At 46.3% G+C, this 70,480-nt stretch overlaps 5 protein-coding genes across 5 annotated transcripts; 2 read left to right on the forward strand and 3 right to left on the reverse strand.

Moving 5' to 3' along the window:
- The first annotated feature begins 971 nt into the window (after window positions 1–971).
- Window positions 972–9,749, forward strand: LOC130125114 (protein yippee-like 5). Its single transcript, XM_056294572.1, has 3 exons — window positions 972–1,435; window positions 1,724–1,889; window positions 8,696–9,749. The coding sequence occupies exons 2-3, from the start codon at window positions 1,749–1,751 to the stop codon at window positions 8,915–8,917; spliced, it is 363 nt and encodes a 120-aa protein (XP_056150547.1). The 5' UTR covers window positions 972–1,435; window positions 1,724–1,748; the 3' UTR covers window positions 8,918–9,749.
- Window positions 9,750–11,827: 2,078 nt separating this feature from the next.
- On the forward strand, window positions 11,828–20,117 carry slc35a1 (solute carrier family 35 member A1). The gene is made up of 8 exons (XM_056294505.1): window positions 11,828–11,994; window positions 13,761–13,938; window positions 15,194–15,353; window positions 15,694–15,846; window positions 15,960–16,026; window positions 16,586–16,762; window positions 16,872–17,006; window positions 18,234–20,117. The coding sequence occupies exons 1-8, from the start codon at window positions 11,985–11,987 to the stop codon at window positions 18,365–18,367; spliced, it is 1,014 nt and encodes a 337-aa protein (XP_056150480.1). The 5' UTR covers window positions 11,828–11,984; the 3' UTR covers window positions 18,368–20,117.
- Window positions 20,118–21,019: 902 nt separating this feature from the next.
- Window positions 21,020–37,568, reverse strand: rars2 (arginyl-tRNA synthetase 2, mitochondrial). Its single transcript, XM_056294650.1, has 20 exons — window positions 37,453–37,568; window positions 37,049–37,122; window positions 36,788–36,890; window positions 36,069–36,152; window positions 35,858–35,955; window positions 35,516–35,571; window positions 35,109–35,192; window positions 34,927–35,003; window positions 34,271–34,429; window positions 34,048–34,154; window positions 31,833–31,928; window positions 30,989–31,049; window positions 29,707–29,783; window positions 27,433–27,557; window positions 27,011–27,078; window positions 26,611–26,720; window positions 26,320–26,415; window positions 26,070–26,144; window positions 25,885–25,948; window positions 21,020–21,189 (listed from the first exon to the last, which is right to left on the reverse strand). The coding sequence occupies exons 1-20, from the start codon at window positions 37,486–37,488 to the stop codon at window positions 21,103–21,105; spliced, it is 1,737 nt and encodes a 578-aa protein (XP_056150625.1). The 5' UTR covers window positions 37,489–37,568; the 3' UTR covers window positions 21,020–21,102.
- Window positions 37,569–39,885: 2,317 nt separating this feature from the next.
- Window positions 39,886–45,770, reverse strand: akirin2 (akirin 2). The gene is made up of 5 exons (XM_056294084.1): window positions 45,129–45,770; window positions 44,825–44,959; window positions 41,664–41,813; window positions 41,490–41,561; window positions 39,886–40,585 (listed from the first exon to the last, which is right to left on the reverse strand). Exons 1-5 carry the CDS (start codon window positions 45,307–45,309, stop codon window positions 40,575–40,577), a joined length of 549 nt encoding a protein of 182 aa, XP_056150059.1. The 5' UTR covers window positions 45,310–45,770; the 3' UTR covers window positions 39,886–40,574.
- A 9,707-nt stretch (window positions 45,771–55,477) lies between these two features.
- cnr1 (cannabinoid receptor 1) lies at window positions 55,478–58,874 on the reverse strand. Its single transcript, XM_056294775.1, has 2 exons — window positions 58,557–58,874; window positions 55,478–57,616 (listed from the first exon to the last, which is right to left on the reverse strand). Exon 2 carries the CDS (start codon window positions 57,563–57,565, stop codon window positions 56,153–56,155), a length of 1,413 nt encoding a protein of 470 aa, XP_056150750.1. The 5' UTR covers window positions 57,566–57,616; window positions 58,557–58,874; the 3' UTR covers window positions 55,478–56,152.
- Window positions 58,875–70,480: the final 11,606 nt, after the last annotated feature.

Below are 70,480 nucleotides of genomic sequence, written 5' to 3' on the forward strand. Positions count from 1 at the left end.
AAAGAGATGTGTATGAATAAAATTGTGTTTTATTTCAGTTTGATGTATAAAAATCTATGAGTATTATTGAAAATGCACTTTTACCATACAAGGCCAGCTCAGCCGTTTGGTAGAGGCTCATACAAATAAAACTGTGTGGTCAGTTAAAAAAAAACAAAAGCATCGTTTGTTGTTATTTGTGTCCCAACTAACTAAAAAAATGCAAAGAAATAATTTTCTCATTGCTTTTTTTTTCTTGGTCCGGTCTTTAAAGGGTTAAAACCAAGTGTACGAGTGATGAAACGTTTCTCTCAATAAACTAATTCAAATTTCTTTGATTTTCCAACCTGGATTATTCAGCATGCATAACGACAATTTAAGCGATCGGCGTATTGCTATTTTCTGTTTCCTTATCAGCAGTGGCGCCCCCAAGGGGTGGCCAGGGGTGGCCACGGCCACCCTGACACTATCCCTGCCCCCCCGCTGCCCCCCCCAGCCACGAGTCGCATATGCAGAATATGCTTCTGATTATGCATAATATGCTTCTATCTGATATTTTACATTAGGTGCTGTTCGTTTAAATCAATAATGTATATTTTTCTTAACTCTCCTATTGACAGTTTTCAGCCAGCCTATACAGTACACTACAACAGCAGCATAGAATTCCCGAAATTCAGTCACGGCTTTTGGTTTTGGTGTGCCACCCCAAGATTTTCAGTGGCCCCATTTGGCCACCCCTATGAAAAATTTCTGGGGGCGCCACTGCTTATCAGTGGTACTCACTAATTTTCTTAGGAGAGCCACTAATGAGTAAGACCGTTCCTCAAGGAGCCACAGAGCTTGCAAAACATTTCGCAAATCCAAAGCTACACGCATAGGCTATACGTCTACCCACGAGCCCACGCTGTTACGTAGCCTACGTTCTTTGACGTAGCTTCAGTATGCTGCCATCTGCTGGATAATTCGCGTCAATGCGCTAAAACAGGACACAAACGGAACCTATAGAAGTGAGCTATAGCTGTGTTCTTATTGTCATCAGTGGATCTATACGAGGCGCGAAACAAAGCCGCGTAAAGAGTAGCGCTACTACGTGAAAGGGAAATGGCGTAATCGAGGCGCACTTTCAGGGAACGCAAGCGCGCTCCCGCGACTCCGCGGACCCGTGGGAAGGGATACACATTCTTTGGGAGGGAGGGAGGGTTCACAATTTGGCACAACAGTCTGCTCGCCAGCGGGACCGCTTGACCGGCTGTACGGAGCAAAACAGTACGGCACAGAAGCTGCTTCGGCCGGAGAGAGGGGGAGGGGGACACGCAGCGGCGATCGAAGGAGCAACGAAATCTGGAAACAAACGTCGTAAGACGAGTTTTCCGAATTACGAATTGAGCTTTTGGGACGCGTAAAATTTGGTTGGCGTCTTCAAAGCGTGACCATCGTCTACACCGTAAACGATCAGGTATGCCCATTTTATTCGTTTGTTGAGTCGCGGGACATCCTTTAAAGCCCCGTATGGTTTGTGTGGTTTCACGTAAACCTCTGTGGCGCACGGCCCGGATTGTTACCGATTTCACGTTGTGTTATGAAGCGTTATTGCGCATGCGCGTAGGGGTTTGGGTTAGGGTTTGCGGTACCGGGAATTTGGGATACATTTCGATAAGGTACAACAAATAGTTTTGCCTGTGAGTTTGAGTCCTACATTATAATCAGACAGCATAACAGGGTTTTTTTGTCTTCTTTGACGCAGGTCAGCCTTCCTGAACCGCTGAAACATGGGACGGATATTCCTGGACCACATCGGTGGGACGCGCCTCTTCTCCTGCGCCAACTGTGACACCATTCTGACCAACCGGTCGGAGCTGATCTCCACACGCTTCACTGGCGCCACAGGCCGGGCGTTCCTTTTCAACAAGGTGGCCACAAGCCTTAGTCCACATCAGGCAATATAGTGTTTCATTTGCATGGCTGTAGATTGCATTGTTTTTATTAATAATGAACAATTGTTGTAATACATTTTTAACAATCCATTTTAATTCATTAAGGAGAGTATCGTTAGTCCATCCACCAATCCATTTTCTGTTATGTGCAGTAGCGGGCCGTGCATTACAGACCTGGGCCTCCGAGGAGGTTCCATTAAAAAAAAAAAAAGACTGACCCAAATGGCTAAAAACCTCCTGTCACCCATGAGCTGTTGAACAACGGGCCTATTCTGGGTGATATTGACATATTTTTGTTACCCCTGATAAAAGCCATTGGTTATGGTCGGCTGTGTTGCAGCAAAGATTATTGCTGAATCATGTAATTTACAGGGGTTGTGGTGGCGCCAGGACCAGCAAAGCAGTCCAGACCTCTATTTCCCCAGTTTCCATCTCCTGTCCATCCTTGGGTGGATCCCAAGGTATTTTTAAAATAGATGGAAGATGTAACCTGCAGCATTAGGCCCCAGGATAGAGCTAGATCATGCTGCAGACTATGGGTCCCTATTTAAAGTTTTGCTGGTTACAGAGAACTAGTTTAGTCCCAGGTTTAACAATGTGAACAGTTACAACTAATTATAGCGACAACCCAGAAGTGATTGTCAGTAAAAAAAATAATGAGGTGACTTTTTTCACATAGTGTCAGACATGTGAACAGTCGCCGATTGAGTCAAACAACAACAAAGTCTAAGTATTGTAAAATTGTATAAGGTGATAGGTAGCCTACTCATGACTCTCTGACTGGTAGTAAGTTGATGTCACCGTGGGGCATCGGTAAGAATGCACAGAGAGAGATGGTCTTCCTTTTATGACTTTTAATAAATCTTCACGCACTGAACCGTTGTCTCGTTGTACATAGTTTGTATAATGAGTTGTATGTATATTAGTGTTATGAGTTGTAGTTCTGGAATAACAGAAATAAACAACTTAAACAGCACTCCCCACCTCTTCTCGTTCCGTCTGCCCACTTTCACCTGAAGAGGCCCGAAGCAGTCAACCCCGGTGGAGGTGAACGCCGGCTTGTACAGACGCAGACGAGCTTCAGGAAGGTCCGACATCTTCGGAACAGTGGGTTTGGCCCTCCATCGTTGGCCGTCCACGCAGATCCGCTGTTGTTTCTTAATGGCTTCTCTCCCCTTGAGAATCCAATATCTCTGGCGGAGTTCTGCGTACAGCCGCTCCGATCCAGGATGTCGTAGCTCAATTTCAGCGTCCTGGATGACCAACTTGGTCACTGGGTGCGCAGGGTCCAAGACGATAGGATGCACGGTGTAAGGCTCTAACTGGTGACTACGTTGTAGTCTTCCACCCACCCGGATAAGCTCCGTGCTCTCATCATATTCCGGATCCAAGGTCAGCAGGCGACTCGTGGACGACACAGGTTTGCTTTCTCTCAAGTTCTTGAGCTCTTCCGGGAAGCACTGTTCTTGAGCCTGTCTCAGAACTTCTCTCTCTGCTTCTATGTAGGCTTCAGCAGAAGGGCTCCCTTGCAAGCCTGCCGCCCCATGACGAGATAATGCTGTTGCGTCGATCTGCTCTTTGAAGCTGCTGAACTGACCTTGATCAGATAGTGTAGGGTCAGTGGATGTGATGGACAGAGTGCAGAAGGTTGGCTTCCTCACCTCAGTGGGATCATCTGGTACCTCAGTAGCAGGTTTTGCTGACCAGTGGTCAGGTGACTGTTGCAGGAAGACTGGGCCCTGACACCGTCAACTGTCTGTCGAGGCAAGCTCCTGCAAGGTCAGGCCACGGGTCAGATCATCTGCTGGATTACTGGCAGAGTCCACATAGTGCCAGGCTCGAGCATCAGTCAGGTCTTGGATCTCAGCTACTCTGGTGCCCACAAATACTTTGTAGCGGCACGAGTCTGACTGAAGCCAGGTCAAGACTGTCGTGGAGTTTGACCACAAGACAATTCTGCGCAGGGGCAACGTGAGCTCCCTCTTCAGCAGAGCGGCCAGCTGAGCTCCTGTGATGGCAGCGCAGAGCTCCAATTGCGGTATGGACTGTTGGCGCTTTGGGGCCGCTCTCGATCGGGCGGTCAGGAATGCGACTTGGACCTGCCCCTGTGGATCTTCTGTGTGTAGATAAGCCACGGACCCGTAGGCGCACTCGGAGGCGTCACAGAATATGTGTACATCTCTGACGCTGTCTGGCAGATCCATCTCAGCCCTCACATAGCAGCGGGGAAAGGAGATCAGGTGCAGGTGTCTCGGTTCCTCTTCCAAGGTTTCCCAGGACTGGAGAAGCTCGCCGGGCCGCAAGGGATCGTCCCACTCTCTCTGTTTGTCCCACAGCCATCGCACCAGTACCTTAGCCCTTGTGGTGTAAGGCACAATGAACCCCAATGGATCATATTGGCTTGCGAGGACACGGTAGATGTTTCTCATTGTGGGAGTGGGGGTTTCTGGCAGTCGACACTTGTAGCCCAGGGTATCTGACTGACATGACCAACACAGCCCGAGGGTCTGTTCCTGAGGGTCCGCGCCCGCTGGATCTTGACTGAGCCAGAGCTCACTGCTTTCTGCTCGGGCTTCTTTGGGTAGGTGACTGATCACCTTGGGAATGTTGCTGGCCCACTGCCTCAGCTCCATGCCACCTGTAGCTAGGAGCGCCTTCAGTTTGTCCACCAGATGCTTTGCCTCATCCACCGAAGGCACACTCTGGAGATGGTTGTCCACGTAGAAGCTCCTCTCTACGTTTTCACGGACATCCTCTCCGGGCAGGCTGTGGTCGATGACATGCTTCTATAGTGCATACGTGGCGCAGCATGGGCTACAGGTTGTCCCGAAGGGAAGGACCTGCCATTCATACACTCTCAGAGCAGCCTCCCTCTTGAGGTCTCACCAAAGAAAGTGGAGCAATGGCTTGTCTTGGGCAAGAAGTCGCACCTGGTGGAACATCGCCTTTATGTCACTACTGACCGCAACAGAATGTTCCCGGAAGCGCAGGAGTACGCTGAGCAGGGGGGAGCCCAAGGTAGGTCCTGGCAGGAGGAGCTCGTTGAGGTTGTTATCCCGATACCTGAATGAACGGTTGAAAACTAACCTGTTCTTGCCATTGTGCTGGACCAGGTGATGGGGGATGTACCAGGTTTCTCCCCGGTCCATCTCTGACGAGGGAACTTTCACAATGTAGCCAGCCTGCTCCAACTTCTGTGTCTCCGCCCTGTCTATTGCTGCTTTCTCTGGGTCCTTGGCAAGGCGTTTCTCCACACTGCGCAGGTTTGCCAACACTGCCTCTTTGGGAGCCTGTAGTCGGGGCATATCCTTCACCCTCAGCAGGGGGGTAGCGTACCTTCCAACTCCATGGGTGTTCACTCTGATGGTCTTGGTGTCCAGCAGGTTCACTGCCTCCTGATCCTGTCTTGACCTGGTGACAAGCTTTTCACTCTGGTAAGGCAGCGTGTCCAACTGCCAGAGTCTCTCCACGTGCCTGGACAGTTCTTCTGCTGGGGAGAGTGTGGACACCAGAAAGCACTGTGATGAGGAGATGCATCCTTTCACAAACTTTGTTGGACCCGGTAGAGTCCATCCCAGCTTGGTGTTGACTGCTGCTGGCCCACCCGGCGGACCTATACGAACTAGTTCGATCGGCGTGATCAGCTCCGGGTAATCGCAACCTAACTGCAGAAGGGGACGAACCCTGTCCAGTGAGTGGAACGGCAGTTCCTTAAGATGCTTGTACTTGCGTTGCAGAGCTGCCACTGACCGAGTATGTTCTGCCAGCCCCAGTTCCTCTGCAGTGAATGCACTCTTGAACTTATGTCTGTGATGCGGTTGGTTGGCAGGGGAAATGGTAAACGAGACGGTTGAACCATGGACAGCTCTGACGCCTTGTCGGACTGTTCTCAGTGCTAACTGTTCTGGTGTTCCTTTGAGACCCAGCTGTTTGGTCGCGGCTTGGAGAAGAATGGTCCTCTCGGACCCGTCGTCCAGTATAGCATAGCTCTCCACTGTTTGATCCCCATTCCGGAGAATGACTTTCGTGATCTTCTACAGCACCTGACTGCAACCCGACCGGCGATCCAGATAGAGGATTTCACTCGGTGCACCTACATGAGAAGCGTCCTCCTCTCCCACTGGCTTCCTGTTAAGGTCGTGCAGTACTTCAATATGCTTCCCTTTGCATATCTTACAAGTCGCTCTTAGACGACACTGTTTTGCTTGGTGGCCACATCCACACCTCCAACATTTCTTACTGGACTTCACCCAATTTCCCTTCTGCTCATTAGTCAGTTGACTGAAATCGGAGCACTGGGACAGGTAATGCCCTGTGTTCTTGCAGTATGGGCAATACACTTTCGGACTATCTTGAGACGTGTTAGGGGACGTGGCAGGCTCTGTAACGATGGCGACAGTTGGTTCCGCACCATGTAAGACACTGATTGTCTTGCGTCCCTTGCTGTCTTTGCGTCGATCTTTCTTCGACTCTGTGGCTTCCTTCCCTTCACCGTGGCCAAGCTTGAGTCCGGTGTGTTGGATTTCCAGCTCGTACTCCAAGCAGTCAGCAAAGTTCAGGAGGGTTGGGACTTTGATCTTTAGCGGATGAATGTATCTCTTGAAGTTAGCACGCAGGTCATGTGGTAACTTGGCTGCACGTCTCGCAACATGTGAACCACACTGAAGCTCAATATTACCCTCTTCACCCAACTGGTCTAGCATTCCTACCAGAGCTCTCACATGCAAAGCAAACTTCTTAAAGCTCCATGTATCACCACTGCGAATGGTAGGTCCATCCATCACCTCCGCGATTTGCTGTAAGGCCAGATGATGTGGCTGTCCATAGTGGGAGATGAGGGAGGACATGATGTCGCGGTATGGATAGCAGGAGTTGCTATAGGAGTCTGCTATTAGCAACGCCGCTTCGAATTTCAAGTGATCTGTAAGCACCTGATATTTGAATCTCTCGGTTGCGTCTTCAGGCAGAATATTCTCCAAAGCCACCTTAAGCCTTGCGAACTCCCTCGGATCCTCTTTAGTGAACTTCGGTATCGTGGGTTTCGGTCCACGGTAGGTCTTCTCCTGCTGAAAAGATGTAGAGAAGTGCTGAGGATGAGTCAAGACTTGCTTTGGTGCTGAATGTTCGCGGCGCAGAGGTCGAGGGACAGTTGCTCCACCATACTGTCTGTCAGACTCCTCTATTGACTCAGCTGACGCCTGTGAATCATGGTCAGGTTCCCAATACTCTGGGCTCGGTGTCTGTGGCGGCTCCTGTTTCATTGAGTGGAGTCTGAATGCCAGCTCATCCACCAGCTCCTCCCCTAATGGCGGGGGAGGTGGCGGCCAATCCTCCTCTTCCTCCTCTTGCCTAACCAGGACATTACCAGTATTAGCTGCTGGCCCGAGTAAACCGCTGGGTGGTGCCAACTGTTCTGGCTGCGAGAAGGACCAGATCGGTGGTGTAGGGACTGACTGACGAGGCTGAGGGAGCGGTTGTGGAGCGCTGTGGTCTATACGACGTCTAATATCTGACATAGCCATTTGTAACCGTTGGTTCTCCTCTTGGAGCTACCGAATTGCTCTCATAACCTCTGATGAGGCCGCGGGGGAAGGATGGGGAACCCACAGTGGCATGCTGTAGGGGGCTTCAGCGCCAAAGGAACGCTGTTGTATTGGCCCATTGTTCTGCCATTGAGCGAGGGGCATCATCTGGGCGTATCCCTCCAGATCATGGCTGAATAGTGAGTGTTCTTCAACTGCTCGCTGCTGTTCAGTGCGACTTACATTCGCTTGAGGACGTTGCCTCCAACTAGGGAGGTTGACTTCATATTCATCCATCCAGGCTGGAGGCCGTACAGCGCACTTGGGTTGCACATCTGGGTTCTCTTCTGAAGCTATCTTCAATCCACAGAAACCATCACCATCCGGCTTGAAGGACCAAGTGAAATTGTATAAGGTGATAGGTAGCCTACTCGTGACTCTCTGACTGGTAGTAAGTTGATGTCACTGTGGGGCATCGGTAAGAATGCACAGAGAGAGATGGTCTTCCTTTTATGACTTTTAATAAATCTTCACGCACTGAACAGTTGTCTCGTTGTACATAGTTTGTATAATGAGTTGTATGTATATTTGTGTTATGAGTTGTGGTTCTGGAATAACAGAAATAAACAATATTATTCACATTACAGTAGTTGCACTATGAAATACACTACTCCAGCAATAGAACAGAAATAATTAGATCCTTGTAAGTAAATCACCAAATTTAGTTAGGCTACAACCAATCAAATAACATTAGCCACTCCTACACATTAGTCTAACAGTAGCTAAAAAATGTTTTCTCTGAACTGTAACAAAATATAAACTAATCTAGTTTAACCCTACCTAACTGCACATGTTTTTCATGCGCAGCGCCATTGTTATCCCCACGCAGGTCCAATAACTGTAGCTAGTATTCGCTTATTTTAGCTAGGTTCATTCACGTCTACATCGCACAAATCAACAGAAATACTACGGTACTTGCCTCTCGATGGACGTACACTTCGACAAACGATGTCCAAACAAACGCTCATTCACTATTTCTCGTTACTAATTCTTGTAGGCTTGTAGGTTGTTGAAAAGAGCTGCTGTCTAGAGAGAGAAAATGTATCCGGGGTCAAATTCAATCCAGGGTCAACCCTAGCCCACTGTAGGAAGATGTGGGTAGACGTTCAGCTCAACTCTTGTTCTTTTTCAATCAGCATAGACTAAGAATATCTGCATATGAAGTCTTGCAGTAATGAACGTGTGATTGTCGTCCAACAGGTGGTGAACCTGCAGCACAGCGATGTACAAGACAGAGTGATGCTGACTGGGAGACACATGGTGCGCGATGTCAGCTGCAAGAACTGCAGCAGCAAGCTGGGCTGGATCTACGAGTTTGCCACGGAGGAAAGCCAGCGCTACAAGGAAGGCCGCGTCATTCTGGAGAGGGCGCTAGTGAGAGAGAGCGAGGGCTTGGGGCACGTCCCTTCTGAAAACTCCTGAGTTCAGCAGCATCCTCTTCTTGTCACTGCACAAGATGCTTTGCTTGGCAAACCACAGCTTGCTAGCTACCGATCCATGATGGACATGCGTTGACGGTCTGCTGTTGAATATAGTCAACTATCAAAACAGTATCAGAGACAGTGAGCAGGTTGCAGTGGTTGATTTGTTCAGTTTTGGTGTGGCGAGTTATGGATATGCTCTCAATAATGGAACTTTCTGAGAAGTTTAAAAGATTTATTGTGTGAGAAAGAATGCCATCGTCAAGTGTCTCCTCTGAAATGGTGCTCGATTGGCAACCTAAAACATCCAGTGGATTATGATAATGATAAAAGGCCTCTGGATAACGGCTCTTATCAGACTGCAAAAATAATCATTTAGTGCAGCAACACAACCCCGACACAACCCCCACTGTCAGACAGATGTTTTCATCACTTGCACCGAGTGGTTGGCCATGAAATATCATAGCAGTAATTTACCTGTATTGAGACACTGGCATAGCTGATTATCCAAACGTACCAAATGATGCAGGAAAAAAAGCCCGTTATCAGCAACAAAGCAGTGAATTGCATTCTTTCCATAACTAGTGTCAGGCTATTGGATATGAAGTCATTTTCATGCACATCTATATGAGAATAGTTCCAGTGAAGATATTTTAAATTGTCCTCCCTATTAGTGAATGTCTGTCACATCATTAAAGAACAGCATGTTATTTGGCCCGTTATTATGTTGAAAGAAAATGGATAACAAAATTGATCGCGATACTTTTTTTTTCATGAGATCAACTTCATTTTAGCATTTTGAGTTTGTTCTGACTGCAGAAATAAACATTTTAGTCATGTGCCGTTGTTGACGTTTTTATTTTACGGTGATTTTTTTTTAGTAATGTTTCTACGCTGAATATGGAGCTGCCAGGGAACTGAACTGTAACAGTCATGAAGGGCAAGGGGACTTTCAGATGGATTTGTCAGGAGGTGAAATGCTGGAGGTGTTAAAAAGACTGCCAACCTAGAACCTTCTTAGAAGATTTGCAAAGTCTGTTACAACAAAGTGTGTGTGTGTGTGTGTGGGGGGGGGGGTTGGCACAACCCAGACACTAACAAAGTGAAGCCATTTTAACCAGAAGAAGCAACTGGACAACGAGGCCAAGAGACAAACTGCAGCACAGATGCAGAGCTCACTGGCTGAACTGAGGAACTGGAGAAACTGTCCAGACACCGACACTCTCCTCAGCGTTTCACAGATTGGGCCTCTTTCAGGGCCGTGGCCACAAGGTCACTTGAGAAAGGCTAACATGAAGTCACGCATGGTGTTTGCAAGAAGCTGTGAGACAAACTCTGGGATGTTATATCACTGGTCTGAGACTAAAGTTGAGCTCTTTGACCTGAGAGCAAAGCACTGTTTGGTGGGGGGTGGGGGGGTCAGCCCAACACCCAGGTAACACCATTCTGACCACCAAGCACAGTGGTGGCAGCATCATGCGACAGAGCTGCTTTTTTCAGTAGGAGGGACTGGAAAACTTGTTGACATCAAAAGCAAGGTAGATGGAGCCAAATACAGAAAAATCCTTGATAAGAATCTGTTCCAGTCAGCAAAGGATTAACACTTAGGGCAAAGATTCGTGCTCCAGCATGACAATGACCCAATACAAACAGCAGAACTCACGAAGGAATGTCTTAAAAAAGATTAATATTCTGTAATGTCCTGGTCTAAGCCAAGACTTAAATCTCATAAAAAAACACGAAGCGGTAAGACCTGACAAGCAATCAACTGACTCCATCTAATGTGACCGAGCAGGGGCAAATTTGTGTGGAAGGCTGGGCACGATTTCCAAATTCTGCATACAAACATAGCGGAGAGGATTCTCGGCTTTAATTGCCATTCTGTGGGTATTTCCTTTTTGAAAAACCAATATATTCATTTTTTTTATATTTTGACTTTATTGTTAGTGAAGAGAGGGAAAAAAATGATCACGATTCATAAGGATTTGGAGGTCTAACAGAAACAAAACAAAAGTTAAGGGAATGAGTACTTTCTGAAAGTATTGTTCAAATTCCAGGCTAATAAAAGTCCTTTTAAGGCATCGTTTGAAGACGTTTAGAGAACCCTTACAAAAGCAGTCTACTTGGAAGTTTACTTTCTTAAGTAAACTTCCAAGTACAGTCCAAGTCCAAGTATATGTACTAGCAGTATACTTGTAAGCATACTCCAGTATAATTTTGTCTAGTATATCTCTGATAAGTGCTTAAAAAGTAAACTGAAAGTACACTCCCTCATACTTAGTTTAAAATAAGTATTGTAGCGAATTCGGGGGACAACGCATCCACAGGAACTGCCGCGGCCGGGACGCGAACCCGTATCACCCGCGCCGCAGGGGACATCGCTAACTAGTGTTTCTCAACCCAGTCCTCAAGGACCCCCTATCCTGCATGTTTTCTTTGCAACCCTGAATAGGTACCTGTTGTAGTTATTCAACCAATCAGCAATGAATTGTGTCCGACGTTGCACACCTTGCATAATTAAGTGCTGCGAGGTGATTGGTCGAGTAAGGTACAAGCAGGGCTACCTATGCAAGGTTACAATGAAAACCTGCAGGATAGGGGGTTCCTTGAGGACTGGGTTGAGAAACACTGCGGCTAGACTAAAGGGTCAGATTCGCCTATCAGCGGCCAGCGCGTCTTCTTATCCACGCACGTTACAGTATCCTAACTTGATTAAACTACTTTTATATTTTGTAAGGGCAAGGGGAAGCCCACAAATACGTCTCTCAGCCGAAGCAAAACGTGTTGCGCGCATACCGACGCTCACATTAACAAGCGGCCGGAACTCCGCCCGGCATCCGGTGGGGTCAGAAACGAGCGCACCCGTCGCGGAGTTTCGCCGTATTATTTGCGTTCCGGGACAGAGCGGGGAGGCGGTCCCACTCAAGACGGTCATCATGCGAGGGTGGTAGGCTAGCGTCTGTCAGTCTGCCGGCAGGGTGGTTGTACGTGCTCGGCTCTAAGTAAGCTATGTAGCGGGGTGGCCGCTCTCCTCCGCCGCTCGCAAGAATACCGGAGTGAAAAGGAAGATGGCTAACGGTAAGTTTTAGCTAGCGCCGCGTCAACGCCGCGGCAGGCGGGAGTTAGCATGGTTGGCTAAAGTTAGTCGTGAGCAGCTTGTTCACAAATCGGTCCTTTGGTAGTCAGTTGATTTGTCTAAAGGCGTCACACTGCTGATGTTTAGCGCCAAGAGAGAGGCGGAGGAGATCAGGTGCGGAGCTTTGTGCTTTGCTGAAGTGGTTTCGTGAATTTGGATTGGAAAGTCGAGACAATACGAGTGGCTCTGTAAAAGCCTCAAGCCTGTGCGGATCAACCCCCAAATAACTAATCAGCAGCAAAAGGACTGATGCTAATGGGAAAGTACAGACACACACACACAAATGTCACCGGTTAATACAGTACAGAAAATGGCTTTAGGAGTGCTCCGTAACCCAGGTCAGGTGATCAGAGGAAGTTGTTCATCTGGATACAATGTGTACTGAATCGGTTCATCCGGATACAATGTTTACTGAATCGGTTCATCTGGATACAATGTGTACTGAATCGGTTCATCCGGATACAATGTGTACTGAATCGGTTCATCCGGATACAATGTTTACTGAATCGGTTCATCCGGATACAATGTTTACTGAATCGGTTCATCTGGATACAATGTGTATTGAATCGGTTCATCCGGATACAATGTGTACTGAATCGGTTCATCCGGATACAATGTGTACTGAATCGGTTCATCTGGATACAATGTTTACTGAATCGGTTCATCTGGATACAATGTTTACTGAATCGGTTCATCTGGATACAATGTCTACTGAATCGGTTCATCCGGATACAATGTGTACTGAATCGGTTCATCCGGATACAATGTTTACTGAATCGGTTCATCTGGATACAATGTGTACTGAATCGGTTCATCTGGATACAATGTGTACTGAATCGGTTCATCTGGATACAATGTTTACTGAATCGGTTCATCTGGATACAATGTCTACTGAACCGGTTCATCTGGATACAATGTCTACTGAACCGGTTCATCTGGATACAATGTTCACGTTTCATCACTCGTCTAAGTGAGCTCTTCGGTCTGAAACTGACCGCGGGTGCCCCCGCCCTTGTAAACAAACACAGTTGCGTAACAACCGCAAACAATGATCAGTTTCATATGCAGAGAGGCGTGACCATTAACTCGAGTTACAATGGCCATGTGGGGCTACTCACAGAGGGTTTGCAATCACAGCATTGTAAGATGGTGACAGATGTACTCTTAGACCCCCCCCCCCCACACACACACACCCACACACACACACACACACACACACACGGTTCAGGGGTGGTCGTTCCCTCTTCACATAGATGGCCTCCTCGACTTCCAATTCAGTACAGTACAGAAAACGTATCTTATTCTTACTGTCAATAGATCAAAATACAATTTCCATCCATCCATCCTTTATCCAAGCCGCTTGTCCTAATTGAGGTCACAGCATGCTGGAGCCCGCCCCAGTGGTCACAATTTCATATATTTTTATATAATTTTAAATACAGTGTGCTGTCACAAAAATGTCCCGAGTAGAAACCGCCTCCACTTCTTCACAGATCCAATCACAAATTTAGCCACAACGCTACCCCGTGGAATGATCTGACCATGTGAAGATGTACAATCGCACACTTGCTTGTTTTTTGTTGTTGTTGTTTTTTGGGTCGCTGTGCTTCAAGCTTGCCGTGGCTCTCACGTTGCAAGTTGGAGCGACGCTATCTAGTACATCTGGCGGTGCAGTATCTAATGTCCTGTATTCTTCTCTTTTTTTCAGAGCCTGTGAGCTTGATCTTCAAGATCTACTGCCTGTCGGTGATGACGTTGGTGGCAGCAACATACACAGTGGCCTTGCGATATACTAGAACAATTTCATCAGACCTGTACTTCTCCACAACTGCAGTGTGTATCACCGAAGTCATTAAACTGATACTGAGTCTTGGAATGTTGGCCAAGTATGTATTTTTCAACATTACTGATGCCATTACACTGTTGACAGGTGTCAAGTAGAGCACGATGTGAAAAAGGGCTGAAGTCATGTGAGATACAGTGGTAATCGAATTGGCATCAGAAGTCAGTGGTTTGTGGGCGTCCGGGTAGCGTAGCGGTCTATTCCGTTGCCTACCAACATGGGGATCGCCGGTTCGAATCCCCATGTTACCTCCGGCTTGGGCGGGCGTCCCTACAGACACAATTGGCCATGTCTGCGGGTGAGAAGCCAGATGTGGGTATGTGTCCTGGTCGCCGCATTAGCGCCTCCTCTGGTCGATCGGGGCGCCTGTTCGGGGGGAATAGCGTGATCCTCCCACATGCTACATCCCCTCACTGTCCTCACTGTCAAGTGAAAGCAGCTGGCAACTCCACATGTATCGGTGGAGACATAGTCTGCAGCCCTCCCCGGATCGGCAGAGGGGCTGGAGCAGCGACTAGGACGGCTCGGAAGAGTGGGGTAATTGGACGGGTATAATTGGGGAGAAAAAGGGATAAAAATCCCCACCCCCCAAAAAAAACAAAACAGAGAAATCAGTGGCTCTTTTAGTTTCTTGGAAGAGTTGCAGATGCCACAATGAATAAGCTCTCAAAGATGGCAAATAACATTTATGTTTTAGGGTGGGTTTCCTTGCATGCAGAAATAATTTCATAGTCATGATGAAATTATTTCATCAAGTAAAGTCATCGTGTATTCTTAGTCTGTGTGTGTGTCTGTTTGTTTTGTATGTGTTCAGAACATAGGCTTTGGATTTAAACATTGTCTAGATTTGGAATGTCACACCTTACGTACACATGAAGTTATGACTATAACAATTAGCCAGTGTTTACAAAGCTTCTAACGGTGATTATATTAATGTGGATTCAGATTGTCTGAAAATTTAAAATGATCCCTGGATACGTTTTCCCTGTTTCTCCAAACTTTGTTAACAATAAATGGATTCTAATGTGGGGTTACTCAACATGGCTGAGGGGCGGTCCAGTCAGCATGAATCATGTTGTGCAGCTGGTTTTTTTTTTTTTTTAAATAGTCACAGCCTTGGGAACTGGTCGGTTTGGATTTGGGGTGTTTGTGTTTGGTGCAAATGGGTTTTACCAGGATATAAAGAATGAATCCCTTGTTTCCTCATGCATGATCAAGATCAGTTGAACAGGGTTTTGCACTTGCACCTCTTCCACAACCTATGTACAGATTATTTGTTTTTGTTTTTTTCATTCCAGAGAAACGGGCACCCCCAGCAGAATGAAGAACGCCATTGTGGAACATGTGTTTCAGAGTCCCAAAGAGGTGCTGAAACTGAGCGTTCCTTCCTTAGTGTACGCTGTTCAGAACAACATGGCCTTTCTCGCCCTGAGCAACCTCGACGCCGCTGTGTATCAGGTAACCTCTCGAACCCATTTTGTCCGTCTCTCAAATGAACGCATTATTTCATCCGCATGCAATACTGAATATCTCCAGAGTTGTAAACTCTGACAAGTTAAAAATGCGCTTTAGCATTTTAGACATTTCTACCAGTCATTTTTCTTCACCAAATACAGTAGTAGTCTCCTTGGAAGGAAGAAATTAAGTTTGCACTGAGCTGCCCTCTGTTTCAATGTAGAATGCTGGTGATGCAAAAAAACAAAAAAACTCATAAAATCAGGAACAATTTCTACCCACAATGTCATATGAAAAATAATCTGCTAAAAAAAAAAAATCCCAAATGTTTTTCCCTGTTTAGGTGACCTATCAGCTGAAGATCCCGTGCACAGCCCTGTGTACAGTCCTCATGCTGAGCCGCTCGCTCAGTCGGCTGCAGTGGTTCTCTGTCTTCATGCTGTGCGGGGGGGTCACCCTCGTCCAGTGGAAGCCCGTAGAGGCCACTAAAGTCCAGGTAGGGCAGGAGCAGCCGTAAAAACCATCGTCAAAAGCATTGCTGAAGTCTTGAGTCAGCTCCCCGCCCTTATTTAGATGATCACCCCCACTGCATTCTTCTGTCTTTTTCAGATTGAGCAAAATCCTTTCCTCGGGTTTGTAGCGATTGCTGTTGCAGTCCTGTGCTCTGGATTTGCAGGTAGTTTTGCAGTGTTAAAATCCTCCATAATGCAACATATTTCAGATACGTTGATACACAACCGATGTCTGAAAAGACTACAGAATGTTTTCTTGTCATGTCTGCGAATAGTTAACCATTGTGCAAAGAGCAGTCTGGTAGCCGTTGCGTGTCTGTGCATTTTTAGGTGTGGTATGATGCCTATGCAGACTTTTTTTTTTGGATGATACCAAAATGACCTGACTTTTCCATTAAAACACTAGTGTTTTTATGTGTAACCAACTAAAATAAATATGGGGCAACACAAAGATTGGTCCTCCAGCTGATACCAAATGAAAGCCTCCTCGCTGAACGAGTGACTCGGTCTTTGTTGAATTTGGCTTATTTCCCAAGATTGTCATCGCACTCCTTTTTGTTCTAGTTCCAAAAAACACACACCGCAGCCTGATGACTTGTATAAACGTTGTTTTTTTTTTGTGTTCTCATTTATTTCAGTTAGATGGGCCTCCTATCCAACTTGAAATACTTTTGCATTTTTACGGTATGTAAAATTGTGGTTTTTTTTGTGGTTCTGGTCAAGGTGTGTACTTCGAGAAGGTCCTGAAGAGCTCGGACACATCCCTCTGGGTGAGAAACATCCAGATGTACCTTTCGGGAATTGTGGTGACCCTCGCCGGCGTTTTCGTGACCGACGGCGACAAGGTTCTGGAGAAAGGTTTCTTCTTCGGTTACACCCCCTGGGTGTGCTTCGTTGTATGTGAGTAAGCCTCCAAAGAAACGGACCCCCCCCCACACACACATTTACAGTGTTTCTTTTCACCTGGTTTTGCGTGGATGTTGATGTGTATCTGGTCCCCTCCCGCCAGTCCTAGCCAGTGTGGGTGGTCTGTACACGTCAGTGGTGGTGAAATACACAGACAACATCATGAAGGGTTTCTCTGCGGCGGCAGCCATCATCCTCTCCACTGTGGCCTCTGTCCTCTTGTTTGGCCTCCAGATAAGTAAGTCGGCTTTTTCATCTCCACGTTGGTGACACAAAGCGTTTTGAAAACCTAGTATAAAATGCTGTAAGTTGAGTAGTTGAGTTTTACTTCTTGACATCTAGGGATGCACCGATGCTGGTACCAGCTTGAAATTGAGTATTGGAGATTTCACCCAAGACTAAAATCTGATACCAAATCATGAGTAACGAGTCATAAATAAAAGTAAAATGGCTTGATTTACTGCATTTTTGGCACATGGAGGCCAGTATATTTTTCTGACTATCTCAATTATCTTGCTCATTGACCCCCCCAAACTAATGGGCAAAGTGCGTTGTTCGGCAAAAGTAATGGATCAGCTGAAACTTAAAAGATTCATACTCGGAATCTGCATCGGCGGTGAAAAAGTGATATTTGTATCTCCTTATTCAAATCCTAAGGGGAGTCTTAGTAGCTCGGCAAAGTGGCCTTGTGTCATCTAGGGTTCAGAGTAACAACTTTAGTTGTTTGACAGGGAAAAGCTTGTTCCTGTTGTTTCCCTGCGGAGAACACTTGCGATGTCTGTGGGGTATCACTTGTGATGATCTATACCGCATTGCTGCTTTTCTAAAATTGGAAGTGTCTTAGTGGTTTTCGTGACAGAACCAGCCTACAGTGAATTCATATGGTCTGCTGTTGGTGTCCTTCAGAGGTTTGAGGAGGACGGCTAACTGTAGGGTCTATAATCTTAGGACTGGGTTGACTAAATGCATCTAATGTGAGGATATTTTGGGGAGGACTTTTGCTGCTTTCATAAGATATTTACACTCAGGGAAAATGTTGAGAAATGATCATTGGTAATGTGGATATGACGACCAAGCAGGTAGACGGTCATTGTTCATTTCACTCAGATAAAACAGTTCAGAAAATTGTCTCGCGTTATTGTAATGCAGACTTTAAGACCAGGAAATGACAACATTTAAGCTGTATCGCCATATTAGGATTATAGATATATTGATATTATTGCTCAGTTCTGATCAGCCAATCAAGTATTTTGCAGAATATGTATTTAGAATTGCTGTCTTCTGCATTTTAAAAGGAAAAAAAGGTCAAAGTTACTTGTTCTACATTTAAAAAAATGACAGCATCCTAAAATTTCCCTTTCTGTAAGTGACTAAATTTCCCTCACATCTTTACTTAATAACTTAAGTGGCACATTGTGTGTATTTTTATCAAATCTGATGTTGCCTTTCTCTTCATTTCCTACAGCGGCCACCTTCACCTTAGGCGCCATGTTGGTGTGTGTGTCCATCTACCTATATGGACTTCCAAAGCAGGACACGTCTAAGCTGCTCAGAGTAGATACAGATAAAGAGTCAAAACAGAAGCTGATGAATATCTGAGTCTCGGACCTGGACAAGAACAGCTTTTCCCCCTCAGTCCAGGGCGAGATCTGTGCGGAACCAGCCTCCGGAGGTCTCGAAGAGCACCTGCAGAGCCGGGGATCTTGCGCCCATCGCCCACCTCCTGCTATTCTCCTCAAAGGTTCACTGGATTCTGGTTGGTTCTGAATTCAGCTCTGTAAGAGGTCTTTGCTCTGCCGACTACCACCACACACTCACAAACACCTGCCCCCCCCCCCCCCCCCCACACACACACACACATTTTCGGTCCAAGCTAACACGACCCCTTTCCAGTTAAAACTTTTAGAAGATGTCCCAGGACATCTATTCGGCTTTGAAATGCAGTAACGGTTTTGTGACACAAATGTTGGTCCCGCAGTGTGTCTCTTGTAGGGGGGCACAGAAATACCACTTGGACTGCTGCTCATGGCGACGTTCAACATGTCATCCCGGACTCTTGTCAGTTTGTTTGTTTTTCTGTTGAGGGCTGCTTTTGAACTGTGGATTGTTAATGTCTCGTATTATTCTGTCATCGAGTTATCCTTACTGATATGCGCGGCTCACAGGACGACCTGTGAAAACGCGCGGACAATGGACTGCATGTCTTGCTACGTTTTATAATGTAGTGCCAGTTTAATTCTGTGATAAATCAATGTGCCCTTTTTATCGTGTGAGACTGAGTCCTATTCTTTTTTTTTTGTGGCAAACCATCATTTTCAAAGCCCTTACTGAAAATGAATGATGACATAGACTTCCACGGTTGTTCTGTCTTAAAGTACCCCTCCGCTCAAAAATGTGTTTTTCTTATGTTTTTGCCCCCTAAAATGGCCGGCCTTGACTCTACTAATGTGTATCCTGTGCAGAGTTTGTCACCAGAGCGGTGTTTTCACGTTCCCCTACTGGAGGAGCTGTCTGTGCACATCCCTAAAATCCGAGATTCACATTTGGTACGTCGCCAATCGCCGTCCAATATGCAAACTCGGGGCAGGCGAAGAAACGTCACACCTCCTGCGCGGAGCGGACTTGGACAGCGAGTTTGCGTTAGCATAGGGAAAGTTTTAACAGCAATACGTGGTAAGAGTGTGCAGTTTTTGGACGTAAACCGGACCCTTGAGCTTCCCTTCACTATCTACCAAAAAAAAAAAATCCCGCAATATTGCTGAAATGGTTATGGATTTATTTACAGACTCACAGGCCTGCAAACCTGGAGGGACTGCTGATCTGCAACGCTCATTTCAGTGAGGAGTGTTTTCATAACCTAACGCAAAAATCACCGGGTTTTACACGAAATTAGGTTTTTGAAGTGCGATGCTGTGCCGACTGTTTATCCTGGGACCGCGACAGCGAGCGAGAGTCAGTATGTAAGTATGTATTTCTTTTACTCGACCAACAGTCAAATGAAAGCTTTCTGCATGTGTCATTTCCTTTGTGACTTACAAATAGCATTAACTCTGTTAGCTTCTTCCTAGCTGCTACTAGTTGTTTGGTCATATTAAAACTGTAATAGTAAAACTGTAAACTATGTGTTTGACTTGAAATGATGATGGCGACGATGATGTAGCAGACAGCACGCGACATGGCTAAATCACGCTGCGTTGGCTTCTGGAAAGGTGCAATGTAAAATACACGTTATTTTCATTCCAACCAAGTGCCAAACTGTGTTTTTTGTTTTATACTGTGATATAAGCGTTGGATATGTTTAAATTCACCAGCATTTTCTTAATGTATACTCAATTAAACCAAGAAAATGGTACAGTACCCTGGCATTTCTGTAAAAAAAATTATTATTATTTATTAATTATCAGGTTCTCCAGTAAATCTGGATCCGCGTATCTGAATTGCCCTCGGCCAGCTGGGAGTGCTGAGCTTCAGCTCCCCAGATGACCGCCTCTGTAGCATGTCAGTTCTTAAGAGTCTCTTCAACGCCAACATATTTCAAGAGATGTCAACTAATGCCGAGTTTGCGTTGCATGTTCACAGATGTCATTTCAAATCCCATTCCCGTTTTCTCCCATTTCTTATTTATATCCCGTTTCTTTAAATGTAATTTCAATTTCTCTCTGCAGTCAAACTGCAGACCAACCAGGTATTTCAAGGAGTCGTAGCAGCAAGATAATTTGGAGGGTCACACTGCCGACCGGATAACTAAAAAGATGTAACGTGGTACTTCTGAAATTAGTTCTTTGTCACACTGAGCATGGACATTTTTTATTAATGTCTCATCTGGTCGACGAGCCCTTATTGTGAGCAGCACACATCTGCCACCCCAGTTCTATTATAAAAGCAGCCTTTGGGGAAACCGAGTTGAACAGTGATGCCATTTAAACTGTATGCTGAATGGAGACTTACAGATTTTCATACTGTTCAGATTATTGTCACTATTTCCACTGCACCAGCCATATTCTGACAAGAACATATAATTGAGCAGCTGATGGAAGAGGCCGACTACTGCAATAACAGCTGACAGTACTAAGACAAGTAACAAACTCAGGAACACCATCCATAGCCAGCGGATAAGACTTTAATGTACTCTGATGGTAAGAGCTTTCCACTGCACTCCAAATGGGAATACCCTCCGTCACTCACTGCAGCATCATGGTGATGGTAGTCATTGTATTTTTTTTAAGAATGATTCTAGAGAGGATAGTGTTTGTAAAATATTAAGGCTTTTATTTACATATAAATTATAATGGTTACAGTGACAGTGATCAAGTGAGAACTGACGCTGATAGGATTCACATTTTATCAACAGGTATGATGCCCAGGATCCTCATTCCACTGGCCAGGACAGAGCAAGCCCCTCTGAACAGTCGCAGCCTTGCCTGTCGATATTCAATAACTATTATGAATCTTCAGTTATCACAGTAATATACACTGAGTTGCCAGTTTATTAGGTACACCTACCTAGTCGCGTGTTGTGCTTCCTTTGGCCTTCCGAATAGCATGAAGTCATCTGGGCATGGATTCTACTAGTCTTGTGATAACAGACAACCAGAGATCTCCGCCTACCAATGCAAAACAGTTGCTATAGCAGCAGTGAGAATGGCCTCGAACAAACCTATTCCTACTTGTATGACTTGCAGGATTGCTTTGGACTACCTGTTCCAGCCAGTTACCCCGGTGGCTGATGTCGGCAACGGGGCTACACCAGCTTAGCTAGGCTTGCCTTTAGCCTAGGCTCATCTTTAGCCTGGCGGCTAAGCTAAACTAACTATAATGGCATCGGCCACTGAACTCACCTGCATTAAAACCGAGCTTCAATCCATAGAGACTTTGATCAAAGATCTCCAATATCACCAAGCTCAACTATGCTCGGTTAGCTGCCATCCAGTCCGATCCAGAGGAGCCTGGAGGTCTGGTTGACAGTCTGGGTCCCCCTCATAGCTGGTCCTCAGTGGTTAAGGGAAAGAGATGGCTCTCTATCCCCCTGTTTGACCCTGACTTTCATCTGCCCCTGGCAAACTCATTCTTGCTGTTGATAGAGCTTGCTGACAACATACTCCAGCCAGTTACCCTGGTGGCTGATGTCGGCAACAGAGCTACACCACCGACTAGGAAACATCCTGCAACACCCAGCCCGCTTGCTCTCCACTCTACATCCCCAAGACCAAGTGTTCACGAGTCGAGCTCACTTACTCCACACCACCGTCCCTTCGGCCTTGAGCTGTCCAACTACCCTCTCCCTCCACCACTACCACCGAGGTCCCTACCATGGTGGGTGTGGTAGATGACACTGATGACCTTCGTTATCGAAAGCTGATGATCTACGATGGAGGATGCCTCAACAGGCAACCTAAAATACTTATGACTGGCAATTCAATCTCCAGGTTCTTTAAGCTCCCTGATAGCATAACTTACTGTAGTAAAGTTCCTGATGTCTCTATACACATTCCAGCCATACCTGATTGCCATCCAACTGTCCACACTGTTTTCGTGTACATTGGAACCAATGACGTCATGTCAAGGCAATCATTAAAGCTACAGTCTGACTTTGAGTCCTCACTCTAACCTTAGAGAGCCTGGGCAAAAACTGTATCCTGCCTGGCCCCATTCCATCTCTAGGTAAGGGCTCAGAGCGCTTTAGCCGCCTTTTCAGCAAAACGCTGCAGCCAGGCTGCTAACCAATACCAATCTTAGATCTTACATCACACCAATCCTCGCATCCCTTCATTGGCTTCCAGTAAATTATAGAATAGACTTCAAGACACTGCTTATCATATATAAGGCCCTACATCCCCGAATCCCAGTAAGTGGCCGACAGGCCAGGTCCGGCCCACAAGAGCCAGATGTCTGGCCTGCACGGACCAATTGGCACTAACGCACCTGTCATAACATGTGAAATCAAGTGCACATGTGAAAAGTGTGTGCTGCTCTACTTTATTTTGACCTCACTCCACACCATACACTTGACCTATGCCGTAGAGCGTGCGTAGATGAAAGACGTACTCCGTGCTCTCTACGGTCCTTGACTAGACAGAGCCACTCACCAGCTAAGTCACAGATAATAACTGTTCTAAACCAAGAACATGGCCTGCGTGAAAAAAGCGCAACGTCGACCAGGAAAACCGTCAGTTCACATCGGACTGGCCTGATCAGTTTTGTTTTATTTTACTGGACCACGCCAATGCCAAGCCAACATATTTGATATGCATGCAGACCGTTGCTGTCTGCACAGCAGATAATCTCCCGTGGCATTTCAACACTATGCATGCTGCCGATTTTAATGCCAACTACCCTACAAAATCAGATCACCGCAAACTAGAAATAGCAAATACGATCATACAACATCATACAAGCACTCAGTTTCTGCTATCTGTAAATCAACATTGGCACATGAGAGTGCAACAGCTGCATCGTTGCCTGTTTCATCGACTTGCTGAAGCTGAGAAGCCATTCGCTGATGCTGCGTTGATTTAAAACGTGTGCAATTGATATGGCTGGCAAAGATTTAAGTCATGTTGAGAAAAAACAAGAACGCGGTTGTGGCGCTATTAAAGCAGGTGCCGTTGTCGGCTAACATGGCAACAAGTAGAGTGGAACTTTTAGCGGAGGAGTGTTTTTCCAATCTGCTCATCAGTTTGAAGAAAACAGAAGCCATATCACTAGCCATACACTCGTCCTGTGACCAAACCGATATGGAACAGCTATCTGTTTTTGATGGGAAGAGCTACTTTGTTTGCTTCCTCTGCCTGGGCGCACAACTGGAAAAATCATCTTTAATGGTTTAACGCCGTTCTTTGAGAGGAATGGCTTGGATGTGATGATGTTTGCTGGTTGAGCAAAGGCCGTGTGTTGGAGAAGGTGTGCGACCTTTGCGATGAGCTTGCATCATTTTTATCCGGACTGCGGAGCAAAAAAGCCCCAAGAGGTTTTTAAGTGAAATTAAGGAGATGGAATATGTTGTTTTTTTGTGTGACATCATGTCTCCTCTAAATCACATTAAAACTGCAATTACAGTTTCTGACCAGACAGATGAATCACATCTTAATAAACCTGGACACTGCTTGGCATCCTCCTCATCATATTCTTCATATATCTTATCTACTACTACTGCTTTCGGCTGCTCCCGTTAGGGGTCGCCACAGCGGATCATCTGTTTCCATCTCTTCCTGTCCTCTGCATCTTCCTCTGTCACACCAGCCACCTGCATGTCCTCCCTCACCACATCCATAAACCTCCTCTTTGGCCTTCCTCTTCTCTTCCCTGGCAGCTCCATATTCAGCATCCTTCTCCCAATATACCCAGCATCTCTCCTCCACACATGTCCAAACCACCTCAGTCTTGCCTCTCTTGCTTTGTCTCCAAACTGTCCAACCTGAGCTGTCCCTCTAATATACTCGTTCCTAATCCTGTCCTTCTTCTTCTGTCTTTATTGTTCATATGTCTTGTAATTCCATTATAATTCTGTTATTCTCTTTAAATGTTGTATTCTGCAAACACAACTTCCATCGCACGTCTGTTCATCTTGGGGGAGAGATCCCTCCTCTGTTGCTCTCCCTGAGTTTTCTTCCTATTTTTTCTCCCCGTTAAAGAGGTTTTTTAGGAAGGTGTTCCTTATCCGATGCAAGGGTCAAAGGACAGGATGTTGTGTTGCTGTAAAGCCCACTGAGGCAAATTTGTAATTTGTGATATTAGGCTATACAACTAAAATTGACTTGACTTAAAAGATTGTGTTTGTTTTTAACTGATAAATATGTTTTGCCACAAATGCGACAAACAACAAACTTTGAAGGAGTTTTCTTCGGTGACTGCAGCTGAGCCATCCTGTAATGCTCGTGTTGCTAGTTTAGAGACTGACTTGTGAGTCTAGGATTCTACAACATGCTGGATGCATTGTGCAGGAATGTTGTGCCATGGAAATTATTACATTGCACACTTGGCTGCAAATTGGACAGCTGCACAGTCTTGCTGCAACAGCCCTTTCTACCTCAAAGATGTTCAATAGGGCTGAGGTTCAGGGACTGGGCAGGCCACTGAAGCAACGAAAACTCACTCTCCCAGAACCATTCGGTGACAATACGCGCTTTGTGACATGGTGTATTATCATGCCTTAAGCGTCCATCCGAGTGTGGATAAACTGTTGCCATGAAGGGATGAACCTGTTCAGCAACAATCTTAAGATATGCAATTGTGTTCAGAAGCTCTTTAATGGGTAGGAGGGGCCCTTACATGAGCCTGGAACAAATTCCCCACACCATTACACTGCCATCTCCAGCTGGTACTGTTGACACCACAGGACGGCTCCACGCACTCAAGTTGTTTGTGCCAAATTCTGATCTTCCCACAGCATGACACTAAAGAAACCTGGATTCTTCTGACCAGGCAACGTTTTTTCCATTCCTCAACAGTCCAGTTTTGATGCTCCTGTGCCCCCTGGAGATGCGCTTTCTTGTTCTCCGCAGACAACATCGGCACCGGACATCATCTTCAGCAGTTGTAACCAATTTGAGATAAAGTCCCATAAATGCTGTGTTCTGAGATTACATTGCGCACACCAATGTTGAATTCGGATGCTATTTGGCTGGTTGTGGCCCATCTGCTCACTTGCACAATTCTTGCCATTCACCTTTGACCCCTCTGTTCCACAAGCTGTTGTTGTCCACAGAATTGTTGATCATTGTTTTTTTTTTTGGGACCATTCTTGGCAAACCCTTGAAAGGGTTGCGCGTGAAAAGCCCAGGAAGACAGCCAGGGAGATGCTTGAGCCCACACGCCTTACGCCAACTATCATGTCAGGTTCAAAGTGCTCGTTCCGACGCTTAATTGAACACTAACTGATGCTAGAAACGCTGGTCTGTCTGATGTATACCACTCACCACAGTCATGTGACATATGTTGGAATGTACCATTTCTGTGAACCTGGGGAGGGGGGGGGTGTACCTAATAAACTGGCAACTCAGTTATAATCCCAAGGAAAACATTACAGTTTTACTCAGTTTGCTGTGGTACGTTGAAAGGAGACATCTTTTGGCTCGGATGAAAACAAAATACATGTGAAGTCATAATGTTCAACCTACCTGAGCAACTTCATCGGGGCTCCCTTTCACCGGGAGCTCCTTGTGTGCTGAGGCAACCAGGTGGCTGAAACAGCAAATGGCAATAGCACAGTGTTTAAAGTTATACGGTTTTGTCTCGCATGAAATTCAGTTCTTCTCAGGAATGTGCCTTGCGCCTAATGCCCTGATCTAATCCTGTTACTCACCAAAGCCTCAGCAGAAAGTGGACGAGATGTTTGGGCTGCAGATCCTTGGCAGACTGATATAACACCTCGTCATAACTACAAATACACAGCAGCACATTTTTTAAGATGAGATGTGGGAGCAGTTATTCCGTATAACACCGCCTATGGACGTCTTCGGGCAGATCACACTCAAATGTCTTTCGTGTCACGATTCCCAATGTTAAATGATATGTGAAAGCTAAAAGTCACATCGAGAGGGTGTTAAGATTACCGGAGAAGGTGCTGGAGAATGGCAATGCTTCTCTCTTCAAGCAGGAGAGACGGATCAAATCCACCTGCCGCGACACCATTGTTTCTCCGCATCAAACTGCGGCAACAAAATAAGATTTCACATATGACTGACTTCAACACCTAGCATCTTAATACTTCACATCTTAACGGCTCTTAAATCACAGTTTTGGAGCCATTAAACTAAGTTCTTCTCCAAGTCACTTTCTTTCGTTTGTTTTTCGGTATGTTTTCAGTATGTTTAAATGATTTTGACCCAGTTTCAATGACCCACCTGCACAGGCGGGCATGTGTGTACTGCAGGAATACGCCCGTGTCTCCCCGGGCCTGGAGCATCCTGTCCCAGTCAAATTTATAATCTGACTCCAGGGGACCTCTGAAGTCCTGAAACAAAGAATATAAATGTCCTCATTAGCAAAATAACACATGTAATGGGTACAGACGCTCAAGTTTTGATGACACAAATGATTTTCCTCTCAAAGCAGTACTCATTTGGTATGTTTGGAGCGTTAGAGGTCATTTGACTTCTGGCGACGAGCTCTTCCCAAAGGCAACACTTGTTTCCCAGATTATTTGCATGGCACACAAATGAGGAAAGCAACCAAAGAAAAACTGAAGCTAGGCGTCAGACGGGCAAGGTTTAGGAGTCTCCCGTGTTGTGTTTGTTCACTTACTTGTACTATAAGTGCACTGATTCCCACTTTCTCAGCCGTGTCCTCTGGGCAGTCCATTTCCTTCGTTGCTGTGAACATGATTCAGACGTAATGCGCCTACCTTGGTACAGTTGTCTTCCCCAAATGCAAGCTTATTATCCCCCTGTCAGGCACTTCTCTTGCTACTATCACACAAATAAGCTATTCTGAAGCAATGGAGATGGACAATTTTACTGAAGTATTCCACTTCTTTCTATTTTTGCTTTTCTTAATCTGCAATGGCAACCGTATGGTTTCACCCTCACAATATGTTGCCTCTGTATTGTTGTACCGATTACACGGCTCTTTAATTTGGAGAACAAGCAGAAACATTTTGGACCCTGGGTCTGATCTGTGTGGCCCCAGAGCTGCCCCATAGCCCCATAGTGTGTCAACAGTTTTACTCTTTGACTGGCTCATGTTTTGCAGCATCCGAGCCCGCGCTTCATCCAGTACGTCCTCCAGGAACACCACCTCGCCACTTCTGGTATTCATACCCCGCACCAGGCCAAAGGGCACATGCTGGCACCTGTAACACAACAGCCAGACGGCCAGGGCAGACACGGACATTAGCATGGAGGCATCTCGCACAACACCGGTCATGTGCTGTGGAGAGTTTCTGACTGCGTCCCCATTTACACTCGACATTTTAGGTGACACCTTTCCAGATTGTACCCGAATCGTGATCTTTCCAGATTCTGTTAATTCTCATCATCAAAACTGTGTCTCCAGTCACCAGATGGAAACTTGACTGCACTATCCCAGCACTTTCCCAGGCAATATGAAGTCTCCTTAAATGTAAACCAATTTTGCCCATTGTTTCACTTCCCCAGAGATGTTAGGTGCTCCAGAAGAAGTCGTTTAAAACACACACAGAAGAAGCTGGTTGTGGTGGTTAACACACGATTGCAGAGGACATATGGGTGTTTTAATGACGTTGCCATAGGTACGCATCTGGTTAACGAATGCAAGTTTTGACAACTTAGGAGCGAAAGCAGAGTGTGGACTGGTGGTAGAGGATCACCGTCTCCTGTTACTGATGTAGCGTCATCATCCTAATGTCTTGTTTGACTTAATCTGCGACAGGATGTGGCCCGTTTTGATAAGAAGAAACACACACACCTGTGCATGGCCATAAAATCATGGTAGTGGCTCCGCAGCAGGTATGCTGCACCAGGTGTGGAGTGTAACGTCATGTCCCACACCTGTTTGGAAGGAGGAACTGAGCGGTCTGCAGTTGTGCGTGTAGTGTTTGTCTTTATGAAAGAGTTACGCCCTAAATACACCAGGCACGGATGTGGCGTGACACGTCTGCTACAGACGTGTCTATGCATGGCTACGTGGCCCTCCGACAGGCAAAAACTAAATAGATCTGTGTAAAAAGCAAGTACAATCTGATTAAAACAGGGTGTCTGGGTGGCGTAGCAGTCTATTCCGTTGCCTACCAACACGGGGATCGCCGGTTCGAATCCCCGCGTTACCTCCGGCTTGGTTGGGCATCCCTACAGACACAATTGGCCGTATCTGCGGGTGGGAAGCCGGATGTGGGTACATGTCCTGGTCACTGCACTAGCGCCTCCTCTAGTCGGTCGGGGTGCCTATTCCAGGGGGGAGGGGGAACTGGGGGGAATAGCGTGATCCTCCCACGCGCTACGTCCCCCTGGTGAAACTCCTCACTGTCAGGTGAAAAGAAGCAGCTGGCGACTCCACATGTATCGGAGGAGGCATGTGGTAGTCTGCACCCCTCCCCGGACCAGCGGAGGGGGTAGAGCAGCGACCGGGCGGCTCGGAAGAGTGGGGTAATTGGTCAGATACAATTGGGGAGAAAAAAGGGGGAAAAACAAAAAACAAAAAAAGATTAAAACAAACACCTCATTGCGCCAGATGCAATGTGATGCCAACAATGCAGCCTTGCGGGGGGGGGGAGGGTTCATTGCACATTAAAATAAATCAATCAAATCCACGTGTATCCATGATCCTACAATTAAAACGATGTAATTAATTAACTCAGTACCAGTTAATATAGCACACGCTGCCACACCCTGCATTACTAACTGCAGTATCACTTAGCCAAACTCAGTAGGCAACGCAGCGAAGCAGAAAAAACGGGCTGGCCCGCAATCACACCCACAACACAGACCTTACGTAGCTGGTGTAGCAGATAAAAAAACACACAAAACCCGCTCCACCCTGCCCACGTGACGTGCTGCATCCGTGTCTGGTGTAGTCAGGGTCACATGACGCTTTAGGGGGGGTAGTAGAGATGATGTTATCTGGCTTTGGGGAAACGGATCCAGTCGCACTTACCCAACCTGCAGCCACAATGCTTCTCAAACCATCTCCTGAGGTGAGCAATCTGATACAACCCCCCCCCCTCCACCCCACCCCCCTACCCCTCCACCGTGCCGCTCAGTTGCATTCACACCAGGACTTGTACATGGTTAGGGATCGGATCGCTACTCAAACGCCCGAGACATGTTTTAAGGTCGGGTGGCTGCATCAGTACTAATGAAATAAGAACCATGGGAGTTCTTGAATTACAATAACCACCCCCGCCGTAAAGCACCAGGCGATGCATTACCACGTCTACTTCCTATGAGTTAAACAAACACGGCGAAACTCGTTTTGTCAGCAAGGCGAGTCACGCCTTAGACAAGGGCAAGCATTTGTAGAGTTACCTCCCAGCCCACGAGTATCCCATAGCCGGCAGAACCTGGAACAGCTGGTGGAAATGATGCTCTTGACTTTTGTCTGTCTTAAAAAAAAACAAGAAGAAACAAGCACACATCAAAATTCAGTGGTTCGAATATAGATGATCTTCAACAGGAAGTGCAGTAAAGCTCGAAGGTACACTTGCAGAGCTTTTACAATTTAAAGTACATAAGACAAAGTTATAGAAGACAGGAATATTATAGGATTTCACTTTGGCACAGTTACAGTGGGGGCAAATATGACAGCTATGGATGTTAAACTAAAATGGCAATTTTTCCATTTTCATAGGGGAGTAGTTTTACACTGACACTAACACACATGCCGAACAACACCAGGACTGCCGATGGAAACTAGTCCATCAGCTAACTCGGGTACATTTACATTGGTTTTGAATGGTGATTAATGTACATCGTCCCTTCCCAAATAAATGTTGAAACTAAACTAGAAGGAGTGTAGGGGGATGAATGGTAGGTAATAATTAGGCCCAAAAGAGTATCATTCTTAGCAGAGCTTCAAATCGAAACAGAGCAAAGTCCATCCACCCATTATCCAAACCGCCTATCCTGCTCTCAGGGTCACGGGGCTGCTGGAGCATATCCCAGCAGTCATTGGGCAGCAGGTGGGGAGACACCCTGGACAGGCTGCCAGGCCATCACAGGGCCGACACACACAAACACACACACACACACATTCATACCTAGTGACAATTTAGTATGGGCGATTCACCTGACCTACATGTCTTTGGACTGTGGGAGGAAACCCACACAGACACGAGGAGAACATCCAAACTCCACACAGAGGACGACCCGGGACGACCCACCAAGGTTGGACTACCCCGGGGCTCGAACCCAGGACCATCTTGCTGTGAGGCGACCGCGCTAACCGCAGGTGCCGCATTTGTAACTTGAACACTGAAGAAAATTTATGGTGTGAAGTGAAATCCATTCTTTTCTATCTGTTTATTCATCGGTGACGTATTTAGGCAGAAATGTCAAAACACCCGACAGTCAAGAAAGTGCAGGTTTTCGTTAAAACAAACCCACACCATCACGCCGCACTCAGACGCACACATTCGACCGGAGCGGGTGGAGGTTTTCAGCGAAAGCAGCTGATACGTCTGCACTAAAGTGCATTTCACAGCTCTCTGACAACTTCCCTTACTCACACACGTGTACCCATACCTGGAGTCTGCTTGAAAGTACAATTAATAAGAAAATACTGCGTGTTTGGGTGAACCAGTACCCTTACCACATAAATCATCTCATCAAAATGGTACTGTTCCTTCCGATCTATAGCTGCAGCAATGTCCCTGCGAAAGACAAAGCAAAACACTACATAAGCAGTTATTACCACTTATTCAAGGGCTCCTCTGATGACGCAAATAGAAATGAAAATGTCTTCATGTCCACCAGGAATTCATGGTTTGTTGCTGCGCTTTCAGTTTTCGTCTTACTTTTCTCTGACCGTGTTTAAAAGCCAAAGTGAGGATTAGTTCACATTTTTGCAAAATGTTTTCTGTAACTTTTTCCTCACACGTAGCATCATTTCCATGACTTAGGTATGTCAGTATTAATAATTAAAGGCTGATCCAGGTGTTGTTTAATTCATCCATTCTTTCATTCATTCATTATCCAAACCACTTATCCTGCTCTCGGGGTCATGAGTATGCTGGAGCCTATCCCAGCAGTCATTGGGTGGCAGGCGGGGAGACACCCTGGACAGGCCGCCAGGCCATCACAGGGCCCACACACATACACACACACACACACACATTCATACCTAGTGACAATTTAGTACGGTCAATTCACCTGACCTACATGTCTTTGGACTGTGGGAGGAAACCCACACAGACATGGGGAGAACATGTAAACTCCACACAGAGGACGACCCAAGACGACCCCCAAGGTTGGACTACCCTGGGGCTCGAACCCAGGACCTTCTTGCTGTGAGGCGACCGCGCTAACCACTGCGCCACCGTGCCGCCCCAGGGTCTTGTTTAAATCACCTGCAATACTCCCCACAGTCATGCCTAACGGTGAAAAATAACCTGATTAAAAGTGTTTTCTACTGATATGAGCAGACGACCTCTGACCTGGTAATATAGAGAGAGGTGCCATCACTGCGGAGTACTGTGCAGCAGCTGGACATGTCTCCAGCCGGGGAGAGATCCACCGCACTGGTTCCTTTCCTGTCAACGCATCAAATCTCCATGAGACCAAACCGTCATTTGATAATGACAACAGAATAATGTATCATCAGTGTGTGTTGACAACACAAGGAAGTGAGAGACCTGATTCTCCTGGGAACCTTCTGTTGTGTTACCACTTCAATAGGTGTGTTTTAGTCCCGCCCTGTCTTACATTCACATTTCTACAGTTAGCAGGCGCTTTTGTCCACAGCGACTTGCAAGAGAGTTGCAACTAAGCAGATAGTTGGGTTTTTGTTTATCTACTATATTAATCTCCATGGGGAAATTCTTGATCTGCATTTAGCCCCGCCTAGCTGTGTAGCTAGGAGCAGTGGGCAGCTGCAGCGCCCGGGGACCAACTCCAGTTCATCTTGCCATGCCTCGGTCCGGCCAGAGGAGGCGCTAGTGCAGCGACCAGGACGCATACCCACATCCGGCTTCCCACCCGCAGAAACGGCCAATTGTGTCTGCACGGACGCCCGACCAAGCCGGAGGTAACACGGGGATTCGAACAGGCGATCCCCGTGTTGGTAGGCAACGGAATAGACCGCCGCGCTACCCGGACGCCCACATGCATGTCTTTTTGATGGTGGGAGGAAACCGGAGCACCCGGAGGAAACCCACGCAGACACGGGGAGAACATGCAAACTCCACACAGAGGACGACCCGGGAGTTCCAGGAGATTCAAACTAGAAATACGCTTGACAATGCTACATATCAGTATCACAGATATATCTAGCCATGAGTGCATGGCATGTTAACTGCAGGTAGTAGAAGTTGGTAATAGTAAGTGATTTGTATTAGCTGGACGATGCCATAAACCAGTTTAAGAGTTTTAAGAGCTTGGAGTCCATCTAAGGCTTAAGGTAGGCCTGGAAGAGGAACAGCTTCAGTTTCTTGAAGTACGTAAGTGAGCCTGTAGGTCTGATGGAAGAGGGGAGTCTGTCAACTCACGTCCTCGTTTTAATTTTCAAAAACCATTCACGCCTCGTCCTCAATTTAAAAGAACATTTTAATTTCTCTCTCATTATTCACCGACTTTGACTACAGTCTTTGTCCAGGGCAAACACTTTGCATCTTGGAAGTGAGTTTCCAGCTTTCAAAACCAACTCAAACTTTTAAATTTTTCCAGCACATTTAAAGACAACATAACACGGGATTCAGAGCACGTCTTGCTTTCGTACGTGATATATTTACAAGTAAAACAGAATATTAGGGTGAGACAAAACTTATTTGATCCCTCGGGATTTGATTGGATGGGATATTGGATTTGACTGGATCGTGATACTGGTTGGAATGCTGCTCGCCGACCCGCTCGGATTTGACGATGCAATTACAAAAACTTGGCTATTTAAGAGGAAGGTGATTAGGTTTTGATGTAAATGGGAAAATGAGCGAACACCGGGGTGTCTGGGTGGCGTGGCGGTCTATCCCGTTGCCTACCAACACGGGGACCGGCTGTTCGAATCCCTGTGAACCCTCTGGCTTGGTCAGACGTGCCTACAGACACAATTGGCCGTGTCTGTGGGTGGAAAGCCGGATTTGGGTATGTGTCCTGGTCACTGCAATAGCGCCTCCTCTGGTCGGTTGGGGCGCCTGTTCGGGGGAAGGGGGAACTGAGAGGAATACCGTGATCTTCCCACGCGCTACGTCCCCCTGGCGAAACTCCTCACTGTCGAAGTGAAGTGGCTGGCAACTCCACATATATCGGAGGAGGCATGTGGTAGTCTGCAGCCCTCCCCGGATCGGCAGAGGGGGTGGAGCAGCAACCAGGACGGCTCCGAAGAGTGGGGTAATTGGCTGGGTATAATTGGGGGGGAAAAGGGGGGGTCCAAAAAATAAATAAAATTAGCTAACACCGTAAACAGTCCATGTCAAACACCTGACATGGAAACTATCAAATCCGCTGTGGCGACCCCTGGGAAACAGGGAACAAGCCGAAAGAAGAAGTTTAAAGACCTGGAATTATCAGAAAAGCTTTGTACCTTTTTGGCTCTCCATAGGAAGTCAAGTATATGAACAAAGTAGGTGCTGGGCAGCTGACCGACCGACATTTTAACAGATATTTCCTTCATGCTGCTCATTTCATGAACTGATGGAAGCACATTAAAGAGCATACTCTGTTATTTTCAGCAGGCCTTGGTCCTGCAGCCGCTGCACCACCTCATGGGCTTGTTCTTGGTGAAAGGACTCCCCAGAGTAAACGTCAAAGTGGATGCCTAGGCGCTGAAAGGTAGGAAAAGACAAGGACAGGAGGAGAATCAAGTCAGATAATCCATTGTTACAATCCCGGCACCGGATTTGCAGATGTTACGAACTATTGATTGTGTGGCAGGTCGTACCTGATAAACCTGCTTGTACTCATTGACCGTGATGTCACGGAATTGTTTCCATAATGACATCGCCGGCCCTTCATGTTGCTCCAGTTTCTGAAAGAAAGCTCTAGCAGCCGTCCATATTTCTTCATTGTTCTCCGCCTCTCTGTTGACTTGAACATAGACCTGCAAGACACAAATATCACATTCTAACCCAAGTCTGCTCTACAATTGTCTGTGTCGGATGGAAAAGGTATTGAATCAGCCTTCTACTTCTACGACTACTTTTGGCTACTCCCGTTAGGGGTCACCACAGACGTGCCACCAAAACTCCTTTGAAAAAAACAACCTTAAATCAATATCAATGAAACACACACTCAATTCAAGATGTGGGTAGGAGCAGAGGGCAGCTGCAGCACCCGGGGACCAACTCCAGTTCTTCTTTCCATTGCCTTGCTCAGGGGCACAGACAGGAGTATTAACCCTAACATGCGTGTCTTTTTGATGGTGGCAGGAAACTGGAACACCCAGAGGAAACCCATACAGACACGGGGGAGAACATGCAAACGCCACACAGAAAGCACCTGGGGTGGCCTGGGGTTCGAACCCAGGACTTTCTTGCTGTGAGGCAACAGTGCTAAATTACTTCTTTAATTACTTCTTTTTAACGTATGCAAACTCACATCAAATAGATGTTGTAAGGGATTCTCTTTCAGTTTCTCCTGACAGCCAAACTGGTTGAAGCCAGCCCCCAGCAAACCTACATCCACAGCAAAAACACAGACACGGTTCATAAAGAGGTTTCCCCTCTGAGGACAATAAAAGGTTTATACAAAGACAACAAAAGCGTCTGTTATTCACTCACCAAACTGCATACCCCAGTCCCCAAGGTAGTTCATACGGATAACGCTGTTTCCGAGGCACTGTTTAAGGTTAGCTATGAAGTTACCTGGAAAGAGAGAGCTCATACTGTCAATCCAGTGAGAGCAGCACGGTTGGGAGAGCACTATCAAAATATCAATTAAAAAATTCAACTCATAATCAGGATATAACTCTCAACAGATGAAATAAAAATCTCTATTAAGAGTTTTGAAATTCTTCTCCCTAAATTGGAGCTGCAGGACACAAATATTGATATATTGTGCCCTCTGTTGTTTATCTTTTCTTTTTCTTTCTTTCTTTTGAGCGGTAAGGGCTCAGCCTTATGTGGTACGCGCTCTACCAAGTAGGGGCGCCCCCGTTGTTTATCAAACTAACTTCAGCAAAACTCACCGATAATTGTGGACCGCAAATGGCCGGCATGGAATTTTTTTGCTATATTTGGAGAGCTGAAACATAAAAATGAGAATGTGAACATGTATGAGTCAGATGAGTCAAGGCAGTAGAACAGCTGTTAATAGTTAATAATAGGTAATAATAATAGCTAACAGCTAATAATAGCTGTTAATATGTTCATTTTGATACATGAATATTTATCTCTAGGGAGTCGGGGTTCCTCCATCTAACATCAGAGTTTAAGAAGCCAATCAGATGTGTGGCGAAATAGCTTTAAACCTGTGTTGGCAATCCAGCTGAGTGTATTATTTCTTTATGTGAAATGAGTGAAAAACCTACCTAAATTCAACCAATGTTGTTCCTTTCTTCAGCGATTTCAAAAGCTCACTTCTTAGCCCAAATTTGTCATAACCTTCTTCAAAAGGCTCCAACATTTTCTGGAAACGATGTGATCACCATGAAAACAGAGCAGTATTTACAATTAAAATGAAGCTAATAGTTCATGTTCAAGACCGTTGTTTTAAGTGCTGAGCAGGGAGAAATTCCCTACCTGAACAAGAAGCTGACGATGAACTTTAAAGTTGATCACGCCGTGTCCAGCTGATATTTCCTCCACTACACTGTCCTGCTTCAACTGGAGGAGATACAAATACAGGGCGGGTGACAGATGTTACATGTCCTAACACCCTTTGAAATTGTGGTTTACAAAAATCAGAATAATTGAAAAGAATATTTTTTACATGCCTCCTGTCTTTTCGGCACTGACGAAAAGACAGGAGGCGGAGCTGGAGGTGGCAGAGTTGAAGATGCTGAGAGTTTCACTGGGAGTGACGAAGAAGGACAGGATTAGGAAGGAGTATATTAGAGGGACAGCTCAGGTTGGACGGTTTGGAGACAAAGCAAGAGAGGCATGATTGAGACGGTTTGGACATGTGTGGAGGAGAGATGCTGGGTATACTGGGAGAAGGATGCTGAATATGGAGCTGCCAGGGGAGAGGAAAAGAGGAAGGCCAAAGAGGAGGTTTATGGATGTGGTGAGGGAGGACACGCAGGTGGCTGGTGTGACAGAGGAAGATGCAGAGGACAGGAGGAGATGGAAGCGGATGATCCGCTGTGGCGCCCCCTAACGGGGAGCAGCCGAAGGTAGTAGTAGTAGATTGTTTACATGCCAGAATAAACACGTTAAAGGTAGTGCGGAAGGGCAGACACGTATCGTTTCGTTTATAATAGGCGATGCCTTTTCAATGGATACATTATAATGACTGTTACCTCATTTGCTAACGCTTCCGTCTCCAGCTGGAGATCTCCACTGGCTGGTATAATCCCATTCAAACGCAGGGTGTTGACGGATAGTCTGAAGTCAGAAGACTGCCTGAGAAGCAGGTGATGAGTAAACCTTTGAGAAACTCTTGTACCCAATACGAACTGCCTCAAATCGAGGACTCGTGGCTTATTCACTGAATGACATGATTGCGGCCAATTAATACGCGCGCGCGCTCACACACGCACGCACACACACACACACTTAACTGTTTTTTGGAGACTGGAACTGCTGAGAGAGCTGATATGAAGGCATCCTCCGGCTGTCGCAGCGTCCTGCTTAGCTACAGACAGAAATACAGTAAGACGTGAGTATGAAGGTGTAAGCCGACGTGTATTTATTCATCATAAGTCATCTAAGTGACCTCTAAGCGAACGGTACTTCGGGGGGGGGGGGGGCTGGCTTATACTTGAGGGTCTGGGTATTCGAGACGTCAACAGCAGCTGACAGTACACTGTGTCTGCGTGACTCGAGGTGTCCCACTTGTTTTTGTTTTGGGATTTCTCACGCGTAAAAAGCATCGCAACCTTGGCCTGAGCCAGGCATCCCGACTTGCTAGCAACGTCAGACGGCCTTCTCTCGCCGCACTCTAACCCACTTTCCGCCCAATTACCTTCGCTGCCACGCTTCTCCTTAAGAAACAAGCCATGTGGACGAACGCGTATTCACGCCACGCAAACGTTCATTTCAAATCTTGCGTGGGACGTGCGCTCGCCAGGCGCGTTCACGTTGACGTTTGTCGCACTTCCGCTTTCCCTGCGGCTTCCTGTTTAGCCGACCAATCACAGCGCGCTACGTTGCTGACGACATCGAGTTCCGACAGGGTTCGTTCGATATTCACTCCTACGTTCGGAGAAGGAAACGTTAGCGGAGTTTTAGGGGTATAGAACAAATTGCGACATTATAAACGCGATAACGGCAAGTGTTCCCGTGTTCATATATTTACACTGAACTTAAATTGACACTCCCCGAACCTTTCTTGTGAGGAATGGCTCCACGCAGGGCATTAACACCATGCGCACGTTAAATACAAAACAGTGAATGAATATGTTGAGTATTTTTGTATGGACGCGTCCCGTTGCCCTTGGATTTTTTTTTTGTATGTGTGAATGATAAAATATTGCACATATTTGTACTAAAAAAAAGACATTTACTCCCCTGATGACATAAAAGGAAGTGAATCTGCTGAACGACAAAATGGCATTTTGCAAGCAAGCGTCTCGGTCAACCTGTGCCATTTTCTTCTTTCATACTATTTTGCGCAAGGCTGAATTATGGACCGGGCATGCCGGGTGGGTGCCCCGTGGCCCCGGACCACGAGGGGCCCCAAAAGGTCAGGGGTATTGTGTTGGCGTATAGTAGGGATCCCCAATCATACCCTACAAGGGACGTTGTTCCAACCCTGCGTCGCGATGCACGGCCCAAGCTAGTCTCTATTGATGCGGGGGCCCCAAGCTACATAGTCTCTATTGATGCGGGGGGCCCCGACCTACAGTCTCTGCTGATGCAGGGCCCCAAGCTACATAGTCTCTATTGCTGCGGGGCCCCAAACTAGTCTCTACTGATGCAGGGCCCCAAGCTACAAAGTCTCTGTTGATGCAGGGGCCCCAAGCTACAAAGTCTCTGTTGATGCAGGGCCCCAAGCTACAAAGTCTCTGTTGATGCAGGGGCCCCAAGCTACAAAGTCTCTGTTGATGCAGGGCCCCAAGCTACAAAGTCTCTGTTGATGCAGGGCCCCAAGCTACAAAGTCTCTATTGATGCGGGGGCCCCAAGCTACAAAGTCTCTATTGATGCAGGGCCCCAAGCTACAAAGTCTCTGTTCATGCGGGAGCCCCAAGCTACGAAGCCTCTGATGATGCGGGGGCCCCAAGCTACAAAGTCTCTGTTGATGCGGGGGCCCCAAGCTACAAAGTCTCTATTGATGCGGGGCCCCAAGCTACAAAGTCTCTATTGATGCAGGGCCCCAAGCTACAAAGTCTCTGTTCATGCGGGGGCCCCAAGCTACAAAGTCTCTGTTCATGCGGGGGCCCCAAGCTACAAAGTCTCTATTGATGCGGGGCCCCAAGCTACAAAGTCTCTATTGATGCGGGGCCCCAAGCTACAAAGTCTCTGTTGATGCGGGGGCCCCAAGCTACAAAGTCTCTATTGATGCGGGGGCCCCAAGCTACAAAGCCTCTGATGATGCGGGGGCCCCAAGCTACAAAGTCTCTGTTGATGCAGGGCCCCAAGCTACAAAGTCTCTGTTGATGCGGGGGCCCCAAGCTACAAAGTCTCTATTGATGCGGGGCCCCAAGCTACAGTCTCTATTGATGCAGGGCCCCAAGCTACAAAGTCTCTGTTCATGCGGGGGCCCCAAGCTACAAAGTCTCTGTTGATGCGGGGGCCCCAAGCTACAAAGTCTCTATTGATGCGGGGACCCAAGCTACAAAGTCTCTATTGATGCAGGGCCCCAAGCTACAAAGTCTCTGTTCATGCGGGGGCCCCAAGCTACAAAGTCTCTGTTGATGCGGGGGCCCCAAGCTACAAAGTCTCTATTGATGCGGGGACCCAAGCTACAAAGTCTCTATTGATGCAGGGCCCCAAGCTACAAAGTCTCTGTTCATGCGGGGGCCCCAAGCTACAAAGCCTCTGATGATGCGGGGGCCCCAAGCTACAAAGTCTCTATTGATGCTGTGAGCTGCTATTCTCATCTCGTTTGTTTTGTGATTCAAAATTATGTTGTACTTTGTAGTCACTATCCGAATCCCATGCATAGATAGCGTCGACTACCATGTTGGGTATTTGCATTACTTTTAACAATGTTTAGTATCGTTTGCGTAGCCTATCTGGCGGGGCGAGGGGCGGAGGAATGGATGTGCGTGCCCCAGGGCCCCCTGGTGGGTTAATTCGGCCATGTACTTGTGACATTAAAATGAGCCCTCTACAAAATTTCTTTACCTCATTTTAATGGAGACATCAATGTTAAAAGGTCCAGACACAAAAAAAAAAGTCTTCGCTTAAAAGCAGTTCACCTGGACAGGTGCTTGCCAACCTGGGAGCTCAGATAGTTACCAAATGGTAAAATTCACTCCAATTCAAAAACAAAAACGGAGTACGAAAAAAAGGCAGCAACCTGAGACATTTTTGTGTAAAGTTTATTTGTTAAAATTTTGTTTCTTTGAACCAAAACCTTGTAACAACTGCAAATAAATTTAATAAAATCTGGTAAAAAGAAAAAAAAATACAGTGTGTAAAAATGTCATACCAGTAATAGCCAGAAGAGTTTGAAACGTTGCTGAATAAAAGCAAAGATGCCTAGAGTACAATCTAACGGCTGCCTTGGTTTGTCCATCCATGGTTGACCAATCCCTTTTAAATTGTGTATTTGCCATACAATTCTAGCTATACAATTCACATCAACTCTGCAACAGTATTACATTTGACAGTAAAAAAGTGGATATTTTTGGATGGCAGTTTGCCTTATTAGAAGGCAACAAAATTAAGCCAAATAAATATCAACATGGCGGTTAAAGCGGCCACTGGTAGAGTCACAAGGTCCGCTCAACATGTTGAAAGCAGGACACCCTCCTAACACTAGCTGCAACAGCAAACGTAGATGCCACTGACTGAGGCTTGAGGCAGTGTCCACATAAAAGCAATATGGCACAGGTAGGAGATTAAGTCCAACTACACCCACTGAGTCCCTGGAGTAGCTTGCAGCAAAAACCGGTATTCCCAGCATCATGCGGACACACTCAGGAAACATCTATGGAGGAACGGGGGAGAATAACAGAATAAGAACATTTCAACACCAACATATTTTTAGAGGTTTGGCCCCTAACAAGCCTCCGCTTCTTATATTGTAAACATTTTCCCATTCATCACTGTCCACTGGACAGTGTTACAACACATCAAGTCCCGACTGGTGGGTTAATGAAATTAGGACATGAGTGGAAATACTTTGTGGGTTCACAGGGGGATGTTTTGGCTTCCTACTGCTTGCTAGCTGGCCACAGAGAAAAACAAGTCTAGAGTTACAAAGCAAGAGTTACTTTGTCATGATTCATGGGCTCAAATGGACAGGGTGGAAATAAATTGGCAGCAATGTTCCAACTTGAACTATTACATCTCCATATAGCAATCACAACATCTTCCCGTGAACCTATGGTGCGTTTGATCTTTCTTTCTTTTTTTTTTTAATGTAATCTGCATTTTGAGATTAGTTTCCCATCAAAGATGGACAACAGGAAGTCATGGACTGCATTCCCATTTTATCTTGTTATTCATTGGGTTTCTGGCCAAATGCCCCTCTTCAGTGCGCTAGCGGCAAACAATTACGCCATCAAAACTAAAATGATCCCAATTTTGGTGAACTTTTTGGAGTGGTCCCAGTCAGCATCTGACTTGGTACCAGACTCAAACTCGGTAGCTCAAAACGTCCTGACCAAATTATCTAGATGTGAAAGCCACCTCAGTTTGGAGACCATTGTCCAATCACTCCTGAACTACTAACGTGTTTTTCTATTTCATTAGAGGTGGTGTGAGTAAAGTCTCAGCCCCCCCCCACCCCACAGTTTACAATAGAAAAGTGATGAGAGGGGCATTTTCTATACATGACCGATAATAACATTTTGAGGAAAAAAAAGGAAAAGTGAAGATTCCACACTCACAGCTGGCAGGCTGCTCTCCAAATCTTCGCATAAGTTGATCATGAGTGAACTTGACGAAGGCATCATATTGTTCTGTGGGAAGAAGGAACATTTACTTGCAACTGCAAAGTGTGTACCACAGCCCAAAAAAATGCTGCTGCGTAACACACTTTCTACACCAACATCAAAACATACCTGCAAGTTTGGCGGTCAAAATCTCATCATATTCTTCCCGAATTTTTTCCTCGCGCTCTTTCAGTAGTCTTTCACAGATCATTCCCACCTGCCTCAGGGAGAACAGAGGCTGCTCTTTTCTGTTCGGGGATGAGGCACCGCAGGATGTACCTGCATGGAAAACAAGGCAAAGTCATTAACTAAACATCTACCCTTTTCGGGGGGGGGAATTTTTTCTACTGCAACAACACTAACAATTAAAATGTCAATTTCAATGTCATTAAATTAACAGCAACAAGCCAACAGTGACAGACTTTTCATTTCAGAGAAGCTGAAGCTAGCTGGAAATAATGGTCACAAATATTATGCTTTTTCAAAGAAAAAAACACTTTAAAGAGACCAGATGCCTTGGCAGTGAAATTAAGATGACTGCAGGTGCTATTTAAAGGTGACCTACATCTGATATCGGTGCAAACGGACCCTCATCCTGAAAAACCTCAGAGGAGCAAACCAACAAATGTTGTTTGTAACGGCACTCAGCCTTTTCACCAGCAATGTCAAACACTGGTCAGTCAGGATGAGTGCCCCCGGGTTTAGGGCTGAATAGGGGCATCTCTACAAATACATCTAAAATAGGTGACTTTGCCATCTTTCCACTGACTTCTATCAGTTATTTTCCCCCCCCCAACTAACTTGTGGAAACCCCCCCACACACACATACTATCACTCCATGTAATAATCCATTCTCATTGGATGACAGTTTTGCTAAAGTGACAAAAGCGATTGGTCAGTAAAAGACGAGCGATTGTACCAATACATCCTGCTGCTCTGCGTCACCGATTGCAACACAAAATGCCCTAAAATACTGAAGTAGCCATACAAAACTGGAGTCGCAAGGGCAAAGCCTGGATATGTATCTGATCGAGGACTACATTTTAAAGTGGCCCAAATAAAAATAGAAAATGTTTTCCGTGTCTTTTTTTGAGTCCAAACCCCTTGAAAAAACAGTTGATCTGTGTCACATTAGAGGGAAAGGGTCGAATGTGAGGTGCAGTCTGAACAGAGTAATAGAAAAATCCCTCAGGACTACGCACAGCGATCAGACATGATGGAAGACTACATCCGAGTCCTGAACAAGCCTGATGTATACACGTATAACATGAAAATGACTGTGTGAAATTAACTGCTGATTATTTCAAGTGATGGCATAACGTAGCAAACATTTGTGTATATAACACCAGCTCACTCTCTTCCGTTTTTTTGCCATATGAGACCCTCAGAGGGTAAGGAAAAACAAGTGTCATTTCAAAGGAAACACGGGTAAGACTCGTGAGCAATGGTAAATTCTTCCAACCTTGACAAAAGTACCTCAAAGATAATTCCAAAACGTACATATCACCTCGATATTTATATTCTGAAAGTGACCTTGATCATTTACTATACCACCTCAGATGACAAACACTAATGACAACAACTTTTGCATTCAAAATACAAGAAAATTAGCCAACACTGGTTGCTTAATTTTCAATAAACAATAGATACAGTCATCTTCATAAGACAACAGACAAGCTGTGCACTTCCTCGTTTGTCAGCACAGACGTGCAAGACTAGATTTTACGACAACACTGGCATTCATCAGAAAACATTCGTGCCCTAGCTACGAATGTCACAGCACTGGCACCACAACAGTCAGCTGACACAAGTCACCTATCAGTCTGACATAGCAAGGTCACTGCCACAAGGCTCGATATTTGAGAAGCATGAAGAAATCCTACCAAAACTATGCTGTTCAAGTGAGCCATCACAGCACAATGTTTGCTGCATACCTAAATACAGTTCTTGTGCCAGGGAGGTACAGCAGCAACTCCGCTGATGACAACAGATATAAGTCTATTACTTTGTAAGATTTACTTACATCATTTAACTCAGTAGGATGTCAGGGGAGTGGTTAATGAGGACAAGAGTAAATAGATGGGTATGGATAAGTCTATTTAATTGAAAGGAGGTTTGGAGCCCTGGACTTACTCTCCGCTGACTCACACACTCAACAGTCTTATACCCATTTATGACAAAGTGCATACAGCTCTTTCTTCTGGGAGGGGAATGGAAATGACGGAAAAAAACGTTGGCACATATGAAAAACATTCTCTTTACTTTTGACACTCCAAAGGGACATTGGGAGTACAGGGGGAGTTACTTAAACGGCCCCTCTGACACAGGAATTTGCTTGTCATGTTCAAGGACACTTAAGCAGGGTCAGTGTTTACAGGCACTGGCAGCTCGAAGCCAGGGCCTCCGTGTGAAGTACGGTTTTAAATCACGATGCCAACCTGCTGTGGGAACAAAATTCGAGTTCAATATTGTGTGGGGGGGGGGGGGAAGCAAATTCTACATCAGCTGAAATGCATCGAGTAATCCTTTGTTCGCCACCGTCAGGTAAGTCAGTAGAAGTCTTGGAGACAAATGATCTGGAAAAAAAATTGGCCAACTTTTGAGCCATCAACCATCTTGATGGCAAAGAAGGGATGACCGGGTGCTTCCATAGCTTAATGGTTACAGTACATCGCCACATCTGTCGCTGGTTCAACTCCAACCGGTTCGATTGCAGCCGGTGACATTTATTCCATGTCATACCTCTCTCTCTCTGTCTCACATTTCATGTCTGCATTTCACTGGCTAATAAAAGGTAAAAATACACACAAACAAAAAAATCTTAAAAAAAGAAAGGCATGACCAAAGCATCACTTTTGACAGCTGTTGACCGTGGCGTGCCAGATTCCTTCCTCCACTCTTCCTCCCACCAGTGTAGACCACTCCATAAATAAAATGTTCCACCCCAACACAACAATGGGTGTTTACAGCTGCACAGGACCAAATCTGGGCACGTAGGCTCTGCCCACAACTCCTCAAACAATGACAGACACCATGTCAACCCATCAACTGAGCTGGGCCATGGTGTGGACGCACAGCTGTGCTGTTGACATGGAGTGCAGTCATTTTTGTCACTTGTACACTTATCCAATTCTAAAGACCACAGAAGGTGAAGCAAAAAACAATGTTTTCAATAAACTTGTCTTACAACCATTAACAATGGAGTAAACGCACCACAATGACATACATCAATTACACTCCACTGTTCGATGACGTAACAGGTGAACGGCGCGTCACAAAGGAGTTGCTACCTGGGGGAGCCGACACATTGTGGCCTGGCTGAAGCTCCGGGGGACAGCAGCCCTCCGCCTGCTGGAAAGCGCTGTCCAGATGCCTCCGTTTCTGGAAACGTTTGTATTCTTGCTTGATGTTCTGCAGAATTTGCTCTGAAAGACAAGGAAACATTTTGGGGGGGCCCCGTTAAATTGGCGTTTTTTCAGGTCGGATTCTCAACGTTGCCCGCCGCCGATCTGACTAATTAAAAGTGCAACGATCTGACTAATTGAAAGTGAGCGTTCAGGACACGCCGGCCCCATCACGAGGGCGGTTCAGTACCGGTGGTGAGTCTGGAGGAGACCTGTCCGAAGGGCGAGGGCTCCAGGCGGAGGTACTTCTGCGGGGAGGAAGAGGAGGCAGCCGAAGACACGACCGGGGCGCACCTCTTCCGCTTGGCAGAACCGGGGCTCAGGAGAGGATCAAAGTCCAAAGTCCTTTTCAGAGTCGCCCCGCAAGCCATGCCGGCCCAAAGTGTCGTTTGCTCTACGGGTTTCAAAAGGATGCAATCCGCCCCCCCCTCCTTTTTTTCCGGGTCTGGAGACGTAAGCGGACCCGGGCCCAGGTCTGCCTCTGACGCGTCCACTAGCGTTAGCCTAACCGCTAGTCCCAGCAGCCGAGGTCCCGGCGTCGGATCAAACGGCGGCTTTTCTCACCCGCCGTCCCGCTCAAACTCGGGCGGCTCGATCCCCCGAAAGCGTGGGTGTCGTGAACCGGACCGAGTGATTCGGTTGAAGACTCGTAACGAATCAGATGGGGCTGGATTTCGCATCGGCGGTCGAGCCGAGTCGCTCCCTTCGGCCCAGTCGGCGTTTCTTTTAGTCCGTCAGCCGTGCGCATGCGCGGAACACCGAGCCTCTGTCGGTACTTGTAGTTTTTTCTCTCTCGCCGTGTCCTTCAGCGGTCTGTTTCCGCCGTAAATATAAACTACATTTCCCATGAAGACGGATATCCGTCCGTCGTTTTTTAAAAATGTGTTGCGTTTTAAAAAAAAAAAGAAAAAAGAAAACAAAGAAGTTTCACTTGCGAGTTAACGAAACGTTGCCAGCCAGCAATGATAAAGGCAAGGACGCAGGGCGGAGACGTCAACAAACAAGATAAAGGAAGGGCGGCAATAGGACTGACCCGAATTAAAAAAATAAACAAGCTTTTTGTCCTCCCAAAACCTTTTAAGTTTTCAGAGATATTTAGTCATATCTTACTGATAAAATCAGATTGAAAGGTTAAAAGAGAAACGCGTATGTAACCCAGGTGTAAAACCCTGTTTAACTAATCTATAAGTTCAACAGGACTGATAACACTGTAGCGAATTCGGGGGACGACGCAACCACAGGAACTGCCGCGGCCGGGACGCGAACCCGTGTCACCCGCACCGCAGGAGGCATCGCTAACCGCTAGACTAAAGGGTCAGACTCGCGAATCAGCTGGGAAGGAGATCCCAGTAGATGGCGAGCCACCCAGCTTTATTCCAGAACCAGAATGCACTGCTACTGAACAGCAGATGGACTATCTGCCTTATGGTAGTGTAACCGGCTATTTTCTTGCCCGGTGCGGGATTCGATACGAGGTGTGCTGCACCACAAGGCGACATCACTAACCGCTCGGCTAAAGGGTCAGACCCGTTAACTAGGGGCTAACGTGTCTTTTTAATAGTTTACACGTGTATTATCCAAGAGTGGGTTACATGGGAAAAATCTTGGCGAGCCAGCCAGGAGCTTGGAACAGAAGTGCAATTACCATACCACTTCAGATTTATGCAACATTCTCATATCCTGTCCTTCATGTTCATTTTGACATTGAATACCGGTCATATTGAGTAAATTAAAGGACAATTAAGATGGAAATTGTTGAGAGAGAAAATATCAAAGTGCCTAACTCACTTATTGTTAGTGGCTTGTCAGGTACCTCTGTAGATGAGGAGATTTGCGATTATCTCAAGCAATACGGGAAAATAAGTCGCATGATCGATATTGACAGTCTTCAGTCTGAATTCAACAGTCAGACCATTTTTGAGTTTGAATCAGGTGAAGCAGTAAAAGCTCTTGAGCCCGTCTTGCCGTTAAACAGGGCCAGTTCAAACCCCTTGATCACTCACCATGTGGAAACACTGGCTAGTGTTTACAGCAGTAAGGCAGGAGTTGAAACCACTCATACATTCCTGTCGTACCAAAACAGAAGGTGTTGGTTCGAAACCACAGGGGAGGGGAAGGTGTTAAACGGGTGCCTGGCTGCATTGTAAAGGCACTTGGTCCTGTCACATATCTTGTGAAAGTGTATGGAAAGGTGTACAAGAGACATGTCAATCAAATGATCAATACTGAGATTGAGAAGTGTAATGTGTCAGATGAATCTGATGATGATCTGAGGGTTGTTCCAAATGTATCACATGGATGTGTAGCAATGCCTTTACTGCTCCCTCCTTAGTTGCAGAGGGTGTCCAGAGGCCGCAGCAGCATGTGAAGCCGCCTGATAGATTGAATCTGTGAGAAACCAGTTGTTGTTATAACAAGGTAATATTGAAAAGATGTTAAAAAAAAGAAAGAAATGTTGTTGTACTGTAAATGTACTGTGTTCAGCTTTCAGGGGAGGAGTGTAGTGTATGGAGATACACATGAAAGCAAATGTTTTTATTTGCAGTAATATGTATTTTATGTTTGACCTCTGACCCTCGATGTCTTATTGGTTGTGAATGTTGTATAAATGTACACGTGCCACTCTGGTGCGCGCCCCTTGGAAGTCGACAGAGCCAGAGGGTCACTCATGTGTTTTCGTGCCTGCTTAACGCGGTCGTTTTGTAATGTTACTATGGTCTACCAAATAAAAGAGGAAGACCAAGATACACCTTGATCGTTGTGTAATTCAGTTATCCTGTAGATACACGACAGAATGCACTCCAATGATACTTGTTGATCGCACGGATTCTTGTGTTTGAACTTGGACAGATCAGAGCCAGTCTGATCTGAACACACTGACTTTGACCAAACACTTTGACCGACTAACTATAGAAGAGTTGGAACTGTGAGCAAATTCACGAAAGGACATTTTATTTTATTAAAGGGCCCATTTGTTATTTTCCATACACCGGTGAATTGTATGTATATTTTATGTGTTGCACACTTTTTCTAACTGCAAACTAAAGTTGCCAAGAGCAGTTAACTTTAAACCCTTGTGTCGCGTGGTTATTGCACTCCAGTCCTTGCTCCTTACGAACCTAGCAGACGTGTGTTATCCAAGAGTGGGTTACACATACATTCATAATATGTATTGTTAACTAGCAAAACTACAATGGGTGCACATATTCAAGGTGGAGTTTTTATGTACTAGTTAATGTCTTCACGTTTTGAAGCTCAAATATGCGGCTCATACATCAGATTTCCATACCGGATCGGTCGAGGCTCGGGTTACTGTTGGTCAGCAGGGTGCTGGTGGAAACTATGCCACTGTTGGACAAATGAGAAAGAGAAGAGGAAGGCATGTCCAGAGGCAGCGGGAGAGGAGGAAGGGTTGGAGTGTGGGAGAGTGGGAACTTTGAATGTTGGCACTATGACTGGTAAAGGGAGAGAACTGGCTGATATGATAGAAAGAAGAAAGGTAGGTATACTGTGTGGGTGCAAGAGACAAGGTGGAAGGGGAGTAAGGCCAGGAGCATTGGAGATGGGTTCAAACTCTTCTACCATGGTGCGAATGGGAGGAGGTAGGGGTAATTCTGAAGGAAGAGTATGTCAAGAGTGTGCTGGAGGTGAAGAGAGTGTCAGACAGAGTGATGAGTATGAAGCTGGAAATCGAAGGTGTATTGATGAATGTTGTCAGTGCATATGCCCCGCAAGTTGGGTGTGAGATGGAAGAGAAAGAAGAATTCTGGAGTGAGTTAGATGACGTGGTGGAGAGGGTACCCAAGGTGGAGGGAGTGTCAAGGAGAGAAATGTGGAAGGACAGATGGTGGTAGATTTTGCCAAAAGGATGGAAATGGCTATAGTGAATACATATTTCAAGAAGAAGGAGGGACACAAGGTGATGTATAAGAGTGGAGGAAAGTGCACACAGGTAGACTATGTCTTATGCAGAAGGTGCAATCTGAAAGGGATTGGAGACAGCAAGGTGGTGACAGGGGAGGACGTAGCTAGGCAGCATCGGATGGTGGTCTGTAGGGTGACTTTGGAGACCAAGAAGAGGAAGAGAGATAAGGCAGAACCAAGGATCAAATGGTGGAAGTTGGATAAGGAAGACTGTTGTGTGGAGTTCAGAGAGGAGTTAAGACAGGCACTGGGTGGTAGTGAAGATTGCCGGATGGCTGGGAAACCACTGCAGAAATAGTGAGGGAGACAGCTAGGAAGGTACTTGGTGTGTCATCAGGACAGAGGAAGGAAGACAAGGAGACTTGGTGGTGGAATGAGGAATTACAGCAAAGAGGGTCAGACTGGATTTTTGCAGTGTAGAACTGAATCAACAGTTCCTGAGATAGGTTAAAGTTCTTGAGCTGGCAGAGAAAGCACATCCTCTGCTGGGCCTTTTTAATGATTGTGTCTATGTTGGATGCCCACCTTAGGTCATGGGAGACTGTGGAACCCAGAAATCTGTAGGTTTTCACTGTAGGCTTCCTCTTTGGCCTGATGAAGCTGCCTGAGTTTAGCTGAGAACCAGGGCTTATTGTTGTTAAAGGTACAGAAGGTTTTGGTGGGCTCACACATATCCCCACAAAAGCTGGTGTAAGATGTCACAGCGTCAGTAAGTTCGTCCAGGTCTGCAGATGCAGCCTCAAAAACACTCTAGTCAGTGCGCTCAAGGCAGGCCTGGAGCTCCAGTTTTGACTCATTGGTCCATTTCCTCACAATCACACATTTTAATCACACATTTAATCACACATGATTAAACTAAAATTGCCCCTTAATAGAGGGATTAGCTCAAAAATATGAAATAAGAGAAAAATAAAATCTGTTATGACTGAATAAGATACCCTTAGGGAACCTCTCACTTAACCTAGCCTCTACACTATTCTCAGGAATCAGGAAGGAAGGAGCACTTTATTTGTCATTTCATTTCATGTAATTCCGTACAGGAAATGAAATGAAACGACATATAATTTCCCCCAGCCCACAGCAGTGCAACACAAAGACAAAAACACATATCCAAAAAAACTACAAGAATTTCAAGAATACACATATCCATACTAGCACATATATTTAAACTGAAAAAAATAATAAAAAAAATCACTGTCCAAGGGAACGAACGCCAGCCAGGATGACTGTTGGAACTGCTGGTCTGCATGGGCTAGCAGTAAGCTCAGCCTGCCCCGCTTCAACATCCTGTCAGACTGCCCTCGGTGTTACCTCCTCGGTCCCAGCTCCAGGCAGGGCCGTGGTCCCTGGGCCCCACAGGATGCAGCAGACCAAGCTCTCCCAACTGATCCAGTTCGAGTACCAGCGACTCGAGACTCAGAGATATTTATGATGGCTCTTGTATTAAGAGTCACCCTCTGTTCTCAACAGAAAGGCACAGTGTGCTGATCCAGATGTTCTATGATGATTCTGAGGTTGCAAACCCGCTGGGTTCCAGGCGAGGTATTCATAAATTGGGTGCTGTGTATTTTACTTTAAGGAACTTCTCCCCACAATGGAATCCTTGTTTGGCTAATATACACCTGTGTGCCTTATATCATGTTCAAGATCTTAAACGGTGTAGTTTTAGTGAAATTCTTGCTCCTGTTGTTCGACACATTCCCGTGTTGGAGAGTGATGGTATTGAGATTCCTTTATACAGCGGTCATGTACGTGGCAGCGTGGTACAGGTTACTGGCGATAATCTGGGTCTACATAGTTTGTTTGGTCTGGTGGAGTCTTTCAGCACAAGGTACTGCTGTAGGTTTTGTTTAGCGGAAAAAGGGGGACCTTCAGACAGAATTCTCTGCAGATTGTTCCGAGACAGTGTTGCGCGCCAAAGAAAGCCACACTGCTCACTCTCAAGAAATGACTAGGAATCCATCTCTTCCTTACATGTTTGGTGTGAAGAGTTCATGTTAATTAAACTCATTGAAGTATTTTCACATAACTGAGAACGTCTCAGTTGGTGTGATGCATGATGTGTTAGAAGGGGTGGCCCAGTATGAACTGAAGTTATTATTTGTGTATTTGAAGGAAAAACGTGTAACATCAGGAGAATTACATTTAAGAACATAAAGTTTTGATTGTGGATTCATGGTGAGAAACAAAAGACCAGTGGCTGTGAATTTATGTGAAGGATCTAATGATCCGGGGCTGAATGCAGTTCAGTCATGGTGCCTACTGGGGAATATTCCTCCTCTCTTTGGAGATTTGGTGACTTCTACTGACCAACACTGGGACCTACTTCTTTTATTACTTCAACTAGTTAACATTATATTCTCATATATTCTCTCCCATGTTATCTCAAGGTCTATGTGTTGATTTAAAACATTTGATTGTGGAACACCATAAACTGTACAAGTAGTTGTTTCCCCAGAAAAAAAAACTTTTACCAAAGCACCATTTTCTTACCCATTATCCCCGCTGCATCCAGAAAATTGGACCTGTACTTCGTAGTTGGTGTATGCGGTATTAAGACACACATATTACCAAAACGCTGGCAAAAAAACAGAAACATAAGGCAGTTGGCAATCTTTAACAACTTTTAGTTGCTTAGACACTGGTCTGAAAATGGTGTCTTTGAACACAGTAAAAGGAGGTCCTGGAATTGCTGTGGCAATGCAGGTGCCCACTCAGGAAGCAGGATTACTTTAATTGTCATTTCATTTCACTTCATGTACGCAAGTACATTGCGCACATGAAATGAAACGAAATGCCATTTCCCCCCAGCCCACAGCAGTGCAACACAAAGACAAAACACATCCAAATACTACAAGAACACACATATCCAAACTAACACACATATCCAAACTATACAAAAAAATCACTGTCCAAGGGAACGAACGCCAGCCAGGATGACTGTCGGAGCTGCCGGTCTGCATGGGCTAACAGTTAGCTTAGCCTGCCCCACTTCTGCATCCTGTCAGACCGCCCTCAGTGTGTCCTCTTCGGGCACAGCTCCAGGCAGGGCCGTGGTCCCTGGGCCCACAGGATGCAGCAGACCTAGCTCTCCCTGCTGTTCCAGTGCCAGCTCTCCCAGCCATCACGAAGACAAAACTTAGACGTGGACAAAGACACTGCATGGACGGTACGGGGCGAGGCCGCTGCAAATGTGAATTCGCGCTGCCATCCTCAATGACACAACACTGACCTACAGTACAGTACGGTACAGTAGCACTCAGGTTATGAAAGTGCACTGGGCTAAGTATCATGGGTTTATTTTCTGCCCACACCTGGTTACCTGTGGCAAAGTTGAATCTGAAATGCCTGTTTTATCAGATCGACCCTGTTCTGATAATGCATGGAAGACTCTTGCTGCTCACTGTGCCTTTACTTTCTGTAGTGACCAGGTCAAAACATGGTTTTCTTTCATGTCGACAACCTGCATTATCACAGGCCCTTTGACATACAAATGTCACGTGGAATGAACGACACAGCTCTATTAGTTGTGCCATACCGCTTTCTCTGGCGAGCACGTGATTTGCGACGTCTACATTGATACATAGATAATGTCATCATTACAGGCAATGTGAGCATGGGCAGTGGGGTTGTAGGGGATGTTGTTTATCGACACCGAGGTGGTTATGACCTTTACAATAAATGCTGGTACTGTTATCTTGTGTTATTGTCTGTTTGCTTGTGACATTGATTACATTACAATAGTTCAATAACACCGTCACGCAACCGAGATTTACAAAACAACACTACAGACCAAAAAATAAAAACTGCATCAGGGTTAAACACGGTTACACATTAGTGTCAAATTTTAAGTTTTGAGTTGAATTAACTGTGACGTGATTATATTACTCTGGAAATTGTGATTAAACCACAGTGTTGAATATATTTTTTTACACATTGTAGTGTTAATTCTAGCACAGTTTTTAGTAGAGTTTACTCTGAAAGCTTGACACTGACCATAGAGCAAATTTGACACTACTTCCAAGTGGTGCCAAATGTGATCTGACATGGAGTTAAATGCAACTCTGCAGGTGCTCAATTAACACTGCGTGGTAGTTAATGTGCTCACTTTTGTGGCTCGCCTGAATTTAATTGTGGAAACTTTTTTTTACGCATGATCACGTGATGCTGCACCTTTGCGGATCGCGTAGAATTCACGTCAGACGTAAATCTTCGTCTTTGTCCCGCTCGAAAATCGCGAACCACGCTTCGCTGTTGCAAACGCTGCACGCGCCGCTCTGCAGCTGCGCAGCAGAATCCCTTCTTCTTCTTCTTCTGACATCGCGCAGCGTCACGGCGTATTGCTGCCCTCTACTGGGCAAACAAACAGTTTTGGGCTTCACTCAATACGCCAAGGGGTCCCCAATTACTTTTCATAGCGGGCCACTTTTAGGGCCACTTTTAAAACCACGGGCCACTCAACCTCCAGCAGCATGTTGTTCGTTAGTTTGTTTTTGGTGTCGATACGTTGCAGGTATTATAATTTAAACAGAGATTTTTCATCTATTTTTCGATATATTACTAGTCTTACTTTTACTAAGAAATTATTTTATTTTATTTTTTGGTAGGGAAATAAAAAAACCTGGCATTTCTCCAAAAATTCTCGCGGACCATAAATCAACCCGTCGCGGGCCGGACGTGGGCCGCGGGCCGCCTATTGGGGACCCCTGCAATACGCCAGGGCCAGTGAAGGAAAACAGACCCTCTTTGTCGTCTGTCCGTCATTCACGCCCAACAGTGAGTATATGTCGACAATGTAGTGTTTAACGAGCTGTAATTTGTTAACCCAAGATCAACCAATTCCCTATATCGTGGCGAATTCTACTGGACTGTTCCTGCTGGAAGTCAGGGGGTTCATTTGCATATTACCCACAATCCCCCCGCCTTTTAAGCAGACCTCCGTATTTTCTCTGTTTTTGACGTCGCCGTCCACTGAACGGTGAAATAAATCTGACCCTCTCTGCTCCATGCACATCATCTCTTTGCTGTATGGCCTTTGACGTCGTCATCTGTCAAATGCCAGCAGTCCATCCACTCCTCTTGCTCTTGGCAAGTTTTCATACCTTTTTCAGGCGCTTGATTTCAGCCACCGCAGCGTGTGCGTGGTGTACTCTGTTTATTACTTAAACAGCTGATTGCCGCCAAGGTTGGTGCAAAATCAGAGCACACTTTACAGAGGAAGACTTCCTCTCTCTCCCCCTAACCTTCATCCCCCAAAGTGCCCAGTATAATGATGAATAGAAACGTAGGCCCAGTTAACCTCTGTGGACCCTGATCAGCAACATGATACCAGGCGGCTTTGTGCAGCCGCAGCAAAGCCCATCGAGGGATTAATTTGTTCCACTCTGATGGGAAGTAGAGACACCGGAATTGCTTGGGTTCGGCGGCGGCGGTCGCCGCTGATGAGGTTGAGGGCCAGTTCGCTGATCCGCCACAGAGGGGCGACAAAGCATCTCTTGAGGACGTTCAGGGTCGTTTCACGCAGGTTCTCCGGCGGTCTTCGTTCACCCCCCGCCGTGTTGGGTTTGGCTTGATTAAAATGTGCTGGGCCACGCTTAAGAGAAAGAATCGCAGGCCATGTAACAACCAGCGGCGTCTTTATTCAAACGTTTGGAAACAGCAATATGTAAAACACAACTTGATTGTATTTTTCTGCTTGTTTTTTTTTAAATTTTTATTATGATTATTATCTTACACTCCTCGTTACGCAACCACTTTACAGAAGCCACTCGACATCTGACGTTTTGATGTTCAATATTCAACAACACAACAGGCAGCAAAGCGTACCGATAAACAGCTGTCTGGATAGCTTCACACCGACATACAGGTCTGCAAAACCACTGCGCCGTGAGGGTTTTTCCTAGAATAAAAAGCACTACACCATCCGACACCACGTCACATGTTCTCTCGTTTCTTCTTGTCCCACTCGGCTCACCGGCAAACGAAAACACCATTGTTTCTCTCCGCGGACGACTATAATTCACAGCACGCACACACACACACACTTGTATTTAGAGTTACGCCGAAGAGTACGTCACTAGGCCTCTTGCACGAGGAGGGGGGAGGGGGCTGCTTCTCGTGCTCCTAAACGATCGCCTGTTACAGTAGCGCCGAGACAGCTCGGCGGGCGGGCAATGATCAAAGGCTTGAGTTGGGAAACATCTGAGCAGGTCGCAACAATGTATCACAGACACACACGAGGCCATTGAAGTGACAGCGGCTGCAGTAAAGCCAGGGGTTCGTGGAGCGCTTGGTTACAGTAGTGACCGGCACACTGCGCCCAGCTTCTCCCACCTGGCCCAGCTGGGTGGGTCAAGGCCGCCGCTGACCTGTTCAAGCCGAGCACTTCGTTTAACAAGGAGCACTGTACAGTTGTTAGGTATACGTTTGGACAGAGACACGTCGCTATAAATGTCGAACAGCTAGAGCGCAAAGAAACAGACGGGGACTTTCGCTACGCACCACGCCGCAGAGACGCCATTTTAGATCTCGGGTTGCCGGATCAATATTTTCGAACGTTTCTTCTTCTTTTTTTTGTTTTTTTTTTAACCTCTATTTCCTCTTAACGTTCTGCAGAGGTGAAAATAAACTTTTTTTTTTGGTGATGGTTGATTTATTAATCAGTATTCTTGATTGTTTTTTTTTAATAAATAGAATGCATCACCTCACAATACCAACGTCCTTTACATCGCGTATAACTCCCAACTCCGTATCCGATGACGTGTGAGAGATATGACGGTCTGTAGAAAGCCAAGGCGGAAAGATTTGTTATCCATAAGGCGTAACACACACCTTGACGTCTAAATGACTTATGTCAGTAGCCCCTTATCCCATGAATGAAGATATATTGTTCCAGAACCTGAATTCACAATACAAAAATATATAATATGCCTCCCCCGCCCCCCCCCCCCCATTCAGATATCACGAAGCCAATGGTGAACAACAGACTTATGAGGGCCTCTGATGACCCGTTCACACTGGGAGATGTTCTTATTACATTTCATTACCATTTGGCACTTTGGCACCGAAACACGATATGTATACTGGCACACTAGCATAAAATAACACAGTAGTTAACCACTGAAGCCTCTATATATGTGTTTTTAATTCAATAGTCTCAGGAGAGGAACGCCTCCCTGGTAAACCTTTGCTCTGCACTTGTTGTTGTTGTTGTTGTTGTTTTTTAATTTTTATTAATGGCATTGTTTGGAGAGGGTGACCATTACACAGTTTCTGCCGTGACACCAACAATTAGACAGCCTCTGCAGAGGTCTCGGTCGAAACAGACATTGTCACTTTGGCTATTTTCACAGTGGTGTTGACGCAACTCTCCGCGGCCCTGTTGGCAGCGATGTTGATGTGTCTGTTCTGGCAGTCGGACTCCAGACTGTTGTCGAACTGCTGGGCGCTGCCCCTGCAGGCGTGGCAGGAGCTGAGGAAGGCATGCCGCAGGTCTTTGCTCCTCAGGGCGTAGATGATGGGATTTACCGTGGAGTTGAGCAGGCAGAGCATGCTGCAGAAGGCAAATACTGTCTTGATGTCATCGTCCATCCTCCAGAACAGGTCGTAGACCATGATGGCCAGCAATGGGCCCCAGCAGATGACCAGCACCACCAGGATGAGAACCAGGGTCTTGGCCAGACGGATATCCATGCGGGCCTGTTCAGGGCGGGTGGTCTGCACCTTAGTCCCGTCCGCCGAATAGATAACCAGGCTCTTCTGGGAGGTGCGGCTCAACATGCGCACGGCGTGGTGGTGCGCCTTCCACAGGATGTACATGTAGGCGTAGATAATGAAAATAACCAGCACGCTGGTCACCCCGATCCAGAACATCAGGTAGTTTTTGTCAATGAGGGGGAATATGTCTGAGCAGACGGAGTTGAGCCGCTTGCAGTTCCAGCCCAGCAGAGGCAGCACCGCGATGATGATGGAGATGGTCCACATCACGCAGAAGGCGATGACGGCCTTGGTCCGGGTCACAATACGCCTGTAGGCCAGGGGTCGGTGTATGGAGATGTAGCGGTCGATGGCAGTCAGGAAAAGGCTTCCCACGGACGCAGTGAATGAGGCGGTGACCCCACCCAGCTTGAAGAGGAAAACGTTGGGGCTGTCCTTCCTGTGGAACACATGGAAGTCCAGGAAGCTGTAGACAAAGATGACGCTGCCCAGCAGGTCGGCCACAGCCAGGCTGCCTATGAAGTGGTAGGACGGGCGGCAGCGGAGAGTGCGGGACTGCAGGATGACACAGAGCACCAGCAGGTTCTCCAGCACCGTGAAGGTGCCCAGAGTCAGTGACATCACGGCCACGGCCAGCTGCTGGCTGGGTGTCAGGATCATGAAGCACTCCATGTCCATGAAGTTCTCCCCGCACTGGAGGTCGCTGGCCCCATCCCCGAATGCACTCCTGTTGCCGAACAGGTCAGTGGCATTGGTGGGGAAGAATGGGATGCCCTTGAGGATCAGCTCCTCATCCGCAGGCACTTTGTCAAGGAAAGCGTTGCCACGGAAGGCGGACAAGGGCTTCTGAAGAGAGAAGCTGCCCTTAGTGAAGTCTGCATTGACGGCAGGGTCGTCATATTTGGCGTCATTGGAGCCAAGATACTGTAAACCAGAGGTAATAGTCCGGAAAGTGGTGTCCGCCACACCATCCAGCATGGATTTCATGGCTGTGTCTGAGGGTAACACCACCGTGGTTTAAGATGGTGCCTGGTCAACCTAAAAATTGATGAGAGATATTTCAAATGGGCTCTTTAACATCACTACAATGACACTGAATATGACATGCAACACTGAGATCATCGCACGTGCGCATCTTTTTTTTTTTACATTTCAAGGTAATTAACAAGGATTTGCAATGGATCATTACATCATACTACATAATCACCACGGCGAATAATTGCACATTTTGTAATTATATCAAATTGTTCCATAATTTTCAATCTTTGAGTGATCTCCGGGCGGAGATGTGACATTTCTAAGAACTGCCTTAAGGGATGGGCATCAACCCCTCTTAGGGTCTTCTTCAGCACTCGGGTTTTGATCGACTTTTCAGAAGAGACGACTCAGCAGTGGGTGCTTTTTTAAAGAACAAAAACCGCTGGTTGAAAAAAAAAAGAATAAGAATAAGAATACGGCAGAAAATGGAAACAGTAGACTCTATAATAGGGAATGCTGCTGTTGGACAAACGATGGGCTCTATGGCTATCAGTTGTGTCACATAAGAGACACGCAACTTCTGTCAACACTAAAACGCATTTTTTAATTGACACGTGCCTTCCGCGTTGCTTTTATTAGAATAAGAAATTAAATCACGGCAATAACCAGAAAGCATAACCAAAAAAATATGGAAAATGCATATATATATATATATATATATATATATATATATATATATATATATATAAAATGTAAAATACTACTTGGCTGTAGCATCACTGAATGAATCCAACAGTTGAGCCCTGTCCAGAAGCGGTTCTGCTCGGAACAAGTTCGGTTTAGAGAAAGACGCTTCGTGCTGGGGCGCGAAGGTATGGCCCCAAAAGACGAGGCGAGCGAAGTATAACATGGAGGAAATATTAACGAAGAGCTTTCAGAAGCACGACTAAAACGCTCCAAAGTGGTGGGGGTGGTGGTGGGGGTGGGCATGCAGTTTTACCTTTACATAGTTCCTCCGGTGCGCAAAATCTGCTCCACGCCGTCCGCCGCGCGTAAATCCAACTCCGGCGGGCAAAGACAAACGGGGGGAAAGGCGCATTAAAGGGACACAACAAGCCTTCCTACTGTAAACGAGTTAGCGTTTGATCGAAATCATCTCCCCCCCTCCTCTCCTCTCCTCTCCTCTCCTCTCCCCTCGATGGGAAATATAATTGTTGGGGAGTTTCAGCACCAAGAGACCCGTGCGACTCCCGCAGCCTTCGCGTGCTTCCCGTTTATGGGTACGGGAGTCTTCCGACCGCCCGGTATGTCTGTGGTCCGTCCGTCCGCCCGCCCGTCTGCCCGTCCGTCCGCCCACCCGTCCGTTATGAAGCGCAGCGCTCCCCCAGCCCGGTCACGTGACTCCCAGATTGCCGTGCCCAGCCCAACCTGTCGGGGTTCAGCGCGTGCTGGAGAATCTGGCACCTATTCACAAAGCTCTCCCCCCCCCCACCCCACCCCCAGAGGGAATAACTTAACCCGACCGAGCAACAGCAGGCCCGCACACAGCTCAGAGTCTGAACTGAGAAGTCGACCGACGAAACCCAGAATCCGAGTCCTTGTTTTGTGTGGCAATTGATAAAGTGTGCCATCTGCGCTCTGACCGCCTCCCGTTGCAATATCCCACCCTGCACATTGTGCGTGTGTATTACGTGTATTCCGGTGCAGAATGTGTGTATTGTGTTTATTCCGGTGCAGAATGTGTGTATTGTGTGTATTCCTGTGCAGAATGTGTGTATTTTGTGTATTCCGGTGCAGAATGTGTATATTGTGTGTATTCCGGTGCAGAATGAGTGTTTTGTGTGTATTCCGGTGCAGAATGTGTGTATTGTGTGAATTCCGGTGCAGTGTGTATTCCGGTGCAGAATGTGTGTATTGTGTGAATTCCGGTGCAGAATGTGTGTATTGTGTGTATTCCGGTGCAGAATGTGTGTATTTTGTGTACTCCGGTGCAGAATGTGTATATTGTGTGTATTCCGGTGCAGAATGTGTGTATTGTGTGTATTTCGGTGCAGAATGTGTGTATTTTGTGTATTCCGGTGCAGAATGTGTGTATTTCGGTGCAGAATGTGTGTATTTTGTGTATTCCGGTGCAGAATGTGTATATTGTGTGTATTCCGGTGCAGAATGTGTGTATTGTGTGTATTTCGGTGCAGAATGTGTGTATTTTGTGTATTCCGGTGCAGAATGTGTGTATTTCGGTGCAGAATGTGTGTATTTTGTGTATTCCGGTGCAGAATGTGTATATCGTGTGTATTCCGGTGCACAATGTGTGTATTGTGTGTATTCCGGTGCAGTGTGTATTCCGGTGCAGAGTGTATTCCGGTGCAGAATGTGTGTATTGTGTGTATTCCGGTGCAGAATGTGTGTATTTGTGTACTCCGGTGCAGAATGTGTATATTGTGTGTATTCCGGTGCAGAATGTGTGTACAGTGTGTATTTCGGTGCAGAATGTGTGTATTTTGTGTATTCCGGTGCAGATGTGTGTATTTCGGTGCAGAATGTGTGTATTTTGTGTATTCCCGTGCAGAATGTGTGTATTTTGTGTATTCCGGTGCAGAATGTGTATATTGTGTGTATTCCGGTGCAGAATGAGTGTTTTGTGTGTATTCCGGTGCAGAATGTGTGTATTGTGTGAATTCCGGTGCAGTGTGTATTCCGGTGCAGAATGTGTGTATTGTGTGAATTCCGGTGCAGAATGTGTGTATTGTGTGTATTCCGGTGCAGAATGTGTGTATTTTGTGTACTCCGGTGCAGAATGTGTATATTGTGTGTATTCCGGTGCAGAATGTGTGTATTGTGTGTATTTCGGTGCAGAATGTGTGTATTTTGTGTATTCCGGTGCAGAATGTGTGTATTTCGGTGCAGAATGTGTGTATTTTGTGTATTCCGGTGCAGAATGTGTATATTGTGTGTATTCCGGTGCAGAATGTGTGTATTGTGTGTATTTCGGTGCAGAATGTGTGTATTTTGTGTATTCCGGTGCAGAATGTGTGTATTTCGGTGCAGAATGTGTGTATTTTGTGTATTCCGGTGCAGAATGTGTATATTGTGTGTATTCCGGTGCACAATGTGTGTATTGTGTGTATTCCGGTGCAGTGTGTATTCCGGTGCAGAGTGTATTCCGGTGCAGAATGTGTGTATTGTGTGTATTCCGGTGCAGAATGTGTGTATTTGTGTACTCCGGTGCAGAATGTGTATATTGTGTGTATTCCGGTGCAGAATGTGTGTACTGTGTGTATTTCGGTGCAGAATGTGTGTATTTTGTGTATTCCGGTGCAGATGTGTGTATTTCGGTGCAGAATGTGTGTATTTTGTGTATTCCCGTGCAGAATGTGTGTATTGTGTGTATTCCGGTGCAGAATGCGGGTATTGTGTGTATTCCGGTGCAGAATGTGTGTATTGTGTGCATTCCGGTGCAGAATGTGTGTATTGTGTGCATTCCGGTGCAGAATGTGTGTATTGTGTGCATTCCGGTGCAGAATGTGTGTATTGTGTGTACTCACAACGTACCTGTCTATGTGGTAGGCTGCTGTGACATCTGAATTCCCCGCTCGGGGCTTGATATCGTGTCATCTCATCTCTCTCATCTCCCAAATGCTGAAAAGTCCCAGCCTAAATTCAAGGCAGGCAGGGTTTAGACACAGGAGCCCTGCACGTGCCCAGGGACCTCGGAGGTAAAATTCCAGCAGGCCAGCGTCCCTCTTTCTCTCCTCCATGCCATGTTCTCTGTTTGGCTTGGGTTTTTTTCCCCCAAAGCCAGCCTTTGGTCATTTGCTATGTTAAGTAACCAAACACAAAGGGGTAGTGGAAGGAGGCTGCGCGCTCGTGCAGAGCTGTTTACCTGCAATGCTGCAGAGCTTTGACCCTCCATCTTTTCCTTCTGTTTCTATGTTTCCAAAGCATCCTCTGAGCAGATGAGGTTGGAATCAGTCATTTTTACCGCGTTCTCTGATCCCACGCTTTCCCTCAGAAGCTGTCTACAGTCATATGTAATTGAAAAGATGCAATTAAAGAAAGAAACAGGGGGGGAGATGAACCCCATTATGACCACATTAAGCTGTCTGGATTATAATTTTGCAAAAAGAAAAAAAACAAATTTGTTAGTCTTGGACTTGGAAAGTCGATGAAGAATTTACCTTCCCCGGTGGATTGTCCATAGCAGCTTGTTGGGGTGGGCTGCAGCTTAGGGCCGCTATGAGTTTCAGGTGGCTGGCTTGCAACGTCACAGCCTTGAATCTTTCCTCCTCGCCAGATGTTATCAGGTACCGCGCTGCAAAATTAAAAAGTCATATACTGTTATGAATCACAATTACGATGTTCTGGCCTCTGTTCAGCCCCAACAAGTGAAACCCCCGTCTACTGATTATGAATGTGCCCATTTCTATTCATTAGGCAATCTCCATGCAAACATTTTAGTGTCTTATCATGGTAAAGTTATTGCAGGCTTTGTATGTCAGGATGACAACCGGAAGAGGCACCACCCGAAAGCCTCGTGCTCAGTTTCCGTAATGGACCCCATCACTACCCCAGGTAGGGTTATTAATATTGCCTGCCGATGGCTCTGTCAACATAATGTTCCATCCTGGCTAAAACACAGTGGGTTTGTAAAATCAAAAAGTTCTAATAAAATAAAATAAAATAAAACACCTTTATTCATTTTGGGCATTTTTTGTGGTCATGCAAATTAACTGTTTACTTCAACTGCTGGCAGGATGAAAACGTAAAACAACACCCAATTGTGGCAACTCACTGAGCCATATTTGATTCGCCCATTTCTTATTCCAGACGTATTGTTCCGGTTGTGACTTCTTGCAATAATTAAAGGAGGACGAAGACATGGACACTTTGATTGACGCCTGCAAAGCTGTCTCGCAACAACTTCCCTCTCGTGTCTGCGAGCTGCCACCGACTAGCTAACTGGTTTATCAGCTACCAGAGCAGAGGGAGATTAAGTGCCTTGCTCTGGGGACTATTAGGGATCCCTGGGGGAAATGCATGGGCGACCCGTGATAGCCAAATGGCTTCTAGCTGTATCTCATTGGTTCTTGGGCATGGCTTGATGATTATGGTTGCGTGAGTGTTTGCAAAGACATCATGTGGTGTTGCCGTTTACAAATGGTTGCAACTCTGTTGCTAAGGGGTTGCTTGGGGGCGGGGTTACTGGGTGGTTGCCAAGCAGTTTTTATGCAGTTGATTTAGTCTTAGAACAAGTTTGCTAGGAGCTTGCAGAGTAGCTGTAAGGAAAAACAATGTTACAAAGTGCTTTACAAAGAAATAATACCAGACAAGGCAAAAATAAAAATAAGAATAAGACCAAATAAGAGTACAAATAAAAACAGTATAAATAAATAAAAACAAATATCAAACATTTGCAAAAGCTTTCATAAAAAGAAAAGTTTTAAGACGAGATTTAAAAGAAGCTATAGAGACTTGTTTAGTCTTAGTTCGGCAGGAAGTGAGTCCCATAGTGTGGGGGCTCTAACAGCAAAAGCCTGACCACCCTTTGCGGCAAACCGACACTTAACCAGCAGGGCTCCATCCGCGGATCTTAATGGTCGAGAGGACCTATACCAGGTCAATAAATCAGAAATATATATGGGCGCAAGACCATTTAAACTCTTAAAAGTGAGCAATAAAATTTTAAAATCAATTCGAAATATAACAGGGGGCCAGTGTAGGGAGGCAAGCACATGGTCATGCCACTTTCTCCCGGTAATGAGCTGAGCAGCGGCATTTTGGACCAACTGCAGATGGTGGAGGGAGCATTGCTGATGTCAAAATAAAGTGTGCCACAACAGTCAAGCCGGGAATAAATAAAAGTATTTACAACTTTTGCAGATCGGCAATTGATAGAAATGACCTAATTTTGAAGATTAATTTGACCTGGAGAAAGCATGACCAAACAACATGTTTGATTGGATTATCAAAAACCGAGGTTAGCATTGAATATGACCCCAAGATTCCTAACAGCCTGCTTTAGACATGACAAAGATTAGTAACAAAGGGGCTGATGGAATTTTCAGCACCGAACAGAATGACCTCAGACTTATCGTTAAATTTGAGAAAGTTTTCGGACATCAAGGATTTAATGTCGGAGAGGCAAGTTGTCAGATTTGCTAGGGCGCTAGGATCTGAGGGTTTTAGTGGCATGTCATGAGTGTCGTCAGCATAGAAAATGGTAAAGCGGCCTGGCGGCCTGTCCAGGGTGTCTCCCCACCTGCCGCCCAATGACTGCTGGGATAGGCTCCAGCATCCCCGCAACCCTGACAGCAGGATACGTGGTTTAGATAATGGATGGATGGATGGACATCGTGATTTTGAATGACCTGGCCTAGGGGCAGCATGTATAAAGAAAAGAGAAGGGGCCCAAGAACTGAGCCTTGAGGGACTTCACAACTCAACTCAGCCATCGAGGAAGAAGAGTTACCCAGAACAACAGGAAAAGTTCCGTTAGTGAGGTAAGAGTGTAATAAACTAAGAGTCGAGCCCTTGGTGCCAACTCAAGGCTCTAAGTGATGTTGGGATTGATTGTGTCAACTCAACGGCAGCACTTGAGTATAAAAAAACTAAAATTGAGCAGTCACCTCTGTCTGCAGTCAGCAGTAGGTCATTAGTGACCTTACTGGAGCTGTCTCAGTACTATGAAGTGCTCTAAAACCAGACTGGAAACCGTTTAAAACACTATTAGTGTTCACAAAAGAAATCGATTGAGACTCTCATCAGAACCTTAGATAGAAAAAAACAATTTACTTATGGACAAGGGATCTAAATTAGGTTTCTTCAGCAATGGGTGAACAATGGATGCTTAAAACTGTCTGGGGGAAAAAAACCAGAGGCCAGATAATTATTAAGAATTTGCAGAATAACGGGGCTAATAGTTGAAAATACCTCCTTGAGCAGCTTAGTGGGAATGATGTCTAAGGTGCAGGAGGGGGAGTTCATATTGGAGACTGTACTCTCTAACACTGAAATTGTATTTGGAATGGAACGAATGCAAGAGCCTGGCGGGGTTTGGGACCTGATATTCCCCACCCTATTTACAAAATGAGTGAGAAATTTTCCAGACTACTCAACATCCGCTCACCCAGCACCAATTATGCAGCTTCTTTGTCCACGTCTACGTCTGCGTCTAAATTCGTGTCATCGTGTGAGGTTTTGATGCTGATCATCGATTTCGCTTGGCTGGGAGAGCTGGCGCTGGATGGGCTGGGAGCTTGGTCTGCTGCGTCCTGTGGGCCCGAAGAGGAAACACCGAGGGCGGTCTGACAGGAGGCGGAAGCGGGGCAGGCTAAGCTAACTGCTAGCCCATGCAGACTGGCAGTCAATTCTCTGGCCGGTGGAGTTTCTGGAATGTGTTGCCCTGGGTGGACTGTGTTGCTGGCTGTTTTTTTGGTTTGTCCTCTCTGCTTTTGTACGTTTTAGGTGGTGTTGTTTATGGAGGTTTTTGGATATGTGTTTTTGTGTTTTGCGTTGCACTGCTGTGGGCTGGAAATTCCGTCTCTCTTGTGTATAGCACATAAGATGAAATGACAAATAAACTGTTCCTGATCCCTGACCTGCTGAAAAAGAGTAGTGGGGGGACCATTAATAACAGAATCAATTACCCTAAGGACAACTTTAGGATCGTGGTTATTTCTTGATATTAGTGCAGAGAAGTACGCTGACCTCGCATCCTTAACTGCCTTCTGGTAAATTAACATTTGGTTTTGAAGGGTGTTATGTGCTAATTTGGACTTGTTGGTCTTCCCTTGTTGTTCTGATTTTCTAGTCCTCCAAGGGCACGAGCGTGATCGTTCCGCCAGGGGAGGTTATTTGATTTTTGCTTCCTGGTTTTAAACGGTGCAATTTGGTCGAGGGTGGATAGGCGTGGATCATTGAAGGAATTTAACAGCGCATCTGGATTGAGGGGGGGAGAAAGAGGGATTAAAGGATGATGAATTAAAAGCATCACAGAATTTATCTGCAGAGCCAGTGTTGAGAAGGTGAGAGCGTATTTTAGGATATTGACCATGAACAGCGAGCTGTAGTAGGACTTTGAAAATGGCAGCTTTATGGTCAGATACAGGCATATGTACCAGATTAAGACACCCGAGAGAGAAACCACATGAGAGTACAAGGTCTGGCCTTTGGAATGTGATAGTAGATAGATTAGATGAGCATTCATCCATGGATGAGGCCAGACTACCAGGCCCCACTTTGTGTTGAGCAGGGCATAAACATTGACAAAGACAAAGTGGTTGGCAGGTTTGCCACCATGAAGGAGAGGAGGATGAAGTTTTAAAAAGGGATCGTGATACGTACAAAGTTCGTTATCCTGTTTGGATTATTTTTTTCTATGGAGGATGGTGGGATATACACTTAACTACAGCAGGCTGCACAAGGACAACAATTGGTGAGTGAAACATCCACATTTATTTTCTTTTTTTAGATTTTTTTGTGTGTGGCATTTTCTGTCTTTATTTGATAACAATAGTAGAGAGAGAGGAAAGGCAGGGATGATATGCAGCAAAGGGCCCGGGCCGGATTTGAACCTAGGCTGCTATGGTAAGGACTCAGCCTTATGTGGTACGCACTCTACCAGGTGAGCCACTGGGGTGCCCTCATATTTAGTCTTTATTAATTTAAATTTTGGTTATGAAGAAATCAGTCAGAACGTTGGATAAATCTGTCACTGCCTGTGGTGTTGTAGACCGTCTACTCTGTATTTGGATTGGCCTTGTAGTGATTTAGACTGCGGTATCTATTTTATGTTTGAATAGGCCTTGTATAGTGTTAAAGACCACTGTGTCAGACCACTGTGTCTGTTTTATGTTTGAAAAAGCCTTGTAGTGTCGTCTTGATGCATGCTCAATAATCCAGGCAAGGAAGTCCTAGAAAGTTGAACAAGTTCACCTGGACACGTTTATTGGGAGAAATATTTCATCACTCATCTAAATGACTTCTTCAGCCTCAGCTGACTGCAGCTATCCCCCACCCTTATAAACAATACAGTGGCACAGCGACTGAAACTAACGATCAGTTTTATATGCAAACTGCTGTGACCATTAACTACATTTACAATGGCCATGTCTACTATTCACAGAGGATTGGGGAATAGTTGCACTCGCAGCATCGTAAGATAGTGATGGATGTACTCTTAGCCCCCCCTCAGTTCAGGGATGTTCATTCCCTGTCACCCCTTTGACTCCCCGTTCAAACCAGCGTTCCTCCCTATCAAGGATTTGCACACCCGTAACAATGTCAAAGTCTGCTCCCGAACTTGTGTCTTCAGTCCACATACTTTTCACATACGGGGGGGGGGGGTAGTAGCACAGGTGTGCTATGGGTCCCCCAGTCTCACCTATAGTGGCCAACTTGTATATGGAGAAGTGTTAGTTCAGATTTGTGGATGACACCTGGGTTGAAATTAAATCTCCGGATGTACCACATTTCACCGACCACATGAACTCTGTGGACAACCACATCAAGTTCACCAGGGAGGATGTGAACAATTACAGGTTAGCCTTCTTACACTGAAATTGTAATTGGTGACGGGGACATTTGATTGTTGATGTTTACCGTAAACCAACACATACTGATCAGTACTTAAGGTTTGACTGTCATCATCCACTGGAGCACAAACTAGGAGTCATCAGGACGCTGTACCACCGAGCTGACAATGTCCCCACCGACACAGCAGCCGGGGAAGGAGAGCAATCCCACATTAAACAGGCCCTGGTTAAGTGTGGTTACCCTAACTGGGTGCTTGTCAAAGTCAGGAAGACGCCCAAACAGTGCACCAGCCAATCGAAGAGAGAAGGACAACAGCTGTCGAAGTGTGAACCAGTGGTGATTCTGTATGTGGCAGGTGTGTCAGAACAGTTGAGATGTGCATTTTCCAAACATCGTGTCTCAGTTGCTTTCAAACCCCAATGCACACTGCGCCAGAAATTGGTCCACCCCAAGAGTCAGGTCCCCCGGCACAAACAGAGCAATGTAGTGTAGCTGTTAAGTGCCAGGAGGATTGCCGTGACTTGTACATTGGGGAAACCAAACAGACACTGGCTAAGAGGATGTCACAACACAGGAGAGCTAACATGTCAGGCCAGGACTCCACAGTCTACACCATCTACAGGCCAGTGCCCACTCTCTCAAGGATGAGGATGTGCACATCCTTGATAGGGAGGAACGCTGGTTTGAACAGGGAGTCAAAGAGGCCATCTATCTGAAGAGGGAATGGCCATCCCTGAACCGAGGGGCGGGGGGGGGGGGGCTAAGAGTACATCTGTCACCATTTTACAATGCTGTGATTGCAACTATTCCCCAATCCTGTGTGAATAGTACACATGGCAATTTGCATATGAAACCGATCGTTGGTTTCGGTTGTTGTGCAACTCTGCTGTCTATACGGGCGGGGATACCTGCAAGTCAGTTGAGACTGAAGAGGCCATTTAGATGAGTGATGAAACGTCTCTTCCAATAAACGTTGTGTCCAGATGAACTGATTCAGCTTTCTGGGTCTTGTAGTGCTGTATCCTGCTGTGGGTATTTGGCATTTGAATTGGCCTTGCAGTGTTACAGACCGCCGTGTCTATTTTATGTTTATGTTATTCACGTGTAAGAAAGACATGGTACGTGGAGACAGTGGACTTGGCCTGTCGTTGAGACAGTGCACTTGGTCCTGCCAGCGGTGGCACTGAACTATTCGTCAGTCGATCCACATGGAGCGCTGCATGCTGTCCTTGGTGCAGAAACATTTGCGCGTGACTGGTAACCCGGTTTCGTTCTCCAGAACAGACTTGCCTGCCATGGCGGCTTCACTGTATGTTTTCTCAGACATAGGCTTGCTTGGCTCAATAAGCGACAATTTGTGTTTATGGACAGGGTAAGACAGTATAGGATTTATTAGCTATCCTCCAGTGGTAAATGTTAAAATTACTTTTTCAGGAGGGCCCCCCCCAAGAATGCTTCGCCCCGCCCCCCCGTGCTGAGAGCCTAGCTGTGCCCCTGCATGATGAGGAATGATTCATGGGAACCTCAGCTAACTGTAACCATCTGACAACCCCCAGGCTAGACTCGGAAAAATAAAAAATAAAAGCTAAATATTTTACATCCCCCTACGTTTGTGGGACGTTTTAAAGTTTGACCAAAGGTGTTACGTTAAAGTATGCAGCATTACTTATTGCCAGTTTTTTTTGTTTGAGAAAATAGTAAAAGAAGATACAAATAGTGGCAACATTGTGACTGTAGTCACACGTGGCCTCGTAGCCAAGTGGCTAGCTGAAGAAAGAGTAGCGCAGCTCCTATGCTGTGAAAGAAGTGACATTCAGCGCACTTAAGTAACAATAAGATCAAGCTCTTTTTGTGGGGGTGGGGGGTGTCCGCCCTTTTTCTCCCCAGTTGTACCCGGCCAATTACCCCACTCCTCTGAGCTGTCCCGGTCGCTGCTCCACCCCCTCTGCTGATCCGGGGAGGGCTGCGGACTACACGTGTCTCCTCCGATACACGCGGAGTCGCCAGTCGCTTCTTTTCACCTGACAGTGAGGAGTTTCACCAGGGGGACGTAGCGCGTGGGAGGATCACGCTATCCCCCCCCCCCCCGTTTCCCCTCCTCCCCGAACAGGCGCCCCTACCGACCAGAGTGCAGCGACCAGGACACATACCCACATCCGGCTTCCCGCCCGCAGACACGGGCCAATCGCGTCTGTAGGGAAGCCCGACCAAGCCGGAGGTGACGCGGGGATTCGAACCGGAGTTACCCGCCATGCCACCCGGGTGCCCTTATCAAGCTCCTTTAATTACAGCTGCCTCAGATAGGGTGTTACATTTGCTCCCATTTGTTTCTGTTTTCTGCGTGTGATTATGAAACAGCAACACTAATGAAAAATAATTATTGACTCAAATCTGACAAAAACAATGACAGATAATCCCGGAAACCAGAATGTCCCCATGGAATTTTGCCCGAACTGGGTCAAGGCCAGCAAAACAGCTGTTTTTTTATTTGTCATTGTTCAGTGAAATTAGCATAATAGTATTACAACACAGTTAGTCGACACAATATAGCTCATACGGTTGCAGATAGTCACGCAGTTTCCATTAGACAGACAGGAAGTTCCATGTCGGCTTTCATATGGCACCATGACGGCGATCTTGAGTGACCTTAAAAGGTCAAAGTCAGATTTATAAATTAATTCTGCCTTTGTTATCATTATGAAAGGCTTTAACTCATGAACAGCTGCAAATGGCCATGTGATTACTGGTACTGGCAGTCCTGGACCTTTCACTTCGAGTGGCCTTCACCAGGGTGGGGTTTCTTGTACTTGGCACTACTTTGGTAGACCACATGGAGCCAGGGTGGCTGGCTCCATGTGGTCTAATGCTGTCCTCTCTGCAACGTGTGGATACCAACAGTGCAGGTCTGAGGTGGCGCCTTTTGTACATAGAAAACCTGCAGCCTTATTTTCTGTCAAAATGTAAAAAAAAAAACAGAGGGCGTCCGGGTGGCGTAGCGGTCTATTTCTTTGCCTACCAACACGGAGATCACCGGTTCGAATCCCCGTGTTACCTCCGGCTTGGTCGGGCATCTCAGCGTGTGCGGGTGGGGAAACCGGATGTGGGTATGTGTCCTGGTCGCTGCACTAGCGCCTCCTCTTGTTCAGGGGGAGGGGGAACTGGGGGGAATAGCGTGATCCCCCCCCCACGCGCTACGTCCCCCTGGCGAAACTCCTCACTGTCAGGTGAAAAGAAGCGGCTGGCGAGGAGGCACGTGGTGGTCTGCAGCCCTCCCCGGATCGGCAGAGAGGGGGGGGGTGGAGCAACGACCGGGATGGCTCGGAGAGTGGGGTAATTGGCCGGGTGCAATTGGAGAGAAAAAGGGGGGGGTAAAGGGCACAAAAAACCCAA

The sequence above is a fragment of the Lampris incognitus genome, chromosome 15 (genome assembly GCF_029633865.1).
Source record: "Lampris incognitus isolate fLamInc1 chromosome 15, fLamInc1.hap2, whole genome shotgun sequence".
Lineage (NCBI taxonomy): Eukaryota > Metazoa > Chordata > Actinopteri > Lampriformes > Lampridae > Lampris > Lampris incognitus.

What these genes read in the sequence shown, in the direction of transcription:
- LOC130125114 (XM_056294572.1), top strand. Translation starts at nt 1,749, where the DNA reads ATGGGACGGATATTCCTGGACCACATCGGTGGGACGCGCCTCTTCTCC. An exon ending in GGGCGTTCCTTTTCAACAAG is followed by an intron (nt 1,890 to 8,695) that starts GTGGCCACAAGC and finishes GTCGTCCAACAG; the next exon opens with GTGGTGAACCTGCAGCACAG.
- slc35a1 (XM_056294505.1), top strand. An exon ending in CTGGGTGTGCTTCGTTGTAT is followed by an intron (nt 16,763 to 16,871) that starts GTGAGTAAGCCT and finishes CCCTCCCGCCAG; the next exon opens with TCCTAGCCAGTGTGGGTGGT. An exon ending in CTTGTTTGGCCTCCAGATAA is followed by an intron (nt 17,007 to 18,233) that starts GTAAGTCGGCTT and finishes CATTTCCTACAG; the next exon opens with CGGCCACCTTCACCTTAGGC.
- rars2 (XM_056294650.1), bottom strand. Translation starts at nt 37,488, where the DNA reads ATGGCTTGTTTCTTAAGGAGAAGCGTGGCAGCGAAG. An exon ending in AAACATGAGCCAGTCAAAGA is followed by an intron (nt 27,079 to 27,432) that starts GTAAAACTGTTG and finishes TCATGTTCACAG; the next exon opens with CAACGAAGGAAATGGACTGC. An exon ending in GCCCCGATGAAGTTGCTCAG is followed by an intron (nt 21,190 to 25,884) that starts GTAGGTTGAACA and finishes GAATATCGACAG; the next exon opens with GCAAGGCTGCGACTGTTCAG.
- akirin2 (XM_056294084.1), bottom strand. Translation starts at nt 45,309, where the DNA reads ATGGCTTGCGGGGCGACTCTGAAAAGGACTTTGGACTTTGATCCTCTC. An exon ending in CTCCTCCAGACTCACCACCG is followed by an intron (nt 44,960 to 45,128) that starts GTACTGAACCGC and finishes CTTGTCTTTCAG; the next exon opens with AGCAAATTCTGCAGAACATC. An exon ending in TTTGACCGCCAAACTTGCAG is followed by an intron (nt 41,562 to 41,663) that starts GTATGTTTTGAT and finishes TTCTTCCCACAG; the next exon opens with AACAATATGATGCCTTCGTC.
- cnr1 (XM_056294775.1), bottom strand. Translation starts at nt 57,565, where the DNA reads ATGAAATCCATGCTGGATGGTGTGGCGGACACCACTTTCCGGACTATT.